The 72,089-nt window shown below is 33.1% G+C and overlaps 1 pseudogene; it reads right to left on the bottom strand.

Annotated features, from left to right (window-relative positions):
* Positions 1 to 29,929: 29,929 nt before the first annotated feature.
* On the bottom strand, positions 29,930 to 30,664 carry LOC149560174 (adenylate kinase 4 pseudogene; annotated as a pseudogene).
* Positions 30,665 to 72,089: the final 41,425 nt, after the last annotated feature.

Genomic DNA, 72,089 nt, shown 5'->3' with positions numbered 1-72,089 from the left:
TGATGTAATGGGTGATACTTCCTCCTCTTTCATATTAATCACAATTTTTTGTATTAAAGATGGAGCTTGATTTAGATGTTATTTCTATTCAAGAGTTACACAATAATCTGTGGTCATTTCTTATGGCTCATTTTCTTTCACCTCAATGATAGTTGATGGCACTGATCATGTATCTTTCTATTACTTGATCATTCTTAGTGGATGCAACCTCAACCTCTTGAGATTCATCAATCCTTACTAATACAAGATTTGTGCATGGTAGAACAATATCAATGTATTCCTATTGTAATGACTTTATATCTTCCTCACTCAATGGATTTGCATTATGAGTGGAGTTATCAAGTATGTCTTAAATGGTTATAGACTTTTACTCTATATGTGGTAGACAGGAGCTTAACACTTGAGCATCATGTGCATCTTGTGCATTTTCCCTAGCTATGTCATCCTTTTCTTCTGATGTATCCTCCTTTTCCATAGTAACTTGGTTTGGGTTACCATCTCTTCTACTTTTTTCCTCAAAATGTTAAATTTGTGGTACTTGGGAGAAAATATCCCTTTGTGCCTTTCTATAGCTTTTGTAATCATTCTTTTGTTAAGTTTAGGCATGACTATGGATAAAGTAGCCTCTTTCATTAACTTTTTAGTCTATAAACTAAACTTCCACTTTTTCTCAAATCTCTCATATAGACTTATAGGAATAGAATTAGAAATATCTAATGGATGGGTATGTACAGGATCATGGTGTGCAAAAAAGTGGCAATCTAAAAAATCTATAGTTCTAAAATATCTCAAACCATTTCAAAATCTATTTCAACTTTTTTACCACCCATTCTAATACTAAATGAAAGTAATTAATATCTTTATAAGGTCTAATATATCTTTTGATACCAAAACTATATGGTCAACTTTAAAAACATCCTTAAAATGCGCTTTTGGCCTATTTTTATGTGATTTTTACTTCAAACATGTAGTTGATGACTTCTTTCCATGAAAATTTGATGAAATGAAAAGGGTTTCTTAAGAATGTTGTTATGTAATGCCCCACCCGGAGATCCTTGGAACAAGGATTCAATATAAGCTAAGATTTTTATTTTTTTTACAAATATGAATGCACACGACAACATCATACAGGGATCACAAATATCACAATAGAAGACTTCACCACAATCTTGGCAACCAATGGATCTCTAAATGCCAACAACAACCATGCACAAGATGAGGGCTCAAAGAAATGACCACACATCAAAAAATGCCAAGTTGGGGTAGAATGTAGAATCCTAAAATTTGGCTAAGTCTGAAATCCTAAAGCCATGAATATTGGCTAAGTTTGAATTTCTGAAGCCCTATAATTTCCTAGAATCTTTATCTTATCTTTGAGAGGTCTGAAACCTATATCAAAAGATTCATTAGATATATTAAAATATATCTTAACTATAATGAATTAAATATACATCAACTTATACTTCAATGATATATTTTAAACCCCAAGAGACACACTATAGAAACACACAACAGAAATAAAAAAGTAACACCATAGTGTTGAAGAACACCGAAGAGGGTATCCAAATCAACTCTCAAAAAGATTGAACTAGACTAAAAAGTGTCTACTGTGCGCCTACACAGGTTTTTACAAAAACCAGTGATAGTTTAATACAACATAGAAAAGTATCACACAACATTTCTAAAGGAGGTTGACAATTTAAAGGACTGGGTGATACTTCTCCCAAAGGTGTATGACACTTTAAGGGTTTCATATGACATTTCTCACAAGGAGGTGTGATACTTTCTAGTATCACACAATATTTCTCTAGTGGGCGTGCAATAGAATCAAGAGATGCACAACAGAGTTTCAATGGGCGTGCGATACATTTTTGTGTCACACCATGTTGATAAAATGTCACCCATAGAAACACAAAAAAACTTAAGAAACACACAAAAGGGTAAAAATAGAGAAAAATAGAGTTCAAAACCTCCACACTAGAGAGTATTGGATCCACATAGATCGAGGAGCAAACACTCAAGAGCATAATCAACAATATTTCAAGGAACAAGAAAGAGGAACATCTGTCCATCTAAACCATAGAAATAACATAACGTATTGAAAGAAATATCATAGTGAATCATGAGCATCATAATGTATAGAAATAACATCACAATAACTGAACAACTAAACTAAGTACAAAATTCCTCCAAACCATCAATAGCATCATAAGACCATCATGGGCCCTAGTCATCCCCTGCACGTAACATCCCAAGCCACAGGTCAAATCAACAATATTGTCATAATAGGGATGTCACTATTAAACATGCTAATAACCAAAAGCATAAGGAAATCTAACATTCTACTAGTATAACAAAAGATAAACCTGCAAGTAGATAACACCACCTATTACATACTAGTCACTATAATAAGGAAATCTAACATGCTAACCAATAAGCAATAGATAATCCAATACAACAATTCACATCATCTAGTCATATGCAAAATATCATAATATGGGAATGCATCAAATAAACTAACATAAGCTAAACATGATATCCAAGCATTCTAATGAAAGCATAAATCACAAGAAAGCATACTCCAGAGCCTGAAGCATCAAGTGAAAATATCCAGCAACAGTCGCACTAGAACAAGACCACCTCTATACATTGGTCTCTAGTAGTGGTAGAGGTAGCTATGCCTCCCAACCACATGACACCCATAGGTCCACACCAACCATGCCAATGGAGATGATGACCCAACCACAAACACACATAAAACACAACATCCATGGCGAACACTCACGCCAGATAGTATGATGGTTGTAACCAAGAACCTAAGACAATGCAAGTGGTATAGGTTCTAGTCAAAAAATCAATAGACTGCTAAGTAGGGGCTAAAATCATGGAGAGTCACTTGGCATCAAAAATCCCAAGCTCAGATCATGTGTCCTCAAACTTAAATGGGTGCTCACACATTGTGTCCTAGAACTTAATCGGGTGCTCACACATTTTATTATCTTAAGTTTTATTACCATTCACACATTTTATTTAGTTATCACTTATATAAAGCTTCCTCTACCAACCCATAGTGCCATGATCACTGAGCTACAAGATATAAACCCCCTCCATATGCTACCCTACCCTACCCATGCTCATCCTATGACAAGTGCCCATGGGCATTCATACTCCCATCCCAACCCTAGTGATCATAACTTCTAGAAGTACCATGGAAGATCAGGCCTCACAAGTCACCCAAAAAATGTATGCACATGTACTCATGTGTAGCACACCACCATCACGAAGATCAAAACACAAGGACAAGATGAGAAAACAATGCAAAAGATAACACCCTCCTAAAAGCAACATAGGAAGGACAGATTCTACGCGAATCCCAGGGCCAATAAAACCATACATCATGAAATCACTCAACCAACCTCAATCTAGGAGTGTGGATTCTACACAAATTCCAATGATACAAAAAGACCAAACATCATGAACTCACTCAACCGACCTTAATTTGAGAGCATAGATTCTATATGAACCTTAGTGTCCATGAGCCAATATCAAAGGTCCAAAAGAAAAGATAAAACTAGGTATAAAATCACTCAACCAACCATAGTGTCATGAGTATGGATGCAACATGCATCCCAATGCAACATAAAAGTGTAATGGTGGTCTGATTGATATCCAAATGGATCATCAAGGTCCACAACCCACATTGTGACAAGAAAACCCAAGAAAATAGGGTGGCACACAAAATGAGGTAAAAACCCCAAAATTAAAACCCATTTAGCCTTTGGGCACAAAAACTCCAAAATCCAAAAATAATCAAGTTCAGACATTGTATGTAAAGATGGCCAGCATAATGGCGTAAAACCCCAAACCCTCATCCTAAAAAATAGGAAAATGTTTGTACCCACCCAAATGGGTAGAACTAGCATACAAAAATGAAGGGGAACACTAGTTCTTAGCCTCTAAACAAATGGCTACCAAAAACAGAATCAGAAAGGGAGTAGAAACAATAAAATAGGAAAGCCCTACCTCACAGCCAAAAGGGAAAAATGTGAATCTGAACCATAAAATAAATAGCCTGCAAAAGTAGCTAAAAATCATAATAGTCTAAGGTTTCCTTGAGCTAGATCCAATGAGCCCAACCTTGCGACGATCCCATGCCCATAGCTCCGACAACAAACAAAATAGAAAATCCTCATGAAGAGGATTTTGGGTTTTACACTCAAACTTTTTAAATCAAAAGTGAGAAGTGAGGAATTAAATTCCTTTTTGGATATTTATTCACTTTTGGAGTGAATAATCAATTAGGGAAAATAACTAGCCAACCTAGTTAAACCCCAAATTGACCCAAAAAAAAATAGTCTATTCCTAGAAATAGGAATTCATCTGTTGCAAAGCTGCTAGAAATTAAAATAAAACAATTAAAAAGCCGAAAAACCCAAAAACATAGAAATTTTCTTAATAACTTTCATGACAATGTGAACCTCTAAATGCGTAGACATGCTTACTAGTCTAATCACATAATACAAATGAGTTCAAATTTAATAATCACAAAAAGGTTTAATAAAATAATTAAAATAAGGATACGTCAACCATACAAGGATGACATTGGTAAAATATGAATGGCTGAATCACTAACTCCATGTGCCACTGTCAGGGATATAAATCCTACACACTAAACAACACAATCAAGTGTAGTTGCATATAATAACACAGCCGAAGCAATAAATGCATTAAATCACCTAATTTAACCATTTATTTAATTATATTAAAATAATCTATTTACATCACTCACATTCGCATAAAGCATAACAATGTAGGAATGAAGTAAATAACCATAGCATTAAATCCATCACCTAACATAATCAGAGGTATGTCCAAATACCAGATAACCAAATATCATCATAAAACACACTATCATCTCAAAATGCCATCATCATGTAATATGATCAACTAAACAACATAGTAGTCTAAAATCTATGATACTGAAGTCAAGGTATAACATTTGACCCTTAGGTCCTCTCAAATATAAAACATCACATAAGTAATATATATCTCTCAGATCAAAATATAACAAGGTAAATGTCTACAACACATAACCAAATAATCCAACATGAACAATCCATTTCTAATTACTTAAGCATTTAATAAGGATTGTTTAAGCAACATTAAAAGGGCACATAAAACACATAAGTGAACACAATCATAAACATGACTATCCACTGCTACAGGAACCTAGTCCAATGTAGCATGGTAATAGTACACAGTGCAATCTCTACACACATCTTAAAGTAATCATGGAACAACCTCATGATACCACATTGATCCTGGTAAGCATTGGCACAAACCTCAGTGAACCATAAGTCATATCATAATCTCCTAAATCAGTCAAAGCATAATCAAAGCAATTGATGCAGAAACATAAATCCAAACACCTCAATGGTATAGACCACTAATAGTCACAATCATGATCCATCACAACAAAAGATCAACAAGGTTGCATTTATTAGGATGACTAACAAAATTCAAATGGGAGAGGCACTACATGTTATCTTTCCATAAATGTAAGGTTTGTAAAATTATGAGTTTAGTAAGTAATTATTACTTACTTTCTAATGGAGTTACGTATAGTGTTGACTGACACACTACTTGAAAAACAACTATAACTTTCAAATGATACAACATTTTTTAAATCCAAAAGATGCATCACATTCTATGTTTCTTCTACCATAAGGAAAAAAATGAAAAAAATGAATTTTGCAGAGTTTTGAATTAGTTAAAGTGGTAAGACATCAGAGTTTTTTTTATTCCAAAAATATTAAAGTCAAAAATTAATTATTTATTATTTATTTAGAATAAAAATACCCAAAAATATGTGTCACATCCAGGCATGAGTATAATACTTATATCTAGAATATTATTAAAAAATATTATCATTTGGTTTTGATTAAGGTAGTCAGACATACGTCTACTTATTTTTGTTCTAAATTTTTTGTAATATTGCATTAAAATGTAAAATTATAACCAATCAATTTTTATTTTTCTTAGATAAGTCCTAGTAGTTTAGAAACTAGATTCAATTTTCTAGAGACTATTTTCTCTTAACTTTTTGATATAAAGTTAATAATAAGTAGAAAATTGCATGTCAAGTTGACATAACCCTGATTTTCTACTTTTTAATTGCCACTTAAGAGCATAGTTTGGTTGACCATGATCTTGCACATACCTAGAGTGGTCTTAAATGTGGACACAATATCATTATTATCCTCTTCAAGATTATGTTTATCCTCACTCCCTAACTTATCAAAATTAATATGTGAAAAACTAGATAATCTACATTGATCTTTAAATTTTCACATAAATTGTCAATGTTAGATGAGATATTGTGGCTTACCACTTTGAATTGACTTAAGTCATTAGATTCTATCTTCTCATCATCTAAGTTACATTTTTATTTCTAATTTCTTCTCAGCTTCTTAGCAGGCTGACTAGGCTCTACTATGGAATACTCTCAGCTGTCTTTAGCCTTTGTTTCCTTAGCTTTTGTAGTGGCATCCCTTATGCTTGACCTTGTTAACGGTGGACCTGACTTATTTATAATTTCCTTTGCTAATTTTTTTTTGGTTTTTGCACTACCTTCTATTGTTCTTTCCTCTTCTTACTAGTTTCTTCAATTTCCTAGTCGACATCCTCTTCATCATCATCTTTTTCCTCACCTAATCCTTGAATCAATTCCAATGGTGCTCCTCAGCCTCCTCATCCTCTTCCTCATCCTCCTTCATCTTCTTCTTCCTCTTCTTATTCACCCAATTTTCCTTTTAGCTTCCTCACCATCTTGTTCTTCTTCCTTATAACTATGGAAATTTGTAATTTAATGGTGATCCTTGATTTTTCTTCCTCATAGTTCCCAAAGAATGTAGCATCCTTATCAAACTCTTTTTCTAATAATTTCATAATGGTTGCTAAAGTTTCATCAACATTAATTTCATATGGTGAATGTCTTAACCATCTTACCCTTAGAATTGTAGCCTATACATATATGCAGTGGGAATCAACTAGAAAGAAAACATCATTATAATGTTCAACTAGTGACAGATGAATTATTGACCTTTTCTTCATAGACTTCTTAAAGTCTTCAAAATGCTAGTCATTATTGATTCAAAATTATCACCTAATTGCTTAATGAGCTCTCCTATCTATTGGGTAACATATCTATTTTTCTTCCATACAACCTTTCCAAATCTAGGAATTGAATTTTGTACATAAAAGAATATGCAAATGAGAAGTGATCCAAACTTACATGAGGCACTCTTTTCTTTTCTAATAGTTTCTAGATTTTCTGATAGTTTCTGAAGTTTTAGCTTGGCTAAGTCATAGATTTGATCTCTCTTCACAATCTTATAGCATAGGCCAATGGAAATGCATGACACACTATTGATTTGGCTAGAATAGTAGGATATGTATTCGATCACTCTTCAAGTAAATTCTATAATATGGTCTATAATGGTCTCAATTGACATTTCATGTTTGTTCCACACTAGTCCAATGTTCTTCTCAATAATCTCTTTTTCATCACTATTCAATGTCTTTTATTGGTCTAGGGTTGGATACCCTATGACTCTATGAATGATTATCTTAGGTATTCTAATTGGTCTTCCTCCTAACCATATCTAATTGTCATGAATATGACTCTTCCTTGTCCATTTTGCTTTGAACATTTGCATGAAATCTAGGGCTCATGTTAACCCTTTTTTTTCTATGATTTTGTTGTGTTCTTTCAAAATTTCATTCTCACACAAATTCTAATGAGTTCCTCTAATTTATAAATCTCCAAAATTATCTACCTTTTAGGTATAACAATATCGTACATCCTAGATTATTAAAACCTTTTGTGGTATCATTGATAGCACACCAACTTGATCTCCTTGCTGAATACAATTGTAATTATGTATTGTGTTTGGTGTTACAAAAATGTCATATCATTATCATTTAGTTTATGCTAAGCTCAATCATGTAGTGTAGATAGTTTTTTATGTCTACCAAGCAATCTAGAGTTTTCCTACTTTAAAAAGCAACATCTACTGAGTTCACTCAGACATCAAAGAAAAGTCTATGGAAGTTGAGTGTTAACTGAGGTCACTTGATTACCAAAGGAACTTTTCTAATATGTAGCATTGACCAAGTTTCATTTGGTTAATACATAAAAATCATTTTTGAGATAATGTCTACCAAGTAGGGTCGACTAACAAAGGATTTTCTTATTTTGGAATATTGACTTTAGTTGATTTATCTCTTGGTTCTAACTGACTAAGAAGATTCATATTAATTATTCTAAGATTTATTTGAGATGACTTGACAAAATAAAAGATATAAATAAAAGGTCAATTTGTGGGCTAGATTGTGTGAAGTGTGTAAGAATGTGAATGGATGAAAGATTTTGAGGATCTAATGATGTAGTCAGGAAGTGAATTAGAAGGATAAGTAGAATATCCTTGTGAAGCTAAAAGGATACATTTGATCAGGAAGGATCAAGTACAAGCTAGAATTGGGAACTATAATTAGCAATTAAATTGCATGCAAATTAGGTCATGTCATTGCTACTCTCTAAGCATTGTAGCAATGATCTGAATCTCTTAACAGAGTTGGCTTAATAGCTATTTGTAAATCCTCTAATAAGGTGGTAGTTCTGTTGAATTGTTAAAATACCTCTAACAAATCCACTCCTAATAGGGTGATCAAATCCTCTAACAAGGTTAGAGATATTAGTGTGTTTTGTAACTTTTAATAGGGTTGGCTCTTAATAGGGCTGACTTCAGAAGAGTTAAAATAGTAACTAGTTGCAATTAGTGGTTTTCCCCAAATTAGGTTTCCACATGAAATATTGGTGTCAAATGTGTTCATGCTATTTATTTTATGTGTTTGCAACTAAGTTAAAGTAATCAATAATCATAGATAACATCTTAAGTTTTGCATGTGAAGTAATTATTGAGCAATTGTAGATTTTTTTGAGTTACAACATTTCTTTGTTTGTTGAGCATCAACAAAATTATTTTTTACTAGCATCTAAGGGATCTGAGATATATTTTTGTAGTAACTAATTCACCCCTCCCCTCTCAATTACTCCTCTTATATTTCTAACAATTGGTATTCGAGCACTTGATGCTTATAGAGAAGGTTTTAAGGATCTAAGCTAAAGATCAAGATGTCTTACGAAAGAGAGATTCCCAAGTTGAAGAGAGACAACTTTGCAGCATGGAAAGGATCTATGAGATTGCATATGGTGACTATGAGTGATTAAATTTGTAAATATCTTGATGTTGAATATAAGACTCCTACTAGAATATTTTCAGTTGAAGATATTTTTGTGAAAAAGAATCATAAAATCATGATGATTGATATTGAATCTACTCTCAATTATGTTGAATTTGATGAAGTAAAATTCTAGAAAATAATGCATGAAATATGGAGCAAATTGAAAGATGTCGATGGAAGAGATAATAATGTAAGAAGAGCCAAAGAAAAAAGTCTTAGAGCTCAATTTGATTAGATGAAAATTAGAGAAGATGAAAACACAACAAAATATATGGAAAGAATCAAAGCAAGTGTGAGTGCAGTCAAAGCATCTGGAGGTGACATTGATGACAAAATAGTTTTAAGCAAGGTAGTTAAAACTATTCTTCATATTTATGCAATTAGAGTATCATCTATTCAAGAAATGAGATGTGATCCAAATAAAAAAATAACTTTGGATTCTCTAGTTGGAAGATTGATAGCTTTTGAGTTAAATAACTATGATAACTATGTTATTAGGTCCAAAAATATTGTGTCTGCATTTGAAGCCAAACTTTCACTTGAAGAAAAAAGATAGAAATCAAAGGCTAATCAATAAAGAAGTGAGGAAGGAATAGATGAAAGTTCTAACAATGTTCTTGAAGTTGTTGAAGCCCTACTTGTAAGGAAATATTCTAAAGGTAGAGGAAAGTACAAAGGAAAGATTTCTCTAATCTATTTTTCTTGTGAAGATGTTGTTCATATTGCTACTAAGTGTCCAAATAGAGAAAACAAGGATGAGAAGAAAAGTAATAAGTAAAAAGGGAAGAAGAAACTCAAAAATTACAAGAACTACAAGGAAAAAGGTAATAAATATTGTTTTATGGCTAAAGATTCTAATAATAGTGAAAATGAAATGGTATATATTGCAATAAAAGATGAATCTGATGATGAAGGAGATAAGATGGCACTTATCTCTGATATTATAAAAAATGATACATGGATTATTGATAGTGGTTGCTCACATCATATGACTGGAGATAAAACAAAGTTTGAGCACCTGGAATATTATGATGGAGGTAGTGTAAGATTTGTAAACAATGAACCCTATAATGTAAAAGGAAGAGGTTGTATCTCTTTGACCAATGGATTTGTATGTGATAACACTTATTGGGTTGAAGGACTAAAATATAATTTACTGAGTGTGGCATAGTTGAATAACATTAGATTCAAGGTAGAATTCATGAATGGAAAGGCCAAACTACTAGATGGTAAAGGAAATCTGGTTGGAATTGGCAAGCAAACAAAAGGTAACCTATTTTATCTTGATCTCAGTGAAAGTTCATGTTTTATTGCTAAAGTAGAAGAAAGCTATTTATGGCACAAAATATTATGTAATGTAAATTTTGATAATTTGGTTAAGATAAGAAAGCTCAAAAGAGTAAGAGGTATTTCTACTTTGAAGAAGCCTAATATGGGTCTATGCAAAAATTGCCAAATTGGTAAGATGGGAAAGACCAGTTTCAAAAGAAAAAAAAATCATTCTAAAGAAGTCTTAGAGCTTGTCCATACAAACTTATGTGGACCTATTGGAATACAAAGTTATAGCAAAGAAAAGTTTTTCATTCTTTTTTTTGATGATTATTCTAGAATGATGACTGTAATGTATCTAAAAGAAAAATCTTAAGCTTTTACAAAATTCAAGTGGTACTTGGCAGGAGTAGAGAAAGAAATTAGAAAGAAGTTAAAATACTTAAGATCAAATAGAGATGGTGAATTCATCTCCAATGAATTTTGCATTGAAAAGGGAATTAAAAGACAAGTATTAGCCCCCAATACACTAGAGAAAAATGGTATACTGAAAGAAGAAATGGATCCATCATGGATTATGCAAGAAAATTAATGATAGAAAAGAATGTTGTAATCAAATACTATAAGGAAGCTATCATCACTAAAATTCATACCTTGAACAAAGTACAAATGAAAAAATACTTTAAAAAAACTCCTTATGAACTATGGTATGGCTACAAACCTAATACAAGTTACTTGAAAGTATTTGGTAGCAAATGTTACATCTTGAAAGAATTTAGAAAAGGAAAATTTGATGAAAAAGGTGATGAAGACATATTTCTAGGATTCTCTTACAAAAGTAAAGCATACAATGTTTGAATTTGTCTACTCATAAAATCATAGAATGTACACATGTGAGAATTGATGAGTTTGTAGAAAGGAGTGAAGAAGAAAGTAGTAAAGAGACCGAGGATTATAAAATATTTGTTAATAGTGAACTTGATACCCTACCAAATCTATCTAAGATAAAGAAGCCTTCACGTCTTGAGTCCCCAAAGTCTCCAATAGCTACCAAGTTGCAAATAGTGCAACTTGAGTCATAGTTTGGAGGATTTGAGTCACAATTACAAGCAACCAAGCTAGTTCAAGAGAAAATTGAGTCTGATGGACTTGAGTCACAAAAAATGGGACCCAAGCTTAACAATAAAGTTCATAATGAAATCAATAAATCCAAAGAATTAGCAAGATATGTTAGAAGGCATCATGTACCTGAACACATTGTTGGAGACGAATCATATGGAACAATGACAAGAGGCAAATTAAGTACATATTTACTTATTGAATTTGAACCTAGAAGTGTTTATGCTTTGGAAAATGAAAGTTGGATTGAAGCAATGAATGAAGTAATAGAACAAATAGAGAAGAATAAAACATGGACTCCTATTCATAGGCCTAAGGTAAAAAATGTAATTGGCACAAAGTGGGTGTTCAAAAATAAGTTGAATGAAGATGGAAAAGTATCTAAAAACAAAGCAACGTTGGTATGGAAAGGTTATTCTCAAGAAGGTATTGATTATGATGAAACATTTGCTACTGTTGAAAGATTAGAAGGTGTTAGAACTCTACTAGCATATGCTACTAATAGAGGATTTAAGGTTTATCAACTAGATGTTAAATCTATTTTCTTGAATGGAATTCTTGATGAGGAAGTCTACATTGAACAACCATAAGGTTTTATGGATCCTAGGGAAAGAGACATGGTCTACAAATTACACAAGGCATTATATGGTCTCAAGAAAGCTCCTAGAGGTTGATATGAAAAACTTCATAATAACTTGGTATAGATTGGTTTCCAAAGAACAAATGATAACAATAGTTTTTATATTAAAGAAGGACTAGACAAGACGATTGTGTTGGAAAAAATATTTGTTGATGGCACATTATTCATAGGAAATTATGACTTGTACAAGGAATTTTTTTAAGAAATAAGTAAGGAATTTGAGATGTCTACATTTGGAGATATAAAATTCTTTGTTGGATTGTAGATTTAGTAGAAGAAAGATGGTATCTACATTACTCAATATAAATATATCAAGGAGATACTAAAGAAATTTGGAATGGAAGACTCAATACTAGTTGGAACCCCTAAGTCTACTAGACTTAAGCATTACAAAAATGATGATATCAAATAAGTAGATTAGACCACATACAAAAAATTGATTGGAGAATTGCAGTATGTAGCACATACAAGGCCTAATATTGCATTAACAGTCAGTCTAGTGGCAACATTCTTAGCAAATCCCAAAGAAAATCATTTGATGGTAGTCAAAAAAATCATGATATATATAAAAGGTGTTGAAGAGTATGATTTATGGTACAAAATAGGAGGAAATTTGAACTTAAAGGTGCTCACTAATGTTGATTAGGCAAAAAGTATTGATTATAGAAAAAAATACTAGTGGTCGACCATTCTTTCTTGATAAAAGATTAGTGTCTTGGACAAGCAAGAAACAAAATTGTATCTCTTAGTCTACAATAGAGGAAAAATATGTGGCAGTAGTAGCTAATTGTTCTAACATTGTTTGGTTCAAATAACTGATGATAGGTATGAAGGTAGAGATCAAGGATCCAATAGTCATATATTTTAATCAAACTATTGCAATCAATATATCAAAGAAACCAAAATGATGCATACAAAAAAAAAACACATTTCTCTAAAATATCACTTTTTAAGAGAATTGGTACAAGATAAAGAAGTTAGATTGGAATACGTGAACACAAAAAAAAAATATATAGACATATTCACCAAGCTACTACCTAAGGATGCATTTTTGTATTTAAGAGGTAAGCTAGGGGTCATTTCCCTATCTAAAGTTCACTAAAATGAAGTTTAGTGATGCATCAATAAGAGCATGTTGAAGATCAATCAATTGATGCAGAATTGGAAAGGGCATATTGCAAATGAATCAATACTTAACTTACATTGACTTTCACTAAGGATTACCTTTGGGATGTGTTGTCAAAGAGGGAGAAGTATACTATCATATCTCATAGAAATTTTATTGAAAAGAATAAGAAGTGTGATATCATAGTGAAGAGATGTCAAAGAGGGAGAATGAACTTGGCAGGCATTCTAAGAAGACAGAAGTTTTCTGAAAGTGAGAGATATTGAAGGAAGAAAGAGTTCACATTGATAGAGAGAGTTCTCATTGATAAGAATTAGAATGAAACTAAGAATATGTTCTTTACTTTATTCTTGCTCCAAAAAAATTATTGTAATATGACAAGTTGTGTTGGCATCAATGCCAAAGAGGGAGATTGTTCAATAAAATCAATTAATTGTGTATTGTCTTTGATGTTACACAAAATTTCATATCATTATCAATCAATGTATGCTGAGCTCACTTAGGAAATGGAGATAGTTTTCTATGTCTATCAAGCAATCTAGAGTTTGCCTAGTTCAAAAAGTAGTATCTACCAAGTTCACTTGGGTGTTAAAGGAAAGTGTATAGATGATGAGTGTTAGTCGAGGTCACTCAGTTAATGAAGGAAATGTTGGATGGAAATAATATTAAATTAGTTCACTCAAATAACAAAGGAAATTTTCTAATATGTAGTGTTGATCAAGTTTCAATTGGTTAACATAGAAAAACCATTTCTAAGTTAGTGTCTACCAAGCAGGGTCAATTAACAAAAGATTTTCTTTTTTTATCATATTGAGTTTAATTGATTTATCATATGAATATTAATTATTCTAAGTTGTATTTGAGCTGAATTGAAAAAATAAAAGATATAAATAAAAGGTCAAGTTTTGAGCTAGACTCTGTGAAGTGTGTAAGAATGTAAATGCATGGAAGATTTTGAAGATCTAATGATGCATTGAGGAAGTGAATTAGAAGGATAGGTAGAATATCTTTGTGAAGCTAAAAGGATACATTCACTTAGGAAGAATCAATTAGAAGCCATAATTGAGATTTGTAATCATCAATTCAATTACATCCAATTTAGGTCATGTCATTATTTCTCTCTAACCATTGTAGCAGTAATCTAAATCTCCTAGCAGAGTTGGCTTAATAGCTATTTGTAAATCCTCTAACAAGGTGGTAGGTTTGTTGAATTATCAAAAGGCCTCTCAAAATGACACTCCTAATAGGGTAATTAAATCCTCTAATAGAGTCACACCTAATAGTGTATCTTGTAACCTTTAATAGGGTTAGCTCCTAATAGGGATCACTTTAGAAGAGTGAAAACAATAACTAGTTGCAATTGATGGTTTTCCCAAATTGGGTTTCCACATTAAATCTTGGTGTGAAATTTGTTCATGTTATTTTTTTTCTATGTTTGAAACTAAGTTAGAATAATTAGTAATCATAGATAACATCTTAAGATTTGCATGTTAAGTAATTATCAAGCAATTATAGAGTTTACCAATTTACAACATTTCTTTGTTTGCCAAGGATTAGTAGAATTATTTTGTACTGAAATCTAAGGGACCTAGGATATATTTTTATAGTAACTAATTCAATCCCTCCCCTCTTAGGTACTCCTCTTATATTTTCAACACTCATTTATATATGATCTCAGGAATGAGATGGAATGGAGGTTTTCTAACATCATTTCTAATCAATTGGATATTTAAAAAAATTGCTTCCTCTCTTTCCCAAGTGCTGTTGAAGAACATGATGCCATCTTGACTCTCTAGGGTTTGCAAAACATGAAATGATGCAACTTGACACAAGTTAAATACCTATCAAATTTTTTATATGGTGTCAAGTTGTAATAAAATCTAGGTTGCAAATGCTTGAATCTCCTTTGACAAATCTCCTTCATGCTCTTCAAACTATGGTAAGTGTAAATGACTCAAAAAATTGACTATATAACCCTCAAAAACTTCCATTTAATTATTAGTACACATACAACTGTTCACTGGTCCCTATAGGGTTTTCCAATATGCTTAGTTATCATAGCAAGGTCAATGATCACTAACATACCTTCATTACTTGATAGTAACTACAAAAATTTTAATGCTCGGTAGAAAAAAAGGAAGTAACAAAATGATAGATTTTCTGTTTGTCCTAATAACTTTATTGTATCTTAATATATGTTGATAAATGCTTTACATTTCTTAAATACTTTGAACTGATGCAAAATATATCATTTCAAATGTTAGTTTTACACATACCTTTGATTTCCTGGTTGGGGGTATTGTAATCACCTGATCCATTAGATGAAGTGACCTCATATTGGCTTGATATGCTACAATCTTATTTCTTTTTCCATGTCTTGTCATCTACATCTTTTCCTTTTCAAAATCTACCTTTTCTTTTCATTTGTTCAATTCATTGCTCAATGTAGGTGACTGAGTTAGACAATTCATGCTCACATGACTGGTCTTAAGACAACTAAAGCATACAACCTCATTCAACAATATATTGTAATTACCTTTGAAATTTTTCCTAATGCAATTTATAGAAAAATTACCATACTTAAGATAATAATAACAATTTTACCTTGTATTGTAATCCCAATAATAAGTATTCCCATGATGATGTACCTTGGTTTTCTTGTTTGATGCCAATTGGGTTTAGATCTGCATTCATATCCCTTATACCCATACTTCTAATAGTTGTAATAGTATCCTTAAAATCTCTTAGTGTTGATGATTTTTATCTTTCATTGATGTACCTAATGTCCTTTTATTTTTTAGTTATGACAATGTCCCTTGAATTTTTTGGTGCATGTGTTGCAAGCGATGTCTGCACTACTTCTCAAGAGACCTAGCTTGTCTCTTCTATGTACATAGTCCTCAAAGGTCCTTGATTGGCTTTGATAATTAAAAAATTCCAATACAAACTCCTCTCCAAGAGTTTGATCCTTTGTGCATACCATTAGACGAATAACATCATAGTTTTAGTACTCTTCTACATACTCATTTAGAAAGCCTTAAGTGTAACTTTCTCACAAACACCATTCTTCATTGTAGTTTCATCAATCAATATGATAACACTCTAATTTCTTGCATTTTTTTCCATTTATAATAATCTTCAAGCCTTCTTCCTATCAATATAAGGATTTGGTCTCTATGAAGCCTAATTAAGTCTAATACCAATTATCCACTGAAATTGACTAAATCTTCTTTCTTGCCAAAAATCTCAAATAAAATTGGAAGACTAATCCAAAACTTGTGTAACCTTTTGTATCTTTTAAAATATTTAGTGGGTTTTGGACTCCTAGGTTATTCATACATTATCTAGGTCTAATAGGGATAGAAGGCATATTTCCTAGGAAAAGATTATAAACTTGTTTGAAAAATTACTCAAATGGATTGGCATGAACTAAATCATCATAATATGCCAACATATTACTATCTACTTCCTAGAACTATACTTTTTCTATACAATACTTTTATCCCTTGCATTTAATCATTAGATTCAACACTGTCAAACCTATAACTAGATATTCCTAGATCACCTAGGGCTTGACTTTTAGAAAAGTATCACTACTTCCCTATACTCCTACCTTTATATACATCATGTATAATGGCTCCATTCTAAGATTCATCCACATTTTCAAATTTTCAAGGTTTGATTCTCAAGTGGGAGCCATGAAAGAAAAAAATGTCTTGTAGGAACCAACACAATGTCTAAACTAAACTAATTTTATCCGAGTGAGAAGACTAACTAAACTAAAATTTATTACTAAATTAAAAAGTCTCTAAACATCCTACACTACTCAAATCCATAGTTTAATTTTAAGATTTAATCCATATAATGTCACTATAACATTCAAAAGCTTGGGTTCTTCACAAAATAGTATTGCAGAGCACTGCTCTCTATTCCTAAACTCATTATAATCACACGCAATTCTAGTTTTGAGTCTAAAATGGTTGTAGATATCATTGTCAATTTTTTTAGGCTTTTTTTTTAGGGATCATCTTCCAAAATTAGAGAATCTAAGGATAAGAATGTTGCAGGCAACTTTTGCAATTACTACAAATGTTGTCATGACAACATTTTAAAAACATTTGGAAACTTTTTGCTAAGCCATGATCCTATTTCTTAGGATCTCTATCCTCATGAGATTCCAAGGAAATAATTATCTTAATGAACCTAAGGCATCATAATCAAATCCTTTACCAAGATTTATGTTTTGAAGACGCATTAAAGACTCCAACTCACTATCACCAAGAAATTGAAATAACAACTAACAATGGCTATTTAGTGACCCTAGTTGTAGTGACTAATTCACTTAGCCAACATTGAAAATGGCTTGTAAGTTCTTCAAGAAAACTAATCTATGCTCTTGAGTTGGATTGAGTCAAGTATAAGCCAAAAATATTTCAAACAATGAAGGTAGCCTAGGTCTACTCCAGTACCATCCTCCCAAAAATAAAAAGTTCAATCCACCCTTGAATTGATTATGATATGATAAAATCCTATCCTCTTGAAATTTGAATATTTTATCAAATAAAATCAACATCACTCCATACATACCTCTTGATGAGGTGTTCATTGTACTCTTTTTTTCTAGTCATGTTGTAGATTCCTGTGTCTAATATGTTGTTTAGTCATGTGGATGTAACAATGATAATTGTAGATCTTCCACATCTTTGATCACTTCATGAAGAGTCTAACCCATGTCTTTTTGTGGTCCTATACAATGGACTAAGTCAACAATATTATAGATTGTTGACATTCTACTATCTTTTGGCAATTCAACCTTGAATGGATTGTCACCTTATTTAGCTAATATAGGATACAGTCCTATCCTTGTTATTTGTAACTTGAGAGGGACTTCTTTAGTCTTGACTTGTTAAGATGCACCATGACTAAGTTAGCAATAGTGGACTCAATTGCCCTTTTACTTTCACCAACCTTTTCTTTGTATTTCATGGAGCTCTTTGCTAGGGTGTTCCTCAATATTTCATGAACCTCTTTCATGGCATATGCAAAATCATCAACATAACCACTTTCTTTCACTCCATCTTTCAAATCTCTCAATTCATAGACACCCATAGGATGTAGTCCATAAAATATCTCAAATGGACTCTTCCATATAGATCTATTTATGGTGTTACTGTAGGCATATTTGGCTTGCCCAATTAGCTGATCTCATTGATTTTTGTACCCCTTAGTCAAACATCTTAGAAGATTCCCAAGGCTCCTATTAACAACCTCAGTTTGACCATAAATTTGGAGGTGGAAGGCTATTCAAAAGGACAAGTTGGTGCCCAATATTTTCCAAATATCCTTCCAAAAATTACTCATAAACTTAGTGTCCCTATCTAGCACAATGTTGATAGGTAACCCATGGATTCTCAATATTTATTTGAAGAATAGTTAGGCTATTTTAGTGGTATCATTAGTTGTATTGCATGGCCCAAAGAGAGCCATTTTTTATAAACCTATCCACAACCACATACACATTATCCATGCATCTTCTTGTCTTGGATAATCTAACTACAAAACTCATGCTTAAACATTCCCCATGGCCTAGTAGGAATAGGTAGTGTTTGGTAAAGGCCAACATTTGAGTAAGTTCCCTTATCTTTTTGACAAATAATACAACTTTTCACATACCTCATAACCTCAAGGTTCATGCTTGGCTAATAACAAAACCTTGAAACGAGTTCTTGGGTCTAAGTAATTCCAAAATGACCACTCAAAGTACCATTATGCTTTTCTTGCATCAAATTCTATCTAATAGAGAGTCTAGGGATGCATAACTAATTCCCCTTGAATAAGAGATCACTTTGCAAAGTATACTAAACATAACTACTATGAAAATGATTCTTGTATTTAGCACATACATTATATATGTCAGAAAATTCCTTACCATCTGCATATAGATCTTTGAAATGATCTATCCCCATGCTTTTCAACTAAATTTATTGGAATGTGAGTGCCCTCTTAGAAAATGCATCTGCTGCCTTGTTGAGAACACCCTTTTTGTGCTTGACATTGAAGGTATATTCTTGTAGGTACTAAACCCACTTTGCATTCTTGTGACTTAAATTTTCTTGTGAATTCAATAAATTGAGTGTTTGGTTGTCTGAATACATAATGAATTCCTTGGGAAGAAAATAATGCCTCTATTTTCTTAGAGCTTGGACCAATGCATACATTTCTAGATCATAGGAGGAGTATTTCCTCTTAGCCTTACTCAAGTTTTCATAATGAAAAGATACTAATTTTTCCCCTTGGCTTAGAAAAATTCTAATTGTTGCATTGCTAGAATCATACTCAATAATGAAAAGCTTTTCAAATCTTGGCAACACTAAAATAGGTTGAGTAGCTATCTTCTCCTTTTGCAACTCAAAGCACTTCTTTGCATGCTCATTCCATACAAAAATTTCTTTCACTCCCACCTTGATAATATCCAACATAAGAGCACAAATTCCACTAAATTGTCTTAAGAATTTTCTATAGTATTGTGGAAGACCATGGAAGATCCTTATCTCTATTGCTGACCTTGGAGTAGGTAAACTCATGATGGCCTCCACTTTACTTTTGTTCATTTTCAGTTGACCATGTGATAGTACAAACCCAAGGTACACTAGCTATATTTTGATGAACTCACACTTCTCCAAGTTGATCATTAACATCTCATCTTGTATCTTCTTGAAGAAAATGTCAAGTTGTTCTAGGTTTTCACTCCTTGTCTTGCTATAGATTAGTATATCATCTAGATACACAACTACAAACTTGCCTATGTAGTCTTTGAAAACATCATTCATGAGTCTCATGAATGTAGACGGGGAATTAGCTAATCCAATTAGCATGAAAATATATTCATAAAACCCTTCATTAGTCTTGAAGGTTTTTTCCCACTCATCTCCTTCATGTATCCTTAATTGGTGATAGCAACTCTTCAATTCTATATTGCTATGGTATTTATCTTCACTTAGGAAAACCATTAGGTATTCAATCCCAGGGATAGGGAACATATAACTTATGATTATCCTATTTATAGCTCTTGAATCAATGAAAATACTCCAAGTGCCACCTTTTTTAGGTACAAGTTTAGAAGGCATGACACATGGACTAATACTCTTCCTAATTAGGCTATGGTTTAGGAGTTCTTGTATTTTTCTTACTATTCCCTCATTTTGTTGAGGGGTCATCTTGTAGGTTGATTTTTTAGGTAGGATAGCTTCTAGGATAAGGTCTATCCTATGGCTTATGGTTCTTTTAGGGAGTAAGGTTGATAGTTGTCAATCACTTACAATACCTCGATAAGGTTTCAACATACCTTGAATCTCCTTAGGTAATTATTCCCTCTTAGTCTCCTTGCCTTCATTTTCCTCCCTTGGTCTTAGCACCAATGCAAAGTCTACGCCTTAACTTTCACCCATGGTTTGTAGGAACTCCTTTCCACTCATCATAACTACATTTGGACCTGTTATCTTTTCTTCAACATCCTCCAACAATGATTATATTTTGGAGGTCACATTATCATTCTTAACAGTATAGAATTTATTTCCTTCATCATGGATAGCTTGGTAATCAAATTTCCATGGTCTACCTAGGAGAAAATGACATCCATCCATAGTAACACATCACACAAAACTTTATCTTATGGATAATTCCACCCATTCTTGTTCATTTTCTAACACATGTTGGCCTTAGTCTAGCTAGTTAACCTTATAAGGTGTAAGGCCACACTTGTACCGCATTATAAACTGTAAGGAATGGATATGTTTAGGAGTTAATTAGGTCATGATTGACATTTTCATATTAACAATGATTTATGAGATCCTATTTGAGACTAATGTAGATTATTATAAGGTTAATACCCAATCCACACATTAGGACCACGTGAAAACAAGACCCAATGTGTTCAAGTTGCGAACCTAGTCACAAGATTCAAGGTATGATCTACAAGTAAGAAAGGAAAGATAAATTAACATTGACCTTAGTAAGGACAACAATGAATGTAGGTTAAAATGACAACAAGACATATGATTACAATAAAAAATTGGTTTACAGTACAATGACACAATTATGGAAACATTCTAATAGTTTGAGGAATTAACCTTAGGAACTTACTCACAAATCCCTCATAATGTGATAAAAGGATGTTGCTAGGGTTGTCAATATGATTAACTTGATTGAAATGATACTAGCTAATAAGTCTACGTAGTAGTGATTTTTACTTAAAACATATATACTGAAATCCATTTCATATGTTTTGGTCATTTAATGATTATAAGAATGGTGATAATACTCAGACCGATAATTTCATTATGATAAGAAAGATAAATGTTGATACCCATATGTTGACATTGCAAGGTTTTGAATATGAATTAAATGAATGTTAATTATCTATGTACTTAGATGAAAGTTAAAGGAATATGACATTGCAATGTTTTTTTTTATGGTACTTAGAATGGAAATGATTAGGTGAAGTTAATTGTATATGTTAACGTAGATTATGAAACATTGGATTTATTTTGCACTTATTTGGATGTATTTGTATATTATTTTATTGGGCTACCGATGTTTAAGTTGAGTGTGTAGGAAAGTTGAACCATGGAGATAATTGGGGAAAACAAGGTTCAATCTTATGTCAACACGGTAAAGCCAAGGTGAATCTTTGGAAGATTCAAAACCTCATTGTATTGTGCTTATTTTGTAATGTGATTGTGCATGAGTGTTATAGTTAGAGAGCATGATTAATTAGAGACATGTCATCATGATGTGTAAATGGTTTTAATGTGTGTGCGTGTCATTTGACACTTGTGTTGTCTATGTGTAAATGACATGTCATGTAAGATTTAGGACATGAAGTCACTTAACCTAAACATAATCTCATTATCAAATCAAGTTAACCCACCTTGCAGAATGTTAGGATGAATCACCTTCATGATGGAATTCAAATTTAATTGATAGCAACTTTAGAGAGTCTAAAGTGGTTCCCAAGTATTATTTTGGTGAAAATAAGTCAACCACATGGTAGTACTATAGGTTGGGAGCCTAAATATACCCATAAGTTGGCCTAGGGGACTTAGGAGACCTTCTAAACTAGCCATCTTCAAGCCAATTCGAAAATCAAAGAGTCACATGACTTCTTTCGTCATCCCACCATTTGGTCAAGTTTCCATTCGTAGAAAGGTACAAGGGGGTAAGAGGGGTAGGTGAGGAGGAAAATGGAGGTCCTTTTAGGGAGCTTGTGCAAAAGTTAGGGGTTGTTCACCCACTCTTCAATGGTAGAGATAGATAGGCTTATGAAGGAGAAGCTTCGGAGCAAAGGAAGAAAAGGGATTTTCATCATCATCTCATAGCCATAGCTTGTAAGGAGGTTAGTGCTTCATGCCATATTTTTCTCTCATATCATGAAGTTGAAAGATGGAATTTTGTAAGAGTATTCTTGTAATTTTTATGTAATGCATGAGGTGTGAAAATTATAAATGTTTAGGTATGTTAGTTTGTTGATTTGGATGAATTTTCATTGATTTTTCTCTGGGATTGTTTGTTGTGGATTGAATGATGTATTGGGTGTGAAGGCTTCACTCACCCTTGGGAGGGAAGAGAAAGCCTTGGGTGAAGGGGTTATTTGGGCTTGAAATATAGTTGAGAGCCTTGGAGTATGGGCTCCATTGTATGCCATATTCATTTATAGATTGCTTTGGGATGATAAGGAAAATGATGGTGTGGAGAAGAGTTTTATGAAGTATGGGATTTCAAGGATGCTATAGTTGATGTTAGTATATGAGGAGAATGTTTGTGAATAGCCCCGAAAGGGCATGAAAATTTTTCTTTTGTAAAAGCACCGAAAAGGCATGGAAATTATTGTTTTGTGAAAGCCTCGAAAGGGCATAAAAATTCTTATTATAGATATGGTATGATATGGAAAGTATCCTAATTGAAAGTCCACCTTCACCAAATGTTTATGATTCCATTTGAAAATCATTGTGTAAGCCTTGGTTGGGAAATAATTGTGTATGTGTAATTGAATGTGTTAACCTTGTTATTTCTTGTTGTCGAGATGTTCTTTGATTGTAGCCTGGTTGAACCTTTTTTTCCCTAGTGTGGGGGTTCTTTGTTTGAGGCCTAGGTTGGGAGGTGAGCCTCCATGGTTCAAAAATTCTATTTCTTGTTTGTAGGTCTCTATTAGAAGATCTTAAAAAAGAAACTTGGAGCTTTTATTATCTTTCTCTATGCATAGGAGATGCATATATGTTTTATTGCATTGAGATCAGATAGAGAGTAAATCCCATTTTGTTATGTATATCAAAATTTATTGTAAGAGGATGTTAATGGCTAGGTTAAACTATGAATGGAAATGTTATGTGAAATCTAGTGTAGTTAAAAGTATCTCCATTGTGTTTAAATGGTATGTTGAGTTCACCACATTTGTGTATTATAAGAGTATCATGGAAGACAAATTTTGTGTAATGATATTGTTGTTGCAATGTCTTGAATATGAGTGTATGGAGGTGATGAGTTAATTTTCATTGTAGGATAGGAATCGCTGAGATAATGAACTTGTATTTGGCTTATAGACATGTTATGAATATCATTCTAAAATTTCAAATATTTGAAAGTTTGTGAGCTATATATATATACACACACACACACACACACATATACATAAGGTTTCTTCAATGTTCTAAAATCCATAGATGAGCATAATCGGATCTCTTTCATATAAGAATTTTGTCTTATCTCTTGAAGGGTTTTTTGGTGTTGAGGCTATTGGCCAACTAGAGCAATAAAATAATCAATTTAGATTATCATATCATAATTTAGAACTCTCTAATGTTTTATAGCAATAGATATCATAATGCCTTAGACTATAGTAGTAGAGAGAAACAAATAGAAGACATATAATTTATGAGGTATAAAACATAAAGCTTGTTGTACACACACAAATTACTCTCTGGATTTCATATGGAGGAGGTGAAAATAATATCCACTAATATAGACCAATATAATAATCAGAGAATATACTATAGTATATTCTAAATAAAATAATAGAATACCTAATTAAGAAGAAAAATATAATATAATAAAATAATCCAAAAGAAGCACCTAAGGTACAATCACTATCATTTCAAAATAAGAAGTCAAAAAGTATTAAAGATGGAATTTCCCATGTTAGGGTCAACCTAGCAACTAGATGAGACATCTAACAATAAAATAATAAACAAAAAAAAATGAATCATAAAAGTGCTGACCAAATGAAACTAAGTGGTCATTCCTAGTTTAAGTATAGGAAGGATGTATGGAATGATTTAAACTTTAATCAATTAAACTACATAAACCTTTCTAGATTTAAACTAGGAATGACCCACCTTTCCATCTCCCCCTTCACACCTCGCAAAGTTCATAAAACATTTGAAGTGCTACCCAAGAAGCTTAAGTCAGAAACTTCCTCTTGCAATATTAAGTCGCCACCCTAGAAAAGGAGTTTTGGTCAGTTGAAATAAATATAGGTTACCATATCCTAGGTGCTAGTTCATAGGAATAGATAAGTGATAGAAAGTTTGGACATGGATTTAAGTGCCAAGGGAAAGTAAGAAGTCCTTGAAAAGGTAAAAAAAAAACTAAGCGCTAGTGTTTTGAAAGTGCAGATTTTAATTGTTTAGAGTTGACTAATGATATTTTGTCATGGTGGCTAGTTAGTGGGGTAGAAAAGTTTATGCATTTAAGTAGAATGTGGGGTAGAGTTTTAAGGGGGTTTTGGGTAGTGTATGGTTAGGTGTCTAGGGTTAGGATTATATTTTTTTTGAAAATGATAATTGGTAGTTTTCAAGATGGTGTAATCCATCTTAATCTTAATAATGGTTTTTTTTAATAAAGTAGGTGAAAGTATATGTTTAGAGTTTTGATTAGTGTTAGGGAGATATAACCTTGGTAGGCTAGTAAGGATTTTAATTGATAACAAATTCTATGTGATTATTAAATGTAATTAGGGTGATAATAATAGTAATAAAATAATAGAATAAAATAAATTAAAGGTTATGAAACAATTATGTTTGGAGTAAATATTTGAGAAATAGTCTATATAATGCTAATACTATGTACACAAATCTAATACATGATAGAAGTATTTGGGGTATGATATAAACATTGTATGCTCTAGTGTCCATCTTATAAAAAAAATAATGTAAAGAATGTTATGAACATATATAATTAATCGTAAAATTAAATTAAAAGATATTCTTATATTCAAGCAATTTCTTGAGTTGGATACTTGGGTCTAGAGATCTTTAAGAAAGTAATGTGATTATGATATTTTAATCAAATGGACTCATAATAAAATTCAAATAGATTGCATCAATATATATTAGGGTTTTTATGCTATATTAGATAAGAGATAATAAAGGTGTTGATAAATAACATATAATAGATTCGAATAAGTATATATGCATACAAAACCTTATAATGACTAGTAGTATGATGGTTAGCTCCACCTGAGGCATATACTGAGTACAAACATATCTGATATATATCAAGATAATCAAGTTGACATATCTGCTATATAAATGAGATGCTCCACTTAGAAATTTGTAGGTAGGTACTACCTCATCCTCTAATGAAAACAAGTCTTGGTGAGTGACTTCATACATGAACCTTCCACTAATAGGGATGCTCCCTTCAACTGACTATTTTGACTAACTAGGAAATATCCATGAAATCCTAACTCAACTAATGAACATCTGGGTCCATGTTATACTTATCAATGCTACCTAGAGCTTAGTTGATTTAGTGGATGATAATGTGACAACAAACTGGACTAGGTGTGTTTGAACTTATTTAGTGCAACTTGTCTATATTCAATGTAATGTCTTTTCACTAACAAATTGTCATATCAATGTTGTGTTAACTAGTTTGATTTTTCAGAGAAAAAAAAATTGAGGTGGTTTTGTCTTTTAAAAAATTAGGGCATGATATAAGGATTGGTGTGGGGTATTCTTCTTAGTTTTATCAAGTTGACTACTTCTTCTAACATAATGTTGTTAGTGGACCCTAAGTCAATGATGACTCTACACACTTTACCCGTCATTTTTCACTTCATCCTAAATAAAGATCTTCTTTGGCTTGGCTCCTCCTTCATTGGCTTTTTGATCAAAGTTCTCCTCATCATGATGTTCTCTCTTTTTTTTTTTTTAAATTTAGTGGTACTTTAGCATGCTTGTTTGCTGCATTAGACTTATCTTGAACTAAGTTTGTCCTCTTATTACCTCCTTGTGATGAACCACCTTTCTCTGGGTATCTATAAGAAGGGTGGCCCATTTGATTACGCTGCTAGCACTTCATATTGTAAAAGTAGTTTCCTTTTCCTCCTTGTCCACCACTCCTTCCTCTAGAATTTGAGTTTCATCCTCTACCACCTCTACTTGAGCTTCATTCTTGTTGTTTAGTGAATTTTACCTCAACTTGAGCCCTTAAATCTAAACTTTTTCCACCATAGCCACCTCTTTGAATTCTACTATCCTTTCTCGTAGCATTACCTTTAGAGGTTTCCTACTTGCTCTTTATTTTATCTTATATCTTCAAGGCCATTTGGTAACATTTCCTAATGGTTTTGAAATTCACTAGGCTCATCTCTCCATGAATACACCGTTTGAGGCCATTCAAGTATCTTACAATCTTGATGCTTTGATCTTCAATTGCCCTAGACCTCAAACATAATTTTTGAAATTCCTTGTTATATGCTTGGAGATCAAAATCTTTTTGTCTAATATTTTGGTGCTTCCTCCTCTAACTCTAATTCCTTCTTCTTTGCTTCTTTTTCTTCCTTTAGGTCAATCTTCTCCTTGACCCCATCAACTTTGTCTTGGACTTCACCTAAGAGTTGCTCCATTTGGGTGAATCTCTCCCTTAGCAATTTTTTATGTTCTTCTTTCTCCTCAACCTTCTTGGCTAGTTCAACATTAGTCACCATGATTTTAACTAGTGTATTTTATCATATTGATTAAGTAGGATGCAACATCAACCACAAGCCTAATCAATTCAAGCTATGATACTTGATGGTGTTTTGAAATGCTACAAGTTTCAAATTACCCCGATGAGAACAAGACACATCTAGGGGAAACTAACTCCCATCCTTAAGATATCATTTTAGGCACCAAGCCAACTACAAGTGTAGACCCTACTTCTACTTTAGGCTCTGCAAAACCTAGGTGGGTGGACCTCAGATTCAATCTATATGGTACCAATGCAAAACACATTCTTGTATCTATAAACAATAGATAAAATGCTTATTTCTCCTATTTACTCATGCAATAACATAGATCTGCATTAGCTAAATGCAAGACAATGCAATTCATAAGCTGAGTGAGGATTAGGCTTTGAATAAATTTTAATGTAAAAGGGAAAATAATTTAATATGTTGATAATAGATAGACCTAGGTATGAGCAACAAAATTGAATGATACTACAGCTGATTAGTAGCTTACCTATTGGGAAATTACATGAATTACAAACATACATATTTTCAAAATCTTTAACATAACTCCTAAATCAAGATCCCTTATCTATCTTTCACCTTGTGAATAGACATTTGCATCACAATGAATCTCATACTTGACCTATCCCATCATGAAATTTGCAAATCCTGTGACAAATATCAAACAATTATAGGGTGCTTTGTTCCATAAGGAAAATACTTCAACCATATGAACTTTTGAACAAAATGCAACCTAATTTATGCTCTTGGTTCACATATTAGAAGAAATTACAAAACCATGAACATGAGACAAGATCCAAAATGAATGTAAACCCTTTTTTTGTGTTTTATTCATTTTCCTTGAAAAAAAATACATGAAAGATGTATAGAAATAACTCACAAATCACCTAACAAATGAGAATTATCTGTATAAAACTTAGTGTTGCTCATAAGAGAAATTTCTAAATGAAATAGTATCATAGCAGCGAGAAGTTTTTCTTAGAAAATTGGAACCCCAAATGGTATCACAGCAATGAATGCTTTTCTCTCCAAAAATGGAACCCCTAAAAAGAATGAGAAAGAGAATGATATAGAGGGGAGTGAATTCTTAGATCTATTGTGCATTTGACATGTGTCCACTTGGAGAATATCTCATAATAGTGAAAATAATCTCCCTAATCTCTCTTTGCAACTAGTAAATCAAATCCTCAATCAGTTTGGTTTCCTAACTAAAAGTTGGAAATAAATTATACCAAAATGGCATCATATCCTCAAAATTAATCCAATAGACCTTTTACCATGTATTTTTACCAAGCCTATAATTTCATTTATAGTTTTGCCAATTTCATTGAGAAGGCCCAAAGTTCACATTCCTACCTATAACATGAACCAATGAAGACTTGCTCAAAATTCAATTCCATATCTCGATTCCTCATCTTGAGACCTTTTCGTCGATATCTGATTCTTGATATTTTAGATTAAAAAAATCCCTCTAGCAGCCATTTGAAAATTGGACTCCTTGTATGGCCTTACATATTAATTTACAAAAAAATGACCTTTTTATAAAGTTTGAACTATATTATAAATTCAAACTTTATTTAAAATCTTACCCACGTACTTTTCTAAGGAGAAAATAATAAAATATTAAAATTTCTGCCTTTTTGAAAATTTCCCTCATTTTTCAATCTATGTCAGAGCTATTTTGACTAGCTTTCCATGTCATCTCCTTGAGAAGTGTGCCAAGTTTGAAGCCTCTACCATGTGTCACTTTTAGAATTGTCTATCTCACTGCCAGGTCATTGCCACATGTTAGTTTTTGATTTAGTCACCATGTTGCCATATTAATGGTCAAGAAACTTCACTTTGGCAATATAGTGACCATCGTTGGATCCACCACATGTCACCATCTTGTGCCTCTATGAGATCTATGTTAATCCATCTATCACATATTGCCTCTGGTCAAATTTTGGTTCATCATCACCATTGCAGCCAGGTCCCACATCCTTCTCACCAGATTTCAAGGTTTTTTTGATAGGTTTCCATGTCACTTGCCAGAAAATCCTCTTATTTTCTTGTGGCAAGATGATGACCACTAGATTCTTTAAGTTTCTCAACAATTCTTTGGTAGCTCCTTGATTTGCATGCTTGTTGAAAATTTATTTAGTTGCCTCCTACTATCAACAACTAGATTGGGCCCACCACAAAGGCCATGACTTATAAAAGCCTTTTGTCTTGTAGATAACATACAAAGTGAGTCAAATAATATTTAAACACATGAGAATGATGGCCCACAATGAATGTGAGATAAACAAACAAAAAGGTTTTCCTACTGCTATGCCGTATTTCTACTTGTGAACTACCTTGAGGATTGTAATTTCCTTATGGCTCATCTGACAATGTGCCAAAATCATTAGATAAAAGAATTGAATCTTATAACTCAGAAAAAATTTCAAAGGTTACAAAAATAGCTCATTCACTCCTATGAAAATGCTTTCTAAATCTCTTAGGAAATATCCTTAGTAGATTTCTTACCATGAAGCTTACTAACAATGCCTTTTTGCACATAATAATTAATAATAGGCTCTATTTGTCTATGAAATGCTTTCAGCCTAGACTTAAAAACTTCTACATTATCATCCTTCTATTGAATCAATGGCTCCCTTATGACATCATCAACACTAGGAACTTTTGGAGGGGAAAAATTTGTTTGATATGATCATCCACTAGCTGGATGCATCCAATGACCAATTATCCACTCCTTCAGAATTGCATCATCAATAGAAAAATCTAGTACTTTATCAATTTTGGTCCCTTATTTTTCCAACATCTCATTAAGCTTCTAATCTTGAACAATTGTATGGGGAAAACCATCAAGAATAAAGCCTTTTTAGCATGACATCTTTTTAATAGCTTCATCAGTCATACCAACAACTAGGTCATTAGAGAAAAGATCTCCCTTATCCATTGCCTCCTTAGCGTTTATCTCCAAGAGAGTTTGGTAGATACAACTACTCTTACCATATCACTAGTTGCCAAGTGACAAGCAATATTCATCTTTAATAAATGGAGATTGAGTGCCCTTCTTCGATCTAGGAGGACTAACTAAAATGAGGCATTTATCAAGCTTGTTGACACATTTCATTTGGAAAACTAGCTTGGTCATGAGATTAAGAGAGGGCACATTCCCCATATCAAAACCATTAGTATTCACCATTATCCTCTACTACTCCCCTTGCCTTCTCCACCAATGTCGTGAGCTTTTTTTTCACTGACAACTCTTTCCTCCTATTGCTCTGTGAGTTACCTTTAATGTGTGGATTGCAATGTCCTTTGATGTTGCAACTTACATAGCATTTGAAACACATTTGAAAACCACTGACCTTATCTAGAGGACATCTCCCCTACTACCACATTTGTCCCTAGTCTCCTATTTTGGGTGCTCCCTGTAAGCCATTGTTAACCATTACTGGTGTGAAGTAATGAATTCATGGGTCCACAAGAATAAAATAAATCATTTCAAATCCATTTCTCATTATTACTTAGAGGGCTTCCTCTGGATTTCCTCACTTATTTGGTTCCTCCTCTCATTTCATGTCATCCTCAAAGAAGATGCCTCCCCTCCCACTAGTGTTTGACTTGAGAAGATGTTTTCCACTATGTGCATCAGGTTTCCATTATCAAAGGGTTATGCTAATAAAAAGTAGGAATTTATTCTTTTAAACATTACATAAAACATAACTCATGATTCTCCACCATTGCTACATAATATATGAGATCCATTAGAACACCATATAGTGCCTCTAGAGGTAACAGTCCCAAGATTTTTTTATTTTCCATTCCAATACTTACAAGATCATATTTCACCAATCCATCATCTAGCCTAGTATCATTTAAAATTAGCCACTAGGTAAGAAAATACCTCCTTTGATTGATGCTGGCAACTAAAGCAAGACAGTCACTATTGTCCAACTAAAAAGATAGACTTAAGTAATCCCTCTCAACCTTCATGCCAACCAATAATGCCTTCTCATGAAGCTAGTAAATGAGTTGGCTTGCTATGATCTATAAAAAAACTAAGGAAAGATCTGACAATCCAAAATTGTATTAATTAATTGAACATATTCCAGTAGGGCTGCCCTTAAAAAAGACAACTAACATTTGGTGTCCCTTCCCTTTATGCTTCAATCATTTTTTAATAGGAAAGTGAAGCCTAGCAAAACTAGAACTATGATTTTTTGTTCCTACCACAACATTTTGATGATAAATATGTTGCAAAAACACTTCAGAACTAAGTGGATTTAGAAGTCTTCTTACTAAAGAATGAAGCTAAGGGATATTTTTAGTATCCTCCTTTGTCACATTTCAAAAATGAACAAATAAAATATAGTTTGAAACAAGCATCTTTATAGCTGAGTTGAGACACATTCATCTTGATATCCCAATCATACCAATCATCATTTACAATCATTATTATACCATAACATTTTAATAAAATAAATTCATTCTAATCCCCTTTTACTCATCTTGAAAATCCCATAATGGCCTATTATTCTGACAAGATCAGTTAGGCCCCAAAGTGGGTCCGACATAAAATAAAATAAAAAATTGTTTCCAAACAACTAAACTACCAAAGTGACCTATTGAACATCTAATAATGATTTGATGAAGAATTAATCAGTTTGCATCACTCTTTTAACTTTTTAAAAACTCACTTCAGCTCTTTCTACAACTTGTCAATTCGGTGCTAGGAGGTCCTTTGACTGACTCTGCAAACTGACAAGAAGACTTGACTAGGCTCTAAAATTAGATACACTAATTCTTTGTACCACACACTCTTACCTTGTCAAATCTCATCACATGAAAATTTTTTAGTCAAAAGATCTTTAATATCAAAGTTTCCCTTTTAGAATTGCCTACAAGAAAACATCTTAGAAAACAATAAATTGCATTCAATTTTGGCTTTGAAAATTGGGCAAACTAATGCTTGGGGAAATGAAAGTTGGAGTGTTAGTTCAATACCAAGAAGATAGTATAAATCTAAAATTTGGGCTGATGATGAATCACAAGATGCATTTGGCAAGCATGCAAAGTGGGCTACTTAGATTTTAAAGAGATCAAATTTCCACAATCCATAGCAAAAATAAACTGAAATATTTTTGGATTCGATTGTGCAAAGATTTTTTACCATCAACATTTTGAATCACACAAGTGATCCATCATCAGGATGAAGAGAGCAAGAGATGTCAAACAAAATGGGTTGCAGAAGTTGACTGACTCAAAGATATAGGGACTAAGGGAGGGGGCTTGCACGCACACCAAAGAATCCAAGTAGGGAGATGGTAGGATAGAAGACCATAAGTGATAGACTCACAATCAACAAGGGAAGAAAGAGCAAGAGAAGTGAAAAGGAGAACTAAAGAAACAAATAGCCAGATGTAGGGCATGTAGCAAAAATGCACATCCCCACTAAAAATGAAAAGCAAAAAACAAAAATAAAAAGTCAATAAAATAAAAATGAAAATAAAATACTAAAAAGTAAGTTGAAAATACATATATCAATGCATAGAAAACACCACAAGAACAAACCACATAAAAAATTCAAATTAAAAATAACGATAAAAAATAAAAATAAAAATAAATAATGATAATAAAATAAAGAAATTGAATAAAAATGAAAATATGAATATGAATAAACATATCGAAAGACAAAAATATATATATATAACATGTTAGATAGAACACATGCAAATGTAGTATATAATGAGTGTGTGTGTGTGTATCATTATATATATATGTATGTATATATATATATATATATATATATGTATGTATATATATATATGTATGTATATATATATATATATGTATGTATATATATATAAGTAATGTTATGTGTGTGTGTGTGTGTGTGTGTGTGTGTGTGTGTGTTTGTGTTATTTGACACGTTATATGTATAGACACATACACATAAAAATGTATGTGATTTAGATGTGGGCAAATATAGACAAGCGAAAGGGGGAAACAAGATAAGTGAGAATGTACATCCACCAAGAGAAAACACAAAAAATGAAAAATGTAAGACAATAATACTAAAAATAGAAAATCTATATAAATGTAAACAAACAAATATATATATTGTTTTATTTATATTTATATATAGATATACCTATAGTGCATCAAATAAATAAATACAAATAAAAGCACATGCACAAGTGATTTATGAAATAAATATAAAAATATATACACCTAATATGAGCCAATTAAATAAAAGATAACATAAAAAACTAAAAATAATAAAATACATGCACACTTAGTAAGTCCCTTGTGTGTGTGTGTGTGTGTAATGATACACACACACACTCGTTATATATCATGTTATATATATAAGAATTTGCTAATAAAAATAATGGATTGCACAAATGCCAATCGAAACATACATATACTAAAAAACCCAACCATATAAAAAAAAAAAGCACATGCTGAATGACTTGTGTATGTGTGTGCATGTGTTGAATTTAACACACACACACACACACAAACACACACCCACAATAGCAAACCAACCCTAGAACAAGGTGTCGAGCTACAAAAAACAAAGAAAGAGACAACCAAGGGAAAGAAGGAAACCCTACCGGTGGAGTAGGAGCGACCAAGCAAGATGGGAGAGAGTTGGGGGCGGGAGAGAGATTACCCCTCACAATGATGGTCTCTACACCTAGAGGCTAACATTGCTTGACACAAAGGGTTGAGGATCCAACCATCATCATGATTAAGGTTGATGGGGTGGTTATTGATTTCAATGGCTTCTTTAAGCTTCCTTTTGAAATAGTTGTCCTCATTGGCTAGGATTTGCATGTTTTCCAAATAGATGTGATGTTTGGTAGAGAAAGAATGCTCAGCTAAGGCTGATTTGTAAACCCTATCATGCCTAATGTCTACAATGTGCTCTTTGATCCGAGTATGGAAAGAGCGACCCATTTCACCAATATAAGGTGTCCCACAAGAGCAAACTACTTTGTAGACCCCTGAGTTAGAGTACGCATCTCTAGAGTATTTTGAAGGTGGGACAAGGTTTCTAAGCTTGGATAAGGGTTTGAAAGCTATTCACAAACCTTTTTTGGTCAAGATCTTGGAATTTTTTGCAAAATTCCTTCCACAAAGGGGCGAGAGGCAAAAAAACCGGGAGGGGGAGGGGAAGGTTTGGTATCACACAAGGAAAGGTGGAGGTACTTGGCTTGGTTGAAAGCTCTAGATATATGTCTATGAGAGTAACCATTAAGCCTAAAGACTTGTCGAAGGTGGTTAAGTTCAAGGCTTAAGTGGTCCTCATCACAAATTCTATATGCTCTCAGAGCAAGCGTCTTAAGAATGCCAAATTTTTGGTTGGGATGGTGGTGGGAGGAAGAGTGGATGTATGAGTCTCTGTGCATAGCCTTTCTAAACACCTGACGACCAAGGGTACCATCAAGTTTCTTGATGAGAAGAACATCAAGGAATGGCAACTGATTCTTAGATTCCACCTCTTTGGTAAAGGAGATACAAGGCGCTATGTTGTTGATGTTTTGGTGGAACTCCTCTAATTTACCCATGCCATGGGGCCAACAAATGTTAGTATCATCAACATAATGCTTCCACCACTTAGGCTTAAGAGGGAAAGGACAGAGTGCTAACTCTTCAAAATGTTCCATATAAAGATTGGCAATGACAGGGGAGAGGGGGGAACCCATGGCTACACCATCAACTTGCTCGTAGATGAACCCCTCGAAGGAGAAGAAAGTGGACCTAAGGCACAACTCAACCAAACTAGCAATCTCCACATTGGTCTTATGCTTCACAATTTTGATTGAATCAGGGATTGGGACCTTTGTGAAGAGAGAGACAACATCAAAACTCACCAAGACATCATTGTTGTCTAGATGTGCACCCTTGATGAATTGGACAAAGTGGGTCAAGTCCTTCACAAAGGAATCAGAATGTCCCACTAAGGGAGAGATAAGTTTGGCAAGATGGGAAGCTAAAGGGTACGTAGGGGAGCCAATATTGTCCACAATTGGTCTCAAAGGAATACCCTCCTTCTGAATTTTGTATCTTAGAAACAATGGTAGAAAAGTATTTTTTGCAAATAGAATGGACTTGGCATAGTGTGCAGACAGATTCATCAAGATGTGAAAAATACCACACTTAAAGTATTTTTAGAGTAAAATATAGTGGTAAAATCCATTTGATTTAACCTATCATAGATTGTGAGGTATGACATCATGAACAGGGGTACTAACTAATCTGCATTTACTAACACTAGTAAAAAGTTACAAATTGCATTTGGAATCATGTTCGAAAACTGATCAAATAGATTCATGATAAGCTCAAAATTGAAACATAACAAGTCATTGAACTCTAAAATGCAATGCAAAATGAATTTCATCAATTCAGTCAACTAGGTCATAATTACAACAAGTATCAAAATATCCTTTTGATTATTTCATAATGTTCTTCTCTAGGATTAGCTTGAAATCTTGCAACAATTCCAACCACATTTTCTATATTTGGCCTTATGTGAGTTAGATATTGCAACCCTTTGATCATTTATCTGTACTTCTTCTAATCAACAGTAGGTGTCTCATCCTTTGTAGATAACTTGTGTCCACTTACCATAGGTGTTCCAATTGGTTTACATGTTTCCAAACTAAAACATTTTAATAGATCTTCTGAATACTTAGTCTAAGAAATATAGATTCCTTCTTTTAGCACAATCTGTAATCCTAGGAAGTATTTCATTTCTCCTATCATGCTTATTTCAAATTCCTTCTTTATCTCTTCTACAAACTTGTAATTTTCATTATCATTTCCTCCAAATATTATATCATCAACAAATATTACCAAAATCATCAATTCATCATCTATTTCATTCTAGTATAGATCACTATTTTTTATACCTCTGCTCAATCCAAGTGTAGGGTTCTTGCTTCAAGCCATACAATGCTTTCTTTAATCCACATACTATGTCATTTCCATCTATTAAAGGAAAACCTTTAGGCTATCCTATGTATACCTCTTCTTCAAGTTCTCCATTTAGAATCGTTGACTTGATATCTATTTGATAGACTTAGAATTTCTTATATGCTAGATAGGCTAATAATAACCTTACTACATCTATTCTTGCCACAAGAGCATTTTTTTGTCATATTCTATTCCTTTTTTCCTCGATTAACCCTTACATATCAATCTATCTTTGTTCCTTACAACTTCACCTTATTCATTCATCTTGTTCCTAAATACCTATTTTGTTCCTAACACATTCTTGTCTTCTAGTCTAGGGATAGATTCCATGTCTGATTCTTCAGTATCTAATTCAATTCTTCTTTCATAACTTTCTTCCAATTGTCTTTTGATGTCATTAGCTTCACAAAAGATGTTAAAATCAGTTGAAGTAAACTCTCCTCTACCTAATCTTAAACTTTTAATCTTCTTACCTAATTCATTATCAAATTTATTCTTGAATATCTTGAACTTGTCAAATGCCTTAGATTTTTCTTTAGGAAATGCAACCCACATCATTCTAGAAAAGTCATTAGCTAAATTCATGAAATATCTTTCACCATAGAATCCTTTATTCTTCATAAGACCACTAAGATCTATATGTACAATCTCCAACTTTGTTGTAGTAGTAATCTTCTTTCTAGGAAAAGAAGTTATGGTATGCCTTGCCAATATACACTTCTTGAAAATTTTATTAGTAGGCTTAATAACATTAGTTAAATCTCTAACTACAATCATTTTACCAGTTTTCACAATGCTATCAAAATTTATATGACAAAATCTCTTATGTCATATCCAATTGTCATCTAACTTAAGAATCAAACATGTCATTTTAGTTGGATTCATCTGAAATGCATTAGTTCTAGATTTGATTCCTATTCCAATTACCTTTCCATCTTTGTCTCTAATCATGTATGTATTCTTTATGAACTATAACTGGTAACATTTATCCACTATTTCAATAGTCAAAAGATTGTGTTTCAAACCATCGACAAACTATGCATCCTCGATGCTAATTTTATCATCAAGAGTTATAGATCCAATATCTTTAACATGGCATGTTGCATTGTTTCCAAATCCAACAATCCCTCCATCATTAATTTTGAAGTCAAAAAACTTGTTCATATCACTAGTCAAATGATGTGAACAACCAGTATTAATTATACAATCAAATTTCTTTTCAACCTATGATACCAAAGCCATCTTCTCTAGACTTTCTTCTTTAATAGCTAGAAATCCTATTTTGTCATCACTAGCACTTATTGCTTGTTCATCAAAATCATCTTCTTCATTTCCATACAAACACTCTCTATCTCTTCTAAGTTTGAACTTTCCTTTACATTTTTTCTCTCTTTCAGGAAACTTAGATGCATAATGACCAAACTCATTACAAGTCCAACAGTTATATTTTTTCTTACCATCCTTTTCTCTTCTTACTAGAAGGATGACTCCTTCTTTTGTCTTTCTATCCTCATTAGATCTACTAATGCTAGAAAAGTCTCATCTAGGTCTTGTGCTCATTGATAAATTAGGTCAAATATTTAGGTCACTAAAAGCTATTTCTATTCTGGTCAATTCTTTGGAGTATCTAATCTCATTCTCAACTACTTGAAGTCTCCCAAGTAATGTTTCCTTTTTGAAATCTTTTGTATAAGAGATCAACAACTGTATCATTTGAACTACTTTCTTAAATGGTAGCATTAACCTCATTAATATATGCTAGATCACCTCATCATCTTGCTTGGTTCCTCCTTATGATCTAATACCTAGAGTAATTTCTAATATCCTGCCTACATAAGTTCTCATAGATACATCTTCCATCATTTTAGCATCTTGAAATGCACAAATCCAACTTTGTAGCCTCAATTTCTTATAATGTTTATCACCTTCAAACCTATTTTCCAAAGCTTTCCAAATCTCATGAGATGTATTAAGTGATTTTACCTAGTTGTACTCAATTTTAGGAAGTGTAGATAATAGTTCTTCTCTAGGTATCATGTCGCACATGAAAAGTTCTCTCTCTTCCTTAGTACAAGTTTCCAAAGTACTTTAAACAATAATTGTCTTTTCTAATTTTGTTAAGATCCAATATCCTAGACCCACACACACTAGAGGTGTCTTCATCTTTTTTTTCCAACTGTCATTATTTGTTCCATTGAACTTTAGATTTCCTCTTTGAATATGTTTTCCATGGATCACCCAAAGTTTTGAAACTTTATCTTCAAGGACCTCAAGCTCTGATACCAATTGTTAGAAAGAATAGTCCACCAAGATAACTTAGAGGGGTGGGGGTGGGTGAATAAATTATCCAATAACTATTAACCTTAAATAATCTTAGCCATTCAATCAAAGCAAAAAACAATCATACTAAGATGCACATACACAATTACACCAAATTTGTTAACTAGGGAAAACCTTGATTAGAGGGAAAACCTTGGTAGAGATGACACCCATAAGATGATGTACTAATATAAATATTCATTAAACTAGAGGATGGCCCTTGTTAGGATTCTATTACAACATTTAGTACATATAAGCCCCTATTAGGAGTTGTGTCGACCATTTTAGGAGTTGTAGAAGATAGAATGACCAATTTTCCAAACAACTTATGTGGAAAGACCACTAAACTCACTATCCAACTGATCTCTCAACTATTCATTGAAAAATTAATGTATTGCACACTAAGTTCTTTCTTATGTCCTATCAACTAGACCAATCACTACTAGACCTTTTAAATAGGGTCACAAACCTTGTATCCAAATATCAAGCTTCGGATCTCATAATAAAACCTTGACAATGAAGTTTTCTCTAACTTCACTCTGCTCTTCTTATCTTCGCATTTTGCTCTTTGTTCCTATTTCAATCATTCATACATTCCATACATGATAAAGCAAAATATCTTTCCATTATACCAAATCCATAAAACAATAAAGCGAGTGAGCTATTACATATTAATTATTATAGGACCTCATTAAGAACACATTACACTTAGGGATAACAATAATCTTTGATCTTGTAACTTGAATAACTTTCCATATGTGTAACATTTTTATGAGAGAGCTTAGCTACACCATCTTCATGGTGTCTTCTTTATATCTTTAAAATTGGCTTCTCAAAATAACAACTCTACTAAGAGATATAACAAGTTTACTAGATCATGTTTCTATAAACTTTACCTCAAAATAGTCTTCACCAAAACTTGCATAACTTCTTCTAGAGTTAATATTTTATGCTTTTGAGGCTAGCTACATATACTAGACACTTTCTATTATCCCCCTTTAACCTAACCTAGTAAAAATGCTCAATTATCTATCCGTACAAACTTTATCTATACCATTGTTCTTTTGGAAAATACCATAGAAAAATTCTATTTTGACATCATTGAGAAAAATAGTAATGAATGTAACACATCATCATGATAATGATCTAGTCATGTTTCTACAATACACCCCCATAGAAGTATCATCAGAATTCATACTTCCAATAGTATGAAATCTATTAGTGAACAATTTTTCCCATGAAAGTTTATATATATGAACAGAGAAAAGAATTTAAACTAACAAATGAATTCCTATCTAAGAGGCTTAGGAATTCTTTGCTTAATATTTCCTTTATAAAAATAGGCACAACTACCTTTATTGCAATCGGAGTTTTCAGTTTAAAGGATTCAACAGAAAGATCTTTACAAGAAAATGATCCGTTGAAAGTGCTGAAAAAACTTATTTCATTTCATCAATATGAAACAAAATTTAATGCAAAAGAACCACTTGATTTTAACTATCAAAATGATCCACATAATTGAGAATTAAAACATCGAGCAGGCAATAAAACCACTAGTTTCTCACAGCATTCCCCATACTCAAAATTCACAAATTGAAAATCGATGACAAACACAGCTAAAAGCTTTAACTAGCATTTATAGAAATACTAAATGAAATAAGTAGATAATAGTATCTACTCACAAAAACCTTCAGCCAAGATTCAAACTGTAGAGTTTCAATATGTCTGCATAAATTCTGAGTTGCTACCTCTAAATTGAAAATAAAACCATAAGCAAAAATAGTCCTGTCTATCGGTCTACCAGAGAAATTCCCCTAAAACAATACCAATTATTACATTTATAGGGATGGGGCTAGACCAATGCCAAAATTACCCCGCCAGGAGTTAATTGTCTTTTGCCAAGAAAACTATCATTCTTGAAAAGTAACTGAAATTGAAAATGACAAAAGAAAGATAACGAAAACACTAGAAAGCATAACCGCTTACAGTGCTATCTCCACTGGTCGCACCTTTAGCTATTTTCCACATTTCATATGCAGCCAAAAAGGTTGAGATAACCAACTGATGTGGCAAGATGATGTAGGTGAATCTCTACTTCCAGATTTCCTTTCTCTTCTTCAGCTCGATGACCTTTTCCTCGTGCATCTCTAGGTGCTTTAAGTTAATGATCAACATTACCTCAGTATGCACCACGTTGGAGAAGTCCTTCTTAGCCGGTGTCTTTTTATCCTGCCACTCCTAAAATTTCCTTTGCACTTCTTTAATTATTTCTTCTGATTGGGCAACAAAGTCATCATTCTTTTCCATGAACTGCTTGATGAACCATTTGAGATCATTCTGAATAATCTGCTGAATGACTCTGAGTTCTTGCAGAGCTTCTTTGATCTCAAATATTCCTTGCATCAGCACTTCATTTCTCCACTCAATACAATCTTTAATGACATACAGGGCTTTTTTATCAAGACTGGCTATAGGGCATTCAGCTTGAAACTTTTGTAGATTGAGCTCCTGCATGTCTTCCAACCACATAACTATTTTGGACCAGTTATTCCTCTCCTTTTCAAACCCATCATTGCTTGTTTCCACCTTCTTGGAGATATTCAATATTTCCTTTGATGCTTGATCTAGGTGACCTATGTGTTTGATAGTGTTATGCAGAACATCTAGCACCCACTCACCTGCTATTTTTGTCACCGCCTTACACTTGTGCAAGTTTTCTAGTGACTGCTAGTTGGTTAGGGAAGACACATCAATGATCACTGACATCTCACTAATTGGGTTAGCCTCAAGATGAAGGATAGCATTGATATACTGAGCCATGCTTTTAATCATTTCCTTCATCTCTTTCTTATCTTGCCCATCTTTCCACACCCTTTCTGCGATCTTCTTGTTGGATACTTCGAAGAATTTCATATCTATCTCGCGGTTTGCTTTTCCAAGGTTGACCTTGGTTATCTAGTAATCTTGAGGAGCTATGGAGTCATGAGCACTTCCATCAAGTGGTGTGGCTATCTCTACCATCCACTACCCTAAAGTTTTGTCAAAGTTGATCCTCGACTCTGTTCTCGCTTTCTTCACTTTAGGCATCTTACCAAGGCACTTGCTAGCTAGGTCATCAATTGGCATGGATATGGGAACAATGCTTCTCTTCTTTTCCATTGATGTCTCCAGCCATTTGGGAGTTGCCTGTCCTTTTTCTACAGTAGAGGAAGTATTGACCAGAGTGAGGTTACCCTGTTGATTGTCGGTTGTCGGTGACAAGCTTTGAGGCTCTGGTAAATTGTTTGCCATGGGTGGGTTTTTCGCTGCCTTGAGGTCCACAGTTATAGTGCTCTTGCTTTTAGTGATCAGTGCCTTCTTCATACTTGAGCGAGTTATCCTTTTACTTCTTAGATTCTCCTCTTGAACCTAAAGTTGAAGTGTTTCTGGAGCTGCTTCAAGTTTGACTTTAAGTGGACCTGCAACAAATTCAGGGACACTTTGATTAGTTCACTTTTGGGCAACCTTTTTATCTCTGCTCCTTGGAGATTTCTTAGAAAAGCTTGGAGTAACTGCCGCCTTTGACTTTATCCATTTGGAAGTCCTGGCTATCACATCCTTGGTATGGGCATACACATCATTCTCTTCTCTTTTCTCCCAGTCGATCTCTGAAATAGACATGCATTCAATTTGATCCATGTAAAATTGATCAACTATTTCCTCAAAATCATCATCTTTTAGCCCATAAGTATTCAGCTCCACATTGAACATGATGACCTTCTTAATGGTTAAGCGTGACCAAAATCTCTTCCTCACCTCGAATTCATTGTGGCAATTTTCCCAGAAATCCTCTAGCTGTGGGGAGTGAAACAAAGAAAATGCATTTTTGACATTGTTTCTGGTAAAGCTGGTATAATCAAAATCTAGCCAAGAGGTGAAAGGTTTAAGACACAAGTGGGTCAATGACTTGGCTGACAATAGAGCTTCTTTCACACTAGGGCATCTATAATGTCCAATTTCAACTAGGAAGAATACTGAAGAGGATTTTTTAGAAATTTGAAAAGACTCAACAAGAGAGGCAAATTATCTACACATCTCTGATAACACCATAGAGTCTGAACAGTAGTGTGGTAACTTCAAGGGCTCACCAGGAAAACCACCTACTCTGATATAGGTAAATCTAGGAAACTAAATAAAATAGCAACCATAAATTTGAATAGCTTGCATGGCTTCCTCTAATATCCTATCATTCTCTCGACCTTGCAGTTCAAAAACCAATTTCTCTAAAAAGACATCATTGATTTTCTTAAACTCTTTGCATACTGTGTCTTCTTGGAGATCTCTATAATAATAATAGATAGACATGTCATCTACCCAAGGTGAATGTGGGAGATAGTCCCAATCTTTGGACACTGCTAGGATGTAGATCAGTAAAAAGACAAGAAGAATGGACCACAATTGGTCACATTAATCAAGCCCTTGTGCAAGTTCTCAGCTATGAGGTCTGACCAATCAATGAACTTGACTCCCTCAACTATCTTCTATATAAAGAAATACATCCATGATTCCTAGTGGAAAGCATACTCATTCCCTTCAATTCTATTCAATAGGAGGACAATATCCGCAATCTCTTTGATAAAATGCTTGATAGTAAATGGTTTAGGTAGCCTAGAACCCCCCTCTGCGGGCTTCAAGAGCCAGGATTGAGCAATCTTTGTGTCATAACTAGTTTTGTTTGTTGTGTATAGGCGCTCAGCCTCCTCGAATGTCCATGGCTCATAGGATTCTTTATGAGGGATCTTGAGGGTGGAATTTACACTAGTTCTATTGATTTTGACAACTACTTCCCCTGAGGTTTTGTTAACACACCCAAAAATAGGGTTGAAATGATTTGCACACTGAAGGATACATTCAGGGTATTGGATAACAATGGGAAATGCAGTGGCTTCTATTAACCCACTCTCCACTAATCTTTGGTAAATGAGACTTGATGGGGTGTTCTTGGCTCGCTCTACTATTTCAGATAGGTTTCTATTTAACAGGAACGTGTCACGAATTTTGGGGAGCGAGCTGAGCAAAGGTGGTTTTTCTAACTTAGGCAACTTTGGGCAAAAAAGTGTAATGATTATCGAAAGAAGCTAAGGCTATAAATGGGCTAAAACAAAGCAAACATAATTTGAAATGCAGAAGGGAATGAAAAATGCACTTACAGTTCAATAGAGACACAGCCTGCAATTCGCCCTTCCTATCCAATATGCTGAAATTTCTATGGAGAAAATGGAAAGAGTGGGAAAATGGTCAAAAAAAAATGCATTTAAAGGTAGGCTTGTGCAAAAGATTACAGGGCAGATTTGACGAGTAAGGGCAATAATTGTTCATTAATGTGGCATGTACTGGGAAGGATGCCACATGTGCTCTGTTTTACACATTCCATCAAATTCGCATGCATGCATCTCAACTGGATAATCATGACATAACAATATTATTCTTTTCCAATTTCTGCCATAGCTTGAGCACATACCACCTTATATCTTTCTATTCATGACTTAACATGCCTCAAGAGATGTTGTATTGGGACCCACCTTGATCTGATTCAGAAAATTAAAACTTGCATACAACTTATGTTAGTGCACAAAATTGACATTCAACCTAAAGTTGAAGTTTTGGAGGGGTGGGATTCAACTTCTATTTCGGTTTCAATAAGGCAGACACGAGGAATGAAACTAGGTTGGCGGATGATGGTTGACACTGACCTAAAGTTGAAGTCGAAGTAAACAGAACTTCAAGTTCAACTTCGATGAAGAACATGAGACCAAGACACCAGGATGCGTTAAAACTTAAGTGCTAACAAACTCAATCATCATAACATGTCAAGATATGACTATCCCCTTCCTAGAATACTACTTTTTCTGTAGAATACTTTTATCCCCTAAACTTAATCATTAGATTCGACACTTTCAAACCTCTAATCAAAGATTCCTAGCTTACCTAGGCCTTTACTTTTAGAATAGTAGCACTACTTCCTTGGACATCTACCTTTATATACATCATGTACAATGGCTTGACTCTAAGATTCATCCACATTTTCAAAGTTTTAAGGGTTGAATCTCAAGTGGGAGCCATGAAAGAAAAATTGTCTTCTAGGAGCCAAAACATTGTCTAAACTAAACTAATTTTCTCCTAGCTACAAGACTAACTCAAATCAAATTTCTTACTGAATGAAAAAGTCTCTAAACATCCTAAAACACTCAAATTCATTGCTAACTTTCAAGAGTCAATCCATATAATATCACTGTCACAATGAAAATCTTGGGTTCCTCACAAAATAATATTCTCTATTCCCCAAGATTGTTACAATCAAGCACACTTCTAATATCAAGCCCAATATGGTTTTAGATTCTATTCTCCATGTTTTTAGACATTCTTTTCAAGCATCATCTCCTATACTATATGGAATCCAAGGATAACAATGTTGCATGGAACTTTTATAATTATTGCAAATGTTGTCATGACAACATTTTTACAACATTTGGAAACTTCTTCCTAAGCCATAATCCTATTTCTTAGGACCTCTATCCTCATGATAAGGAACCAACTATCTTAATGAACCTAAGGCATCAAAATAACATCCACTAACAAGATTTATGTTCCTAAGACACATTAAAGTTTCCCACTCACCATCACTAAGAATTTGAAATAACAACTAAAAATGGCTACTTAGTGACCTTAGTCCTAGTGACTAATTCACTTAATCAACATTAAAAAATGAAAATCTAAGGTTTTCAAGAAAACTAATTTTTCTCTTGACTTGGATAGATTCAAGTACAAGCCAAAAGTATTTCAAACAATGGAGGCAACCTAGGTATGCTACTGCACCATTTTTTCTTAGTTTTTTGATTATTAGTGTTGCTTCTGCAAACATTTGTTGTGTGACCCAATTTTCCATAGTGATGACAAGTGGGCTTGTTGATCTTTCCCTTATAGTTCCTTTGTTCGCCACTTCTAGATGATTTTCCTTTCCCAGTAGTATAATATCCCAATCCAACAGTATCATTATTTGACCTTAGTGCTTCTATCAATTTTTCAAAGTATTTTATGATTTCACTATGCTTGTTAATATTTTCTTTCTCAATCTTCAATTCATTTTGTAGTAGGGTATTATTTTTTTTCCAAATTAGTAAGCTCAATATATTTTCTATTTAGTTCTTGATTTGTAATCATCAACTAATTCATCAGATCCAATTGAATGCTTGATAAATTTTGCACCTCCAATGATTTCACCTCAAGTCTATTAGCTAGTACTCTTTTGTCTTCTAAAATCATGACTCTATCTTGTTCAGCTTTCCTTTTTAGTTTGGTTATCTCACATAACAATACTAACTGAGTTTCTTGTTCCCTCCATAAAATCCTAACTTCTTCATTTAGGGTATTATTCTTTTCCATTAGATCTGCAATTATTGCATCAAATTCATTTGATTTTTATCCTCAAAAAATCTAGTAGTGTCTTATTTTTGATATTGAATGCCATTTTTTTTAATGGAAAATTATTTTCTCCTTCTCAATCAATGTTGTAGTTCATCTCTTGCCTCCTTGAGTTGATGTTGAGCAAGTTGTATTTCAATCTTCTGGTTCTCAATAGTCTTTCCCAATTTGTTGACTTCCATCTTCAAGATCTTAACTCCAAATCTATCAAACTTTCTTTTCTATAGAGCAAAACTTTGATACCAATTTTTTTAATTAACAATGGGAAATTAAGTTCTAAGAGAGGGGGGGGGGGAGGTGACTCAAAACATAAAAAATTTACCGCTAAAGTTGTCATCATACATCCATGTCATAACTTAGCATGTAAAGTGAAACAAGTAACCATTCATCACATCTAAAGCATGAAACAAATCAACACATAACACATAAGATTTTGGTTACCCAAAGACCCTCCAAGGAGAAGGTAAACCTAGAGTGGGAATGACACCCAGAAATCTTCACTCCTATAGTTGTACAGTGTGGCCTATTATCGCTACAAATTTTTGATCATAAAATATGATCTACCCTATTTAAGGACTTCCCTTTTAATGGCTTACAAATATGTTAGGTCTCACATTGTTAAAGGATTTAAATTCACAATGAACCAAGAACTCAATTAAGAGATTTACAAAATCCTATTAAGATTACTCTATTAAGAGATTTACTCTATATCAATTATTAGAATGATTCAACACCTGATCTTTCAGTTATCAACTTATTGCTTGATGTTAGATCTCCTCTTTACTAGTTATCTCTTGATCCTTTAGATAATATGTATCTTCTCTAACCTTTTACTACTTGTCTTTATTCTTCTTAGACTAATTATTCATTGCAAAAAAATTTCTTAGCCATCTTCTCCATATTTCTTTTAAACTAGATACTCTCCTTAGTATCCTCCTTTGTAATATATGTTACCCTTAGGGTTTACTTCTTTTATAAACACCATGGAGACTTAATTAGGTTAGAATCAATAGCCATGGTTGATCCATATTTCTACCTAATGCTTTCCTCAATCTAATTTGTTGCATGCATAACATAGGAATGGGTAATATGACTCCATCCTTATTTGTTATAATTGAAAATTTGTGTTCATGTTAGCCAAAAATGGTTTACATAGAATTTTTTTCCCTTACAAACATCTATGACATAGAATGGTCACTTGACAGCAATAAGATTTGATAATTGACCTTTTTCATGCTCTATATACTGATACTCAACTTCTAAATGGTTTGACACTCTCTTTCTTGGCACTTGAATCACTTTACTGGCCTAGTTTTTCACCCTTTGTCATGTGTTGAACCTCACAATAAGAAAAAACTAGGGTTATAGTCCAAAATTGGTGAGTTTCTATTGAAACCCTAGTTAATTTTCTAAAGTCTCATAGATTCTTGATGTCATTCCCTAGCCCTCAAAAGTAACTAATGCATAATTTCCAAATTATATTTGCACATGACACAGTTATCCTAAGTTTTCTTTTCCACAAACATTATTATTTTCTGCAAGATAGACCTTTTTATTATTAATTTTTCCCTAACCACAATTATCTTTCTTAAGGATTTTATGAAGCGTATTAACTTTGATGGTTTATTTTGGTTGACTATTGATCTCTCCAAGATTGATGATGACTAAATGCTCACAATGTGAAGATGCATGATTTCTAAGTGAAGCAAGAAAATACCTTTGTGCCATGTAGCATTTTCTAACAATGGGTCTTGATTGCACTATAAAGACTAAATTTTGTTAGAGTTTTACAGTACTTCATGAGACCTTTTTTAGAGTTTTCAGTACCTATTAGTGCACATTCGATTTTCTTGCAATATTATTGGTTAAGCCAAATGTTGAGATTGCCATTTTACTATCATATCATTGAGTCATTGATCTTGGGAAGATCAATGGTAGGTGTATTACTACTTCAAGGAGATGATAGGATTTAAATGAAAGTGGTAAAGCACATTTGTGGCACTTGCCCCTAATGATATCATGAAGGATGTTTCATAGAGCTCAAAGAATGCAAGTTACACACCATTGAACTTGATGAGATCGACAAATAGCATATGCCTATAATATGGAAATGAAAAGATTTTAAGCAAAGTGGGAAAGTTCCTCATTGACATCTGACATATTATGAAATCATGGAATTAGTTTTTATAAGATAATATGTAATCTATACTATTGGAAGTTTTTAGACACATTGGCACAAGTGTAATGCATTTATTAGCTGGTGGGGCTGACTCAACATTAAAAGATGTAAATTTGTTGCACCATTGATCTTGGACAGATCAATAGATGGTGCTTACCTACAATACCAAGATGTATGAAGTTTAAAAAAAGTGGAAAAGTGCCTATTTGATGCATGTCTAGGTGGGACCTATTGTAAAAGGATTGATGAGCCAACTCAAGGTGGAAAATATAATGAGCTAGAGCAAAGTAATTGGTCAAATAAATAAGTGCTTTCCAGGTTGAGGATGATTGTGCTAGTGGGGCCACATTTTAAAAGGTTTTGATTACAAAGTATTGTAATTTTCCATGATCATTGATCTTTGGAATGTTGATGACTAGCTCTTCACTGCATTATAAAAGTGCTCAATTTTTAAATAAAATAGGGAAGTGCCCATCTGATGCATGGCAAGGATTTCAAAACTTTAAAGTAGCCTTTTTATTATCAAATAAAGCTATCCAACATTGTAAAATTGATAAATGCAATTTAAATCTAAGGTGTGACATGGAATGTAACTATTCAAGACATTTATATTTTTCAAGGTCACTTTGTGGAACCTTAATGCTATAGTATATCTTGAAAATTCACCATTATCGAGCCAGACAATTGCAAATTTCTCAGAGTGCAAGGATCTCTAGAGCTAGGGCATGAGATTCTACAAGGTTTGCAAAAATTTATAGAGCAATTAATTAAGAATAGAAAGGAGGAATTGGTGGGTAAATGGTCTATGACTCTTGAGAATTAAGAAATTATAATTTTGTGAAGTTGAAAATTAAGATGCCTCCTCGAAAGGAATTTTCTAGCATGACAGATTACGTAAAAAGATCTATTCATGATGATTTTCTTGATTAATTTCCTCCATATATAAATGAATTGACAAAGGGAATAGAGTTCATCCCTAAAAACCTAGGTTGTTGGTTAGTGAGGATTTTTATGACAAGGCCAATTATTTAAGAGATGCACAAGTTTTAGTGGGGGGTTTGAACTGTTTAAAAAATGGTTCATAGTATGTAACTTGGACAACTCACTGAGGAATGTGTGGGAGTTTTACATTGGGAAATTGGTCATTCTTGGGTCTTTTTTTTATAATGAATTGATATGTCTAAAAAATATGACACCATTACTAGAATTGTGAAAAACCATGCTGGGGATAATCTCTTTAGGATTTCTTCTGAATTGATTAGAGATGTGTTCAAACTCAACCCCAACCATTCCATCCATGAAAAAATTGACATGGAAGAATTCCAAGCTAGGTATGATGCACAGAGGGTATACTTGAGGAGAGAACTATTACAAAAATATTTTGTCAAGATTGGATCATTGCCTCTAGTTACACCAAACACCCAAGAGCCCTTGATGAAGAAATATTTTAATCCTAGGGCATAGGTCTTTTATTTTTCTTTATGAAAAATGTTTGGAATGGATGAACAAGAATATATTCAAGGCTCTCTTATCCTTATCATAGCTCAAACCTTGTAGATTGGAAAGAGCTCAATTCTTGATTTCGGTACCCACCTTACTAAGGAGATTCACAATGGTTTGATAGGGATGGCTCAAGGTAAGGTAATCAAGCCTTTCTACTAGTATTTTGATTTGATGTATATATGTCTATACAAGGGAGTAACTTTCTTCTCCGAGGACATGAAATTGCAACTAGAAAGAGAAGGATAGAAGCTCCTAGTTCAGTTATGGAGCACTAACATAACATGGGAAGTTACAGATACTAGCTATGTTAGATTGATAGGTATTTTGTCTAAAGTCTTAGACCACTTCTGAAAGGAGATAGTCTTAGAATCCCACAACTTTTTTTGGAATTGATAAGACCCAAGGACCAAGCAAAGTGGTTTTTGGTCAGTCATAATTGGGGGGATATCATCCCATACCCTATTTCCACTATGATTAGAGCTTATAGCTTTTTGGTAAAACCCCATGTATTACCCTATCATGTGCCTTTAAAGATAGGAATTGTAGAGTTAGTATGGAAAATTGGGTTAGTTGAGGAAAACGATATACTAGGAAAAGGTAAAGGCACATTCTTCCCTATTGTTATTGTTGTACATGATTTTGTTTTTGTTAAAAAAGGATAGAGACATTTGAACTTTTTGTGGATAAATATAAAATGGCCCAATGTCAATTTTTCTAGATTGATCTATAGGGATTTCATGAACTCCTTAGAGAGAGAAGTAAAGTTAAGGCTCTTATACATATTGTTTATTTCCTTGAGGATATCATTGGAAATGTATTTTCACTACAAGAACAAGAGGCTAGAAAGAAGAATGGGTAGTTTTTAGCAAATTTTTAAAGTTTTTTAATGCTTTTGAGTGCAAATACAACCCCTTGGTAGACAAAAAATATTTGGGAGCCAAAATGAACATGTTGATGAACAATTTTTCTATGATAATGCAAACTTTGAATGAGAAGAAGGGTATTTTAGGTAAAGCATATCTAGATAAATTTTTTGAGGTGGAGAGAAGAATATATAGTAGAATAGTTGTGACTCAAAGCTAGTTTACCCTACAAAGGATAGTTGGATACATTGTGGCTCATAATATACAGTACATTCCCCCTTACAGAAGGTCTAGATTAGAGAGTCCATCTGACACAAGTTCCCCTAAGAGATAGAGGTTAGACCATGGATCCTCCTCACAAGTAGGAGAGTATTCACCATCCCTAACCCCATTCAGAGTAGATGATGAAGTATCTTTGAGAGAGAAGCTAAGGAAAATTGGAGGGGAGAGAGACATACTTTTCACTACTACTAATATAGAAAGGGAAGTGCCTAAGGAGCCTCCTATGCCATCATTTGAACTTATTGTTTCTCATTATAGAGGTAAGGAGATAGATCCCATTATTGGACAAGAATCTACAAAGTTTATAGATGATGAAATTTTTTTTAAATCTGGGCATTTGCATAATTTTTATAGAGGAAAAACATTGGAAATTTTGAGGCAAAATGTAAAACAATAAAAGCAGAGCAACCAAATAAGTTTGACTCTGAAATCAAGGATGAGGTTAAAGCTAAATTTTAGGAGGATTTTTCCCAATTAACACCTAAGGTTGGGAGATAGCTAGTTCAAGAGTCAAGAGTTTTGATTTTACCCAAGTGGGACATATCTAATGCTATGCTTTTTTATTCTATTAGAAAAGTAAAAGATGTGCAATATAAAAATGAGTAAGAAATATTGCAAGCATGTAGTGGAATGAAGTTTAGCAATGATTAAAAAGCTCTAGTGATCTAATCCATTGAAAAAAGAGATAAGACAAGAATACAAGAGATTTCAAGTGTTGATCAAATTGGTACTCCTATAGTATACAGAGCATCTAAGGTGGATACTGAAGAAGCCACCAAGATGACTAAAGAAGTGGTGGATTTTAGCTCAGTGGTTGTGGGGAAAGAAAAGCATAAATTCTTAGAACTAAATTCAAAATTTGAAGAAGTATTAAGGGAATATGAGAAAAGGGGAAATAGGATACAACTACTAGAGAATCAAATATCCCAATTAGAGAAGTTATTAGGAAAGAGAATGGTAGGAGAATCAAGCACAACTCGAGTTGCATACCCTCACACTTGTGTTGAGCCATTCAAGTTTGGCCCAATTGTAGAGTTTCTTGATACCCCACAGAAACCTAAATTTTACACTACAAAGGAATTTGAAGAAGGAAAGACTAAGCTATGGGAATTGTAGGTAATTTGAAAGATTTTGATGATCAAAGTGTTTCTATCCAGAAAAAAAAAGAAAAAAAATTTGTCAAAATATGTAGGAGAAAAATTTGATATTTCCCTAATGCACTCAAAAGGTCTGATAGGATAAAAGAAAAGGAAGATTGGGGAAAAGAATTAGATGATTTGCTTTGTCATAGAATAAATGAAGCTAACAATGAAAAAAGACATGTGTTGTGGGCCACGACCAATGAAGAATATGTTAAAGTACATTTTTTTACAATGCTATCAAAAATGAATTTGTTAAAACAGATAAATTAGAAAGCTTTGTAATCAAAAAATAGTGTGAAATCCTAAATTTTGATTAGTTTGATGATGTTTTTGACAAATGGAGGGAAGACCTTGTGTCTCTAGAACAAATGGAAATAGAAGAACGGGGTGAGGGATAGGAAGCAGGTCAAGTAAATGATACCTCATTAGAAGAAGGCCAAATAGAACAATCGCCCTCAATAATATAAATAGAAACACGAACCATAACTACTAGCCTAGGGGACTAAATTGATGATGTGGCTACCAAGGACTCATAAATAATTGTTGTTTTAATAGTTCATGGTGATGAAAGTGTAGAGCCTCGAGTTGAAGTGACCTTGTAGAAATTAGAGCTAGACACATCATTGGCACAATTGATGGCCACATATTCTAAGTATTTAGAATATTAAAACACCAATCATGGAATTTTTGGTATTTAAAAAGTGTAACAGAAAAAGGGCCTACCAAAAGAATATTATGATGTGAAGTTTATTTTCTATTTCACAAATTTTTGTTTCATATGATAGTGACAATTGTAAAAAATATTTTTTATAAAGGATAGTTGTAAATTCTCTGTGACTAAAGCTTGTTGTATCTTACACTATATAAGTGAGATTCCAGGGCTAGAGAAAGGGTCTGAAATTGTTGTGTAATTATAGTTTTTACTAAGTTGTTTGGTCTAATCTATTGATGCAACATTTGTGATGTATTTTCTCTACCAATATTTGATAATACATTAATGTTATAAGATCTTAATGCCTATTCTTGAGTCACTCTGAGTTGTGTCAATTGTATACAATTTTCAAAGGAAATTAACATAAAGTTGAACTATCCCCATATTTGTTCTTCCTGAATCTTGTCTCCATTTTTATTACATAGTTATTTTGAAGTTGTATGAGCAAATCTTGTCCAATTGAATGCAATTAAATCAAGTTGTATGTCAACTCACTATTTCTTTTAGTTCAAGGAATTAATTAAATGCTTCAATGGGATTGATAGGGTTTTCATGGTAATAGGAAGGTTATCTATAAGAATTATTTTTAGTAAGAATTGTTGATAATATTGATTGTAATGTAATCAGTTAGATCTATAAATTAAATGGACTCTCAATCCCAATGAATGAGGCACTAATCTATTGATTCAGTTTATAGATGAAAGATAATGAACAAGCATCAAGCCCAAATTATAAATCAATTTTACTTTACTATTTGAAGAATATTAATGTCGGTTAGCACTTGTTTACATGTAATCCCTGAGTCTTACTTAGCTACTATTGCTAGAAATACTTGTAAACCTAAGAAGAAATATGACCAAATCTACTATAAGGGATATGTATTGTTGTGAACTGTCATGGTATGAATAAAATTTTAATGTAATATTAGTTTGAAAATCTTTCATCCCTCAAGTGCACCCACCTTGGTTTTGTAGAACGTGAAGAGTAGAGAATCTGTATGATTTTGTTGAAGTTGGCTTCAAATTTGATGAGCAAGTAACTATTTATAGGAGGTATCTAATCCTTAGATTATTGTATCCTTTATTATGTTGATATTAAGTATTTTTTTGCTTAATAGTCGAAAAACACCAACACACTTGACTCACTTTTTTTACTTGACTCCTATTTTCTCATAACCTAAGTGATTCGACACTCACTGGTTGCTTGGAACACACTATTGCTTGTCACTAACTATCATATTACTCATCATGTATTTGTTGGAAGCGTGAATGTTGATGATATTTTTATGGGGGAGTATTGTAGATGATGATATGTTACATTCATGACTATGTTTGTCATTGATGTCAATATAGCATTTTTTTGTGGTATCTAACAAAATAATAGTTGAAAGATCAAGTTGGTATGGATGGCTAGTTGAGTATTATCACTATTTTAGGTTATAGAAGATACTTATGAGTATCTAGTATATGTAGTTAAAATCACACAAAGAAATGTTTAGTCTAGAAGAAGTTATGTAAGTTTTGGTGATGTTTGTTTTAAGATATAGTTTATAGAGGCATGTTTAGGTAAATTTTTTAAATCTCTTAGTAGAATTGTTATTTTGAGAACTAAGGTTGAGGATGTGAAGAAGACACATTATTTTGATGTGGTTAGGCTCACTCATCATAATATTACATGTACGAAATGTTATTGAAGTTGCAAGGGGAAAGATTAATGTTATTGCTATGTGTAACATGTTCTTAATGTGGTCCTATAGTAATTAACTACAAAGGTGTAAAAGTCAACTTAGGAAATTGTTTTATGGATTTGGTATAAAGGAAGGATATTTTTCTTTATCTTTGAATTATGGAATCTAATTATATGAGATTATTACAAGCAACAGAAAGTGAAAAATGTGAATTTGAGTAAAGCAGTGCAAAAGTGAAGGAAATTTCATTTCTAAAGTTCTGTTATGTGATCTAAGGTTTGATATTTAGATTTGAGGTTTGTGACCTAGTCTAAAAGGTTTGAAAGTGATTGGTGTCATTTAAAAAATAGAGAAAAGTGGAACTAAATAGTAAATTAATTGTTTGAGTAGTGAGCACTTTTTGTAATTGAAATTGCATGTTTGGGTAGTGGGCTCTTCTTGCATACATTGTACTACAACTTCTAATAGGGTTGGTACAACTTCTAATAGAGATAGAATCTCCTAATAGTGATTTAAAGTCTCCTAAGAGGGACTCTATGTACTAAATGTTGTAATAGACTCCTAATAGGGTCCATTCCCTAACATGGAATATTTATATTAGTACATCATCTTGTGGGAATCATTCCCACTGGTGTTTTCTCTCTGATTAAGGGTTTCCCTAGGTAACATATCTAGTGTAGTTGTCTATGTGCATCTTGTTATGGTATTTCTTTACTTCAGTTGAATGGATCAGATTATTTAAGGATAAAAAATGTTTTAATTATTAGATAACTAATTCACCCCCTCCCCCTCTTAGTTATCTTAGTAGACTATTATTTCTAACAATTGGTAATAGAGCATCAAGTCCTTGAAGATAAAGTTTAACAACTATGGGAGATCTAGGGTAAGCATGTAAGGGAAAGATAGTCCAAAATTTCATGAAACAAATTATGACTACTAGAAGGAAAATATGAAGACACATCTGTTGTGTATGGTTCTAGGATATTGGATCTCAATAAAAGTATCAATGATAATCACTGCTAAAAAAGATTTGGAAACTTGTACTCAGGAAGAAAGGTGGCGAATATTCTATGAAATTGAGGCTACAAAATTGCATTTGTGCATTTCAAGATGCTAAAATGATGGAAGCTGAATCTATAAAATTATATATAGGAAGAATATAAAAAATCATTGTAGATACTAAATCTCGAGGAAGAACTAAAAAAGATGGTGAGGTTATATCAAAGATATTAAAGACTTTAACACCATGATTTGAGTCAATAGTTCAGATGATATAGTTTTGATATCTTGTACCAAAGATTTCAAAAAGGAGACATTGCTTGGAAGACTTGAAACAATTGAGAATGATCTTAGATAGTCTAGAGAATTGACTAGAAAAGAAAGAAATTTTAGTGCCTTGAATATTTGACCTAGCCTGTCAAGGAGCACATTTTCTATTGGAAACTTTGTTAGCAACATAAAATCTAATGAGGAAAGAAAGATTGAAGAAGGAATTTCTCTTCTAGTAAGAAAATAAAAATATGGTAAGAAAATATTTAAATGTTGGACTTGCAATGAATTTGGTCATTACGCATCTAAGTGTCCTAAAAGAGAGAGAAAGTATAAAGGAAAGTACAAACCTAGAAGAGATAGAGAGTGTCTATATGCAAATGAAGAAGATGAATCTAATGGACATGTAATAAGTTCTAATGATGATGAAATAGGATTTGTAGAAATCAACAAAGAAAACCTAGAGAAATAAGCTTTCGTATCATAGGTTGAAAATAAATCTAATTGGATAATTGATAGTGGTTGAACACATCATATGATTCGTTCTATGAACAAGTTTTTTAACTTCAAAAGTAAGGATGGAGGCATTTTTAGAGTTTGAAATAATGCAGCATGCCGAGTTAAATGTATTAGATCTATAACTCTTGATGGTAAAATTAACACTAAGGATGTATATTTTGATGATGGTTTGAAGTACAACCTTCTAAGTATTGGACAACTAGTGGATAATGGTTATCAATTGCAATTTATAGAGAAGACATGCATAATTAGAGACAAAGATGGAAATGTAATAGGAATAGGAACCAGATCTAGAGGTAATGTATTTCAGTTGAATCCTACTAAAATGATATGTTTTGGTTGCAAAAGTAGATGACAGTTGGGTATGGCATAAGAAATTTTTTCATGTAAACTTTGACAGGTTTGTGAAGACTAGTAGTATGTTGTAGTTAGATATTTTCCTAAGATTGTAAAACCTTCTAATACAATTTGCAAGGAGTGTGTTTTGGAAAAGAATAATTAAACTTCTTTTCCCTATAAGAAGTTTACTAGTACAACAAAATTAAAGATAGTACACAAAAATTTTAGTGGTCCTACATAGGCTAAAGAATTCTATCGTGAAAGGTATTTCATTATTTTATTTTATAACTTTTCTATAATGATGTGGGTTGCATTTCTTAAAGAAAAATTTGAGGCATTTGATAAGTTCAAGATATTAAAGAATAGAGTTGAGAATGAACCAGGTATGAAGATTTTAATGTTTGAGATCAGATGGAGGAGGAGAATTTACTTTGAATCAGCTTAACATGTTGGGTTAAGAAAATAAAATCAAAAGATAGTTATAAGCTCTAAAAACCCATGAACAAAATGGTATAGTATAGAGAAGAAACAAATTAGTAATAGAAGCTACAAGAGCTATGTTTTCTAAGAATGAACTATGCAAGATTGTTTGGAGTGAAGCTATGAATAGAACAATCTACAATCTGGATAGAGAAAAGGTCAAGAAAGACACAAATAAGACCCCTTATGGACTATGGTTTGGTCACTTACTTATAGTTAAGTATTTCAAAAATTTTGACAGTAATTGTTATATCAAAAGAGATGACGATGTTAGTAAGTTTGATGCAATAAGTGATGAATGTATGTCTTTTGGTTATTTATTTAAAAGAAAGGCTTCTAGATGCTATAATTAGGGAAATACGACTATTATGGAACGTGCAAATGTAATATTTGATGAGAAATTTAGGATACAATAAAGAATAGTTGATTACAATTCATATGATGATATTGTTACTAAACGAAGGAATAATGAAGTATTTCTTGAAACTAACCATGAATTGTATAATGAAGGAGATTTAAGAAAAGTATAAAGCTTGGAACCTTCAATAGAGCTGAGAGTTGAGGTAACAACTCCTACTTCGAGAAATAATACGACAAAGAATCATCCACCTAGGAAGATCATTAGAAGTAAAGATAAAGGTGTGATGACAAGAAGCAAAGTCAATGAAAAATTATGTTTGATATATCAAGTTGAACCTAAGAATGCAAATAAAGAAAGTAAAGATGACTATTGGTAGCAAGCTATGAAAGAGGAATTGGATCAAATAGTAAATAACGAGACATGGTAATTAGTCCCTAGACAAGCAGACCCGAATGTGTCATAAACTAAATGGGTATTCATGAACAAGATGAATGAACAAGAAAAAGTTGTAAGGAACAAGGAAAGATTGCTATGTAAAGGTTACTCATAGTAAGAAGGAATAGACTATGATGAGACCTATACTCCTATGGCTAGACTTGAAGTAGTAAGATTATTCTTAGCATATACAACATATAAGAAATTCAAAGTATATCAGATGGATGTCAAGTCAACATTTTTGAATGGAGAACTTGAAGAAGAGGTATAAATTGAACAACTTGAAGGTTGTCCTTCAACAGATGACAAGGACATAGTATGAAAATTGAAGAAAGAAGTGTATGGATTGAAGTAAGCACCTAGAAACTAGTATATAAGGTTGAACAAGCATTTGAAAAAGGTTGGATATAGCAATGGTATGATAGATAGTAATCTATATTGGAAAGAAATTGATGATGGATTAATGATTTTGGTTTTTTTTTTTTATGATAAAATATTTGGAGGAAATGATGAGGAAAGTAAAAATTTTGTAGAAGAAATGAAGAAAGAATTTGAAATGAGTATGATAGGAGAAATGAAATTTTTTCTAGGATTATAGAATGTAAAGAATAAAGAAGGAATCTTTTTTTCTGAGACTAAGTACTTGAAGTATTTACTGAAAAGGTTTGGTTTGGAAACATGTAACCCAATTGGAATACCTATGGAAACTATACACAAGTTATCAACAAAGGATGAGACACCTACTATTGAGTAGAAGAAGTATAGATCTATGATTGAAGGTTTTTAATATCTAACTTACACAAGGCTGGATATAGAAAATGCAATTGGATTTTTTGCAAGATTTCAAATTGATCCTAGAGAAGCAATTTATACAGTAGTTAAAAGGATATTTAGATACCTAAAAAGAATAGTAGAGTTCAAATTATGGTACAATGGATCTAATGATTTCACTCTAACTTCTTATACTGATGCTATTTGAGTAGTAGTATGGATGACAGAAAGAGCACCAGTGGCAGAGCCTTCTTTCTTGGAGGAAGATTAGTTTCTTGGCTAAGCAAGAAGAAGGATTGTACCTCCCAAAGTATAGTAGAAGTAGAATATGTTGTAATAGCAAAAAATTCAAATCAAGTTGTTAGAATTTAGTGAACCTCTTGTCATACATTGCAACCATACAAGCACAATAAATATGTCTAAGTATCCATTGTTGCATTCTAAGACCAAGCAAATTTATATCAAGTATCACATGTTGAGAGAGAAAGTTGTAGAAAAGGAAATTATATTGGAGTATGTGAGAACTAAAATGATGATTTTAGATATATACACTAAGCCTCTTCATAAAGAGACTTTTGAGTATTTGCAAGGTATGCTAGGGGTTAGGCCCCTTCCTACATTAGAGTAGAAGATGCAAGAGTGGATCAGTCTAGTGTAATAGAACACTATTGTTTTTCTAGACTAAATTTTGATGCTTCCTATATGGGGGACTATTTGTGATGGATAGAGTCATCTAGTACTCTTGTTGGATATTGTTTTTGAAAAGTGTCTTTGAACACTTGAGCTAGTAAGGATCAGTTGTTGTAGAGTTTTGATGGTTGCTAAAACCTTTGACATTGATGTTAATGAGGGAGAAGCACTACATTGCAAAAATCATGATGGAAAAAATCATTTGGGAGAAGAAAAATCAAGCAAGAACAAGTACGACATGTTTGGGAGAAGAAACTAATTGGGGAGAATGATTGATGAAGAGGATTTGAAAACAATGGTTAATAGTCTTTTGTAGTTTGTATTCTTGGAACTAGATGTTTTTCATCTATGTTGCCATCAATGCTAAAGGGGGATATTTTTGGGAGCATGAATGAAGATGAAATTCCTATGGGTGATTATTGTAGATGATGATATCTTACATTCATAACTATGTTTGTCATTGATGTCAACATAGCAACTTTCTATGATATCTAATAGAAGAACAAAGGAAATATCAAGTTACTATAGATGGACAATTGAGTATTCTCACCATCTAAAGTTATGGGAGATACTTCTAAGTAGTATATGTAGTTAATGTCAGTTGAATAAATGTTAAGTCTAGAAGAAGTTATGTAATTTTTGGTGATGTAATGCATGTTCTAGTAAACTTGTTATATCTCTTAGCAGAACTTTTATTCTAAGAATTGAGGTTGAGCATATGAAGATGATATATTAATGATGACATGGTGAAGTTAGCTCATCATAATATTGTGTGTATAGAAAGTTATTCAAGTTGCAAGGTAGAAGATTAATGTTATTGCTAAGTGTAACATGTTCTTAATGTGATCCTATAATAATTAATAATTAATTGAGAAGGTGTAACAATCAACTCAATTTTTTTTTTTTAATTTGGTATAAACGAAGGACATTTTCACTTAGTTTGGAAGTATGGAATGTGATGGTATGAAATGATTACAAGTAGCACAAAGAGTGGAACACAAATCTGAATAGAGCAGAGCAGAAGTGAAGGAAACTTCATTGCCAAAATTTTATTTTGTGATTTGAGGTTTGATATTTGGATTCTAGGTTCATGATCTGGTCTACAAGGTCTAATAGTAATTGGTTCACTCAAAAAAATTGAGAAAATTTGAACTTAAAAGAAAATTATTTGTTTGGAAAGTGAGCTCTTCTTGTAATTAAAATTATATGTTTAGGCAATGGGCACTTCTTGCATTCATTGTATTATAACTCCTAATAGGATTAGCACAACTCTTAACAGGGTTGGAATCTCCTAACAAGGATTCAAAGTCTCCTAATAAGAACCCTATATACTAAATATTGTAATATAATCCTAACACTGTCCATCCTCTAATAAGGAATATTTATATTAGTAGATCATCTTGTGGCCATCATTCCCACTAGGGTTTTTCCTTTGATCAAGAGTTTTCCTAGTTAACATATGTGGTATAATTTTCATGTGCATCTTGTTATGGTTTTTTTTTTCTTCGGTTCAATGGATAAGATTGTTTAAGGGTAATAAATGTTTTAATTATTGGATAACTAGTTCAATCCCCCACTCAGTTATCTTGGTGGACTATTATTTTTTATAGTATTATCTAAAGACTAATGATCAACATGCTCTATTCACTCAAATCATACTGATTACTTAGCTCATTTTTTTCACTTGACATTTACTATACATTCATCTCGAACAATTATTTGCTAGATAATGATGAAGAGTTTTGTCACTACAATGTCAAAACCACAATGCTTTTAACAACACCATAGATATTGTAAGAATTTGCCGAAGGTAATAATGCAACACTAGATCTAGAGGAAAAATTGGTAGTACAACAAAGACAAGAGATGATGAAATGAGAATCTCAATAATGATAAAATTGATAATGTATGAATAAATCATAGTAGTATATGTATATGAAGGCAACCAATATATCTAGGATTCATACAAGAGATAAGCATAATAACTATGAACATGTCCAATAAGAGTGGATTATCCTACATTATGCATGAATTTATGTGCAACAATGAGAAGATAAAAATACAAAGGTGTATCTTGAAAAGAGATGTAGTCAATAAAGTGTGCTCAATTGGACTATTGATGTAGGAGCATCCTAGGCTTTCTTGCAATCTTGCATGTTTCAAGGAATTATGGTCAACTGTTGAGGAGAATAAAGCTTGGATTTTGGTAGAGTTATGGTTTCATGTGTTGGAGATACATTTGATAACCTTTCCTCATGATTTCATAGAGATTGGATGGATTGAGTTGATGTTTGAGTTGTTTGAACCTTGCTGCTGAAATTGTGTTATGTCTAGTTTTTGGGTGCCTATTGAAGAGAATATAAATAATTATACTTAATGAATGAGAAGCTTAAAATTTAAAGGATTGAATATGGACTAAATTAATTCTTTTTTTCAATATCAAAATTTTTAATTCATTATAGGTTGGGAGATATGGTAATTCTCCTAGAGTATCAATTTCTAGCAATTTTACTTGATAGTCTATTATGTGTGACTTTCAGGATGGATGTGCAATTTTCTTTGCTAAATCATACTTTCTGAATTTAATGGATTGTAGATGACCTAGATTTGTACCTTTTATTTGAATCACAAGTTCTAATTTAATCAGATCTATGAGATATCATAATTTTATTCGAATATTGGCTAACTTGTGGCATTTAATTAATGTATATGTATTTAATTTTTGTCCTAGGAAAAATTGTGGCTTAGATTGGTATAAGTAGGTTTATTTTGGAGTATTTTAAGAATATTGAGTTTGGGGATGGAATGAAGGATAGATGTAAATTTGAGAAGCTAGAGCTACAACTGAGGAACTAGAGGATCTCTTGGTGGACCTTTAGGTACAAGTGTGGATTCTCCTTATTGTTCTTATCTAGTTGTGTATCTAGATTAGCTAAGATTGGTTGTAAGTTGAATCTTTTTGGATCTTTTAGAAATAATTTTTTAATTTCTATTTGACCTTGACCATAACCTAGAAGGCATTACAGTTGGGCATATTGCATGTAATCAGTTATATATCTATGAACCAAGAATTGTCATTTGGTATCAGATCTTACATTGTTGTTTCTTGGTATTGTGTTTCCATTATGTGGTTGTATAGCTAGGGGCTAGGAAATATCCTTTTAGTATACTCCTACCTTGTACTACATCAGGTGGTATTGGAGTGAGGGTTGTTCATGAGTGTGTTAACATATTGCCAAAGCTAAGGTAGTTTATACCAGGATTTGCAAACAAGGTTGATTTTGTGGCTGATTGATCTTCTTGACTAGTGGATTTTTTGTAGAGGGTTTGCTAAAATTTTAGAATACTCCTCCAATAAGATTGGACCATAGGGAAATTAATAATGTTAGTGATGTCATAGAAAAATGGATCTCGGAGAAGATGAGAGCAAAATTCAAATTTAAGATTGCATTAATGAAGAGTGACATGATTTCTAAAATTGTAATTGCTTTAGGTGGTGTACCTAGACATGTGGGTACCAAAGATGGTTATGAGGAAGCCACTTAAGACTTTGAATTCACTAAATCAAGTGGTGAGGCCAAAATTAATTGTATGGAGAGACCTATGGGAAATAGTGCTGGTCAATTTTCTTGACCTAGATCTTAGTTGAAGCTGAAGCACAAGATGGAGGTTTCTAATTTTTTAGGTATATTGAATCCTAAAGACATGATTGGTTGGATTGGTGAATTCAAAGCCTACTTTGAGCTTGAGGATATTGAGGATCCACTCATAGTAAGATTGTCAAAAACTAAGTCGAAGGGACATGTTGCTCTTTGGTGGAAAGAAATATAAAGAGATAGAGAAGAGGAAGGTGAAATTAAGAACACTAGATGGAAATTGATGGTGACTAAGGTGAAGGCTAAGTTCATTCCTAATTATTATGAGCTTAATTATTTTAAAAGGTTGCATAATATAAAGTAGAAGGATATGACTATGAAAGATTATATAGAGGAGTTCCACAAGTTGACTATTTGGTCTGGGCATAGAGAATTGTCAAAAGAGAAGGTAGCTCAATATATTAATGGTTTACGATTCAATATTCAAGATGATCTTGGTATGCTAAATATTTCTTAAGCTAAAGATGCTTATCAATATGCTTTGAGAGCAGAAGAGAAGTTGAAGAGGAAGAACCAAGATAGTTCCCGAGGGAAGGAAAAGTAGGATAGTTCAGTACAAGCTAAACCAAAAGCAAAAGGTTAACCAAAACCTATTAAAGAAAAACAAAGGATAGGTGGAGGTGGGTGTAGAAGTAGTTGTTTCTAGTGTGGTCAAGAATGGGATAGATCTTTTGAACGTTCGAGTGGGAGGACAATTACTATTGTCAATGAGGTTACATTCCAGGATAGTCAGCTTGATCAAGGAGAGAGTTTTTTGGCTCGGTGAGTAATAATTGGTGAGAGAAAATTAGATTCTTATCAAAGGACTAGTTTTTTTAGGACTTGTTGTATGTGTGGTGGCAAAATTTTAAAGGTGATTTTGGATGGTAGTAGTATTGATAACCTTGTTTCCGAAGTGATGGTTCAAAAAATTAGTTTGAAGAGAATGACACATCCTTATCCTTATAGGATTGGTTGGTTGCAAGGTGAGTATTCTTTGGAAGTGAGGGAGGAATGCCTTGTTGATTTCTAGATTGGGAAATATAAGGATCATGTATTGTGTTATATTATGGATATGAACATTTTTCATGTGTTACTTGGAAGACCTTGGCAATATGATTATAAGGATGTACATGATTGTGTTAGGAATGTGTTTACTATTGTGAAAGGTGGTTGGAAGTTTTCCCTAATTCCTTTGCAGAATGAAGAACCTTGTAGGAGGAACCAAAGTACTAACAGTCAAGTTAAGCTAGAAAATTTTGAGAAGGTTGGAGATCTGCATGGAAAGTAGACTTATGGAACACTTGTGGTGGATATGAAGAAGAAGAAAAACAAGGGAAAGAGAGTGCAAGTTGAAGACATGGAGGATGTTTATGTAAAAAACCAATTTGGGATTTATTTGTTCAATCCTAGAAGATGTTCTTCTAGTTACTAGAACATCTTTTCAAACCTAGGGTGTCTGATGTAGGAGCATCCGAGGCTTTCCTGCAATCCTACATGTTTGGAGGAATTTTGGTCATGTGTTGAGGAGCATCGAGCTTGGATTTTGGTAGAGTTATATTTTCATGTGTTGGAAACACATTGGGGAACCTTTCCCCATGATTTCATAGAGATTGGATGGATTGAGGTGAAGTTTGTGTTGTTTGAACCTTACTGCTAAAACTATGTTATTAATGGTTTTTGCATGCTTCTTGTAGAGCATATAACTAATTATCATTAATGAATGAGAGGCTATGCACTTAAGGGATTTAAGAGTGCCTATATTAATTCATTTATATCTAGAGCATGGGTTCTAATTCATTATAGGTTGTGAGATACGATAATTCTCCTAGAGTATTGATTTCTAGTAGTTTCACACAAAAATCTATTGTGTGTGACTTTCAGGATGGATGTGCACTTTTCCTTTGGAAATCAGCCTTTTTGATTTAAGGGGTTGTATAGGACCTAGATTTCTATGTACATTTTCAATCATGAGTTATAATTCAATCAAAGCTAAGAGATATCATGATTTTACTCAGATATCAAGTTTTGGACCTTTAATTATTGTTGCAACCCGACTTGTGGCATTTAATTTATGTATTTGTATTTAATTTGTGTTCTAGGACAACTTGTGGCTTATATTGGTATAAGTAGGGGTCTCATGGATTCTTTTAAGGATGTTGAGTCTGGGGATGAAATGAAGGATATATGCAAATTTTAGGAGCTAGAGTTGCGGCTTAGGAACTAGAGGATCTCTTGGTGGACTTGTGGGCACAAGTGTGCATTCTTCTTGGTGTTCTTATCCAGTCATGTATTCAGACTAGCTAAGATTAATTGTAAGGTGGATCTTGTTGGATCTTTTAGAATTGATTTTGTAATTGCTATTTGTATTTGGCCCTAACCTGGAAGGCCTTATAGCTAGGCATATTGGATGTAATCAATTATATATCTATGAATCAAGAATTGTCATTTGGTATTATATCTTGCATTGTTGTTTCTTGTTATTGTGTTTCTACTATGTGGTTGTATAGCTAGGGACTAGGACATCTCCTTTGAGGATACTCTTACCTTGCACTACATCAACTACAAACTATACTATTGTCTACATGACAACTCATATGAATATGCAAACTCATAGGTGTCTACAAGACAACTAACATGAAAATGCATTAAGCTAAGTAAAGTTAAGTAAAGTGTAAATAGTAGATACTTATTTACACCAACCCCCTACTTAAATCCAACTTATAGAAGTGTACTTAAGCTCAAAAAGGATAGATAATAACTCAAAATGGGTCCTAGCTACTAGGCCATGTTAGGTACCCATGAACAAATTGCAAGTACAATTAAAATAGATGCAATGCAATCTCTCATAAGTGGAGAAAGAGAGAAATCCACATGGGAAATACCCCACTCTAAAAAGAGAGATAAGTAAAATAAGAGAAAATGAGAGAGAAGAAGACCTCATGTATGGAAAAGATCCCTCCCATAATAAATAAGAGAGATCATGTACCCCCAAGAGATCTAGCAAATGGATATACTTGACCTCATTGAAGGGTTTGGTAAAGATGTCTACAACCTACTCTACTATAGTACAAAACCTCAACTCAATGACCTGCTCTTCTATCACCACTATGATGTAGTGTGCATGAACCTCAATGTGCTTAGTCCATTGTTTCTGAACTAGATGTTTTGAGATCTTAATAGCAATCTGATTATCATAATGAATGATTGTAGACTATGGAATATTGAACCCAAACTCCTTTAGTATGTGTTGTATCCACATAGCCTCTATAGTTATAGTAACAACCCCTCGATACTCAACCTAATAAAAGAAAGAGAAATATTACTTTTACACTTACTCTACAAAAAAATGGGGCTAGAACCAAGGTGAAACATGTAACCTAAAGTAGACTTGCGTGAATCAAGATATCTTGCATTATGTGAGTCTATCTTTCCAACCAATTGAAGTCCAATACCTACTACATAGTGTATCCCATGTGTATGTGTACCTTATATGTAGTGCAAGATGCATTTAGCATCCTTCCAATGAAGGTCATGTGGCTCTTGCATGAAGCAAGAAACCATGCCAACTACAAAAGCTATATCAAGGTGTGTATGTGTCAAATCACCGAGACTCCCAACCAACTTTCTTTTCAATGTATCATCAATATGTAGAGTTGAACACTTGGCCTCTAACTTAACACCTAAAAGAAAGGGACGAGGCATAGGCCTGAAATAACTTGTGTGAAATCAAGAAATTAAATAAAGAGCATACATGGGTTGAGAAAGTGTGATCCTAGCTAAAGACCATGTGATCTCAATACCAAGAAAATAATAAAGTAAACCCAAGTGTGTCACAAAAAATCTATGCTACAAAGAAGTCTTTACACTAGTAATGATGGATGAAGTACTCCCTATAATGATCAAGTCATCTACACAAAGCACAAGCATCAAGAGTGATTCATCCCTTTAAAGAATGTAGACATTTGAATCTGACTGACACCAAGTGAATCTTGCTAAGAGTAGGAAGGAATCCATCTTGGAATATCAAGCCCTAAGAACCTACTTAAGGCCATAAATAAATGTTTTCAATTAGAAAACCATATTAGAATCCTATATGAACCCTTATGGCTCCTCCATATAAATATCTTCAAGAAGATCACCATTAAGGAAAACACTATTCACATCCATCTGATATACAACCTAGCCATGAGCTATAGCAATAGCTAGTGTCAAATGAATGGAGTTCATCTTAGATAACAATGAAAAGATCTCAATATAGTCAATACCAAGAACTTGTGAGAAAATTTTGGCAAGAAATATAGCCTTATACTTATCCACACTTCCATCTATTGCAAAAATGGTTTGATAGACCCACTTACATCAAACCAAATTTCTACCCTTAGGAAGAGGAACTAATTCCAAAGTGTTTTTTTTCATCAAGGGGTTATGCTCTTCCTCCATAGCCTTGTCCCATTCAAGAAACCCTAATGCTTCCTTAAAGTAATGTGGATTTGAAGTAATGACTATATATACAGGTTGAAATGATTTGTGTTTTTCCCTTGTTCTCTAACTATCTAAAGGATTCCCCACCAATGAACCTATTGAATCAAGTGTTTGTTGCATCCAACAAGGTCTAGTGGAAGAAGAAGAAGGAATACCCTCAACTATTTTTGGACCTTGCAAAGGTGGTGTCTTGTGAGTCAAATTTGATGGAATATCATCTTCCAAGTTTACTTTGTGGTTCCAATGCCTTACATTTTTGTGGAGGTATCCTTGCCCATGCTGGACAACCAAAACATTACAAGTATTTTACACTTAGTTTTCTCCCACACCAAACTTGAAAAAGGTGTAACTCCATCCAAGGCCTTACATGGACTTCTGTTTTGGATGTAATTAGCACAACACATAGTACTTGCTCAAAAAACCTAATCTAGAGAATTATGTTGTACCATATAAATGGTCATCTCCTTAAGGGTTATATTATTCTTTTCAAGAAAATTATTTTGTTGTGGAGTGTATGCAACTAAATGTTGAAGATCAATACACTCATGAGTACAAAAGTTTATAAGCCTTGAGTTTACATAATCCCTTCCATTATCTATTTGAAGAATCTTGATGGCTTCTCCTAATTGCTTCTCAACTTGAGCTTTAAAGGTAATAAACTTATCAAATACTTCAATCTTATGATAAAGAAAGAAGATGCAAGTGTATCATGAAAAATCATCAATGAAGGTGAGAACATATTGAACCTTTCCAAATGATGACACTAGAAATGAGATAGCTACATCACTATGAACCAATTCAAGAACTATAGTAGTTCTCCAAGACTTCCCATTTTCAAAATTCTCTTTAGGATGCTTGTCTACTTCACAACCTATACATAAACCCTTTGAATAGTTGACTTCACATAGAGCTATGGTTGTATCGTTGTTGCTAAGTTGTTGAAGGTAGTGGTAATTGAGATGTCCAAGCCTCTCATGCCATTTTTTACATTGTGAATTTAAGTGGTTCAACAAGGCAAGGGAAGTGGACATGGGCACAAAATGAGAAAAAGAATAAAGTCTTGTATCATAATTAGCCTTTTCAATTGCCACCATAGAATCATCCTTAATAATTTTTTACCACAATTGAATTAGGAAGGAACTCCACTTTGCTACCACATCCATGGTGCATGATTTGGTAGATAGAGATGAGGTTGGTGGTAAGATTGGGTATATGAAGAAATAGTTTGAAAGCTCCATTTTCCATCTCAACTTTCCCTCTTCCTTCAACTTCCAATTGTGTATCATCTCCCACATAGATGTAAGGTACATGTAATGGTTTCAAAGAGTAAAAGTGCTCCCTTGAAGCACCCATATGATGTGTAGCTCTTGAATCAAGAACCCATTTGTCAAAATTGATTGTACTTACTACAAAAGCTTGTTTCTTACCTTTTGAAGTAGACAAGGATCCCTTATCCTTATAGGAATTTGGCACATCAATTTTATGCTTCTACATTATATATAGCAACTCATCAATTTTCTTATCTTTACACTTGTGTTCATCATGACCATTCTTCTTACAATAGGCAGAAGTTATCTTCTCCCTTTTGTTGAATTTGTTCCCCTTCTTATTATTGTTTAAATAAGAATTTCCTTGTTGTGAGGAAGATTGATGTGAGGAGGTAGATTGATGTGCGGAGGTAGAATTTTGTGTGTCATATTGTGGCTTAGCCTTCCACTAATTTTTCTTCTTGTTGGAATTTTTATCACCTCAATTCCCATTATTAGCCGTGAAGACTTTGGACTTGGAACACTAGAGAATTCCCATACTAACTTTTCACGTTCTAAGACCAATATTCCTAAAAATGACTTAAATGAAGGCTTAGTGAAGGTACTTCCCATTTTTAACTTGTGAATATTATAACTTGAAACAAAAACCACATATTAATGAGGAATATGAGTCATCACATGTTTGATCAACTTTCCATCCTTGATAATCTACTTGGGTAAGATAATCTTTTATGGTGTCAAAATTCCTAGGATCCAATTTGAGAAGATTCTTCTCAAGGTGTAGGTCATATCTTCATCTAGTATCCAATATAATGCTTCAAGTTTATCCCAAAGTTCTATTGGATTGGTAATGTTTCTAATTTGACATTTGACAAGATATGAGATATTATTTAGCAAGGTTCTTTAGGCCATCTCTTGTTTTGATTCTCAGTCTTCTTTACGAGACTCCTCAACATCATTATCTAGTTTCTTTGCAGCATTAGTTACATAACATAGTAAGATTTTTTCAACTAATGGTTCCTTTATCTTTACTTTCCAAGTAGCATAATTATGTGGTGTTAATTTAGAAACAGAACCCATAATGCAAAAAAAATTCAGAATATCAAAAGAGATAAAGGAATACAAGACACCCCATCCCCAACAACCACACCCCCCCGCCCCTCTTTCACTCAATCAAAGAATCCCCACCCCAAAAAAGATGATTTGACACTTTATATTTAGTGTGGGTACAATAGCCACTTGCCAATTTTAGGCCAAATTGGACCTTTGTTATTTTATGTTTACAACTACCCCTTCTTGGCTAATTTAGACACTTAAAAAGATAGCTTGGAATGACAAAAAACCTTAATCTTTAAAATTATTATACAATGCACAAAATCCTATTTTTGAAAGTGATATTTATGCCCAAACAAGGCTACAATACTATTGCAGATTTGGATAGTAGACAAAAAAGAATACACTTAAAAAAAACAAGAACATCAAAATATTGCCAAATGAGATGAAATGGAGCCTTTGAAGTTGTAAAAATGAGAATTACCTAACTTTAGTCACCAAAATCTGCCAATTCTTCAAAACCTTCTCACCAAATCTAGAAAAGCCACCACTAGAAAGTTCAAGAAAATATACCCAATTTCAAAAAAAGTTGCACTTAATTTGGCCTCGATATGAACAAGATATGATCAATTGAAAATGGACACCCAAAACTGAGAGTACAATTGGTGAGGAGTTGGGTTTGTTGATGTCATTAGTCTAGTTTCTTAAATTTTATGGTCTCCCACCAATTTACTGACAACTATGAATGCCTCTCCTCTGATCGAGTGCCAATTTTGAGTGTATTTATTAGTATCATAGCTCAACGTGACTCTCTAATACTTGAGTTCAATCACCTTGGATGTCGAGAATTTCAATTTGGATGAGGATGTTGCTCATAGAGGTAGATCGAGCTCACTACTAGGAATTATGCAATGTGATTGTATAGTTGATGGCTTTGAGATTGCTAGCTAGGACTACCCAAATTTGATTTAACTTTGCATCTACTCTAGCTCCAAATTGAAGTGCACCCTTACAACCACACTATCTTCAGGGACCAAATTGATAGTGCCAAATTTATTGACTGGGAATGGGTATGGACAATGAACAAAAACTAATCATGGGCTTGGCTTGACCACGTCTTCGAGAAAAGTATGGTGGTCATCTGAATGTGAGGACTCGATGGCTGCAGTAAATGGACCCAATTTGGATGATGGATGGAATGGTTGATCAAACTATAGAATGCTGGTGTGGGGTGGTGCTATCCTACAAGATTAAACATCAACACAATGGACAATATTTTATATCCACAAAAGTAATGATCTCTATGAACAATAAAGAATAGGATCAAATTAGGGGGCTTATTATGTGGAGATTCAACAGATTGAATTGAGGTGAGATTTAACTTAGGAAACCAAATAAAATACTATGTACATAGCTTGGGAATGAGTTTAGATCATGCACATACAATCTCTTTGTAGAATTGATGAATGCGGCTCAAGTTTGTGTGATGTAGACCACCTAAATCTACTGTGACACCTAAAAATATTGTACTAATGCAAGCCTCTAACCATAATATTTTCCCATAATAGAGATTTGAAAATATGAGCAAAATAATGCCAAATTTCTAAATCTTAAAATAATGACAGAATATGTGCAGATCTAAGAAAAGAACTCAAAATAGTTTTTTTTAATAAAAAACCTCAAATTTGTACCACCAAATTATAGATAAGTTGTGTACTTTGGATATTTTACATACCATAGCTAGAGAAGAATGGTACTTATAATCCTCCAAATTGACAAATTAGGCTTCCAAGTCTGATTTGCAAAAAAAATATAGCCTCAAATTTGACTTTCCCAATATAGGAAAATTTATAGTCAAAATTTGCTAGAATGACCACCCAAATGCAATGGTGATGTCTGCTTTGGTTCTAGACTCTCCCAATTGAATGTTGATCCTAGATGTGAATCTTGGCACTCCAAGAGGTGATACCATGTATGAATTTTTCTAAGGTAATAATGCAAGTCAAGATCAAGAAGCACAAGTTATAGCATAAGAGAGACAAGAGATGATCAAATGAGAATATCAATAATGATCAAATTGATAATGGATGAATACATCATAGTAGTGCCTATATATAAAGGTAACTAATATATCTAGGCGTCATACAAGAGATAAGTAGAACAACTAAGCATATGTCAACCAAGAGTGG

Source organism: Cupressus sempervirens, chromosome 4, assembly GCF_028749045.1.
Source record: "Cupressus sempervirens isolate cs-2001-9-10 chromosome 4, ASM2874904v1, whole genome shotgun sequence".
NCBI lineage: Eukaryota > Viridiplantae > Streptophyta > Pinopsida > Cupressales > Cupressaceae > Cupressus > Cupressus sempervirens.
Note: the sequence above shows the minus strand (reverse complement) of the source record. Positions and strands in the feature narration are given on the sequence as shown.